The sequence below is a fragment of the Tasmannia lanceolata genome, unplaced genomic scaffold (assembly GCF_043159265.1).
Source record: "Tasmannia lanceolata isolate RefF3 unplaced genomic scaffold, GAP_Taslan_0.1 ptg000012l, whole genome shotgun sequence".
Classification (NCBI taxonomy): Eukaryota; Viridiplantae; Streptophyta; class Magnoliopsida; order Canellales; family Winteraceae; genus Tasmannia; species Tasmannia lanceolata.
This window is the reverse complement of record NW_027518689.1, coordinates 15814684-15886772: the sequence shown is the minus strand read 5'-3', so window position 1 is coordinate 15886772 and position 72089 is coordinate 15814684. Positions and strand designations below refer to the sequence as shown.

At 41.4% G+C, this 72089-nt stretch overlaps 1 protein-coding gene across 2 annotated transcripts; it reads left to right on the top strand.

Annotated features, from left to right (window-relative positions):
* Positions 1 to 20407: 20407 nt before the first annotated feature.
* LOC143887649 (uncharacterized) lies at positions 20408 to 69443 on the top strand. 2 transcript variants are annotated; one of them, XR_013254324.1, is made up of 2 exons: positions 20408 to 21830; positions 36642 to 36784. XR_013254324.1 is itself a non-coding variant. In XM_077391759.1 (2 exons), exon 2 carries the CDS (start codon positions 67890 to 67892, stop codon positions 69237 to 69239), a length of 1350 nt encoding a protein of 449 aa, XP_077247874.1. In that variant the 5' UTR covers positions 20505 to 21830; positions 67767 to 67889; the 3' UTR covers positions 69240 to 69443. The 2 variants fall into 2 exon arrangements, 1 of the variants encoding a protein (XP_077247874.1); XM_077391759.1 differs by lacking the exon at positions 36642 to 36784 and adding an exon at positions 67767 to 69443 and having other exon boundaries at positions 20505 to 21830.
* Positions 69444 to 72089: the final 2646 nt, after the last annotated feature.

Genomic DNA, 72089 nt, shown 5'->3' with positions numbered 1-72089 from the left:
ATGTATAAGGGGGGTGAGTTATCTGCAGAGGGGGCTGTCCATGAAATAGTGGGGGTGAGAATTTATCATTTTCCCTTTAAATACCAAACAAACTAGGGTTTGAAAGGGAGGGGATTTCGGCAGCCGCAAGAGAGTGGAGAAAGGAGATTTGCAGCCACCGACCATCATCCCCATCTCCGGCCATCATCTCCGGTCATCCATCTCCCTCTTCTCCTTCTTCTTCTTCTTCTTCTTCGTTTCATCTGCACCACCACCACCATCACCGGAATCCGGTGAAGCCATCGGAGCCGCCATCACCTCCACCTCCCAAAACCCCAACCCACCATCACCATCTCTTTCTCAGCCCAAACCCATTTCATTTTTCCACCCTCACCGATCAACACCATCATCTCCATCTTCGCCTTCATTTTTCCCTTATCCTCTGCAAAAATAAAAAAAAACCCAAAACCCCATCACCTCCATTAAATCCGGCAATGAGCTTTGATTCTCCGACCACCAAAATCTGAGCTCCACCATTTCAGACCTCCACCTCCACCATCAGCCACCACCCCATCTGTAACCCTCAAACCCTATCCCCTGTTTTTGCCCCCTTTCCATCTCCGACAAACCCATTGATTCCGGCAAGCTTGCTGGAATCCGATCAAACCCACATCTTCTTCTTCTTCTTCTTCTTCTTGTATATTTTCACCACCATCTCCGGCAACCTCCGATCGGACTCCATCTTCATCTTCTTCCACCCCTACCTCCACCGCCGCCATTAGATCTGCCACCACCAGCCACCATCTTCTTCCCATTCCATCTCCATCACTAATCCCCCTAAAAACCCATCTTATTTCTTCATTTTTGTTATTTTCATCTTCGTGGCTGCCCCGACCTCCATTTTTTCCGGGCGGATTTTGCTGAGATCCGGCGAGAAAAACGTTAACCACCTCCGACTACCACCGCCATCCTGGGATCCCTCTCATCTCTATCTCCCTCTGTCTTCTTAGATGTTGGATTTGCTAGGGAGTTAGGATTTGGGTTTTGAAGGGTTGGATGAGAAGAAGAGTATGGGAGTTGATTTGGGGTTTTTTTTTCTAATTTGGGGATTTTTTTTAATTAGGGGTTTGTAGTTAGGTTGAATAAGTGGTAGAGAAGAGGATTTATAAGGCAGAGTAGGTGGAGAAGAAGAAAATTCGGCCCGAGCTCAATACGAGTCCGACTCCGGCAGAGAAATCCTAATCTGGGCTTGCCGAAAAACTCAGGTAATTTGATTCTTTTCTCCTTAAATTCAAGGTTGCTGAATGATTCATGTTGATCTGAATGGTATAGATGTGCCTTCTTTTTGTCCATAGCTATTGTTGATAGCCATATAAGCGTAGCCCATTTTTTCTGCTTTCATTATTATTGTTTAGTCCTATTTCGAAAATCATGATGGTCTTGATTAATTACATTGATAAACTCAGTCAGGATGGGTTCGCTTGATAGCAAGAAGCATGGTAATTTTGTCTAGAAGAAAGGATATGCTTCCATGGCTTGTGGTTGATCCTTGCTTTGAAAATTTGTAAGATGTTAACTGTTGGGTTCACCGAGTTATGTTCATTGTTTTGTTTACATGACCATGGGTGGGAGCCATTTGGTTCGACTTGCGAACCATTGATTTGGGTACTTGTATGATCATGGTTTCTCTCTGTCATGCCCATTAGGTAACAGAGGCCTTCATTGAAAATGGAGTGTATCTTCAGTTTTCCAGTTCGCATATCTCTCTTTTGATTCATTATGTACCACAATGGTCATATGATTTTGACTAGGTTTATTCTTAGAACTTTCTATCCTCATTTTCATAAGAGAGTAGAATCTTTGTGAGTATTGTGATTGCAGTACTCTTTTCAAGGATCGGTGCAGGTACTGCTAAGTTTTGGCAGAAACATTATTTCATGCATTCACGAAAATATGGGGATGGAATAGAGTTGAACCTTGGATTTTGGATCTGATTTTGTTGAAGTTTTGATCTCGACTCGGAGCCTTGCCTCTTCCTTTCTCCTCCCTCCCCTTTGGATTTTACGTCGATATCCGGGTTTTGTTTCAGAGTCCTAGAGTTTCCTCTTGTCGTCTGGATCTTCATTGGAGTCCATAGTTGTCACTAGCATTTGACATTATCGTTGGTTTCTAAAAATTTTCGTATCCCGGGTTAATGGCGACGATGGAACGTTTCTTGAGCCAATCTCTTCCCTTCTTGGCTTAGAGTTTCGCAGGTTAAGGGATTCCGTCTTCTTAGAGTGTTTAACTGGTTAGGACCCTTCTTAAGTGACTGATTGTTTAATAGTTCTTATTATAAGGTTTTTGTCTATCTCTTTTGTTTAGAAGTCTACCCTTAGGGTTTCATCTATCGCTTGTTTAGGGTTTTCCCTCGCGGGTCAGGTATCGTCTCATTTGGAGATTGATTAGGGCTCGTTAGTTTTGTTTTCGTCTCTTCGAGATTGTTCTTTTCTTTGGGATTTTAGTCCCCCCTGTTTTGATTTCTTTCCCCTTAGGCTTTAGGGATCCCGTTTCCCTCTAAATTAGTCTACCGCGATATGGTGGGTAAGGAGGCTCTTCTATCGGATCCCCTTTAGCCGAAGGGTGTTAACACACTTTTAATCGTCAAAAATATAAAAGTACTTCAAAAACATTTGAAAACATAAAAAACCTTTAAAAAAATCTAAAGTGTTGAGTTTTATAGCGTATTAGGAGAGTTCGTTTTGAACTACGTTGGCTTGATCCTCTCTCACGAGGTACGTAGTGCAGCTTGGGATCTTTATCCCAAGTCCAGCCAAACTTTTGTAAATAGCATTTTAAACCTTTTTGAATAAACAACTTTAAAACCTTGTTTTCAAAGCTCTTCCTCTAGAGTTAGGAGTTTGTCCTATATAGAGAGTTTTAGAGTTAGGAGTTTGTCTTTTGTTGTGTGCTTGTGTTAGAGTTAGGAGTTTGTCCTAGCTAGGAGCGCCTCCGTCCGGTCAGTGGGCGATTCACATCGCCGACTGATGACTAGAATAGGATGCGTTAATCCACCCTTTGTTTTCCTTAGGAAATACAGCATAGTTACACATAGGTTGTAGGAACCTGCATTACCTTAGGGCTAACCTGCATTTCGTTAGGGCATATAGGGTGTCCTAAAATTTACAATTCACTGGAATTTAAATAATCGCACAAGAAGCTTTAATAACTAATTCGGTCTTTTAGATCGAGTATAGAGATAGATGTCTAGGTGTCTTAGGCATCATAGTTTAGAATAGGTGCGAAGAACTACGTTGCCTTGATTCTCGTGGAGGTGGGGATACGTAGGCTTCTTTGGATGAATACCAGACCATCCGAGGACTCGGGCTAAATCGTTTAGAGTCTTAGGATTTGTTATGTTGTGTGTTTTGTTATGTTCTCTTACTTTTTTTTGTACTGATCATATACCTTTAGCTGTAGCTTGTATGTGTTTGTCCATCAGAACTTAGACACCAGTTAGATATGTTACTCATAACCTAGCCATATTTAGGTGGCACATCTTTCATTTATTTTTTGTGTGCTTATTATTTCTATTCTCAAGAAATGCATGCTTAGATAGACGACTCCTGAGGATTGTTCCCATTTCACATGATTTTTGCCCAAAACTCTTCGAGGTTAATAATAAATGGCATAAGAGACCAAGTGTTCGCACTCGGGCGAATTGGGGGTGCTCTTCAGACCTTCTCCATTCGTCATTAAGCACAGACTTTTTGTATCTCTGGTTATCTAATGCAAACAGAGCATTTGTTTTGGTTCCATGGCGCATCCATGGATGGCGACTCTGAGTTATTTTTAGATATATCTTGGTTTCGAGCCCTGGCTCCGGATCAGGATGTATCTCTTTCTTTTTATATCGCCACTCATGCTATGCTGTGAGGGTGGCAACAATTTCGAGAGTTCCTTGGCAGAGCTCTCCATTCACTTTGTGGAGATCCAGGGGGTGTTAGGGACTCGTTCCCTCACCGTCCTCCTCGGATCGGGGTCCACAAGTATATAGATATATTAGTAAAAAATCTCTTGTGATGCACAGGCCGACAAAGAACTGTACTGACCACATCATAGGTTGATCCAAACCGTCCATGTGATGGAACACAACATAAATAGGTTGTGCCTGTAAAATCATTTCCATAGGCTGATCCTAGCCCTCCAATCTATAGAGGTTTCCATAATTGTTGTTCCTCTTAAGGTGCCCGGAATTCGTCAATATTTTTACAACTGTGCTGCATTCGTAATATCAAACTTTTCATAATTTTACCCTCACATAGTGAATAAGGAAAAGTAGTTTTTTTGTCATTGTCATATTGCTAGCCACCTTGCCAGAAATAGTATTTCCGTGGAGTTTTCACCATGGCTAATAAGACAAATCTCTGAACACATACAACTGCAAAGGATGGGCGAGACGTAGCCTTTGGAGAAGATGGGTAGTATATACCTATTCGACGTGTTAATTCCACAGCTTTTTTAAATAATTTAGAAAATTCTCTCCTTTTCGCTTCTGCTCTCTCTCTCTCTCTATATATATATAGATATATATATATATATATATATATATATAGAGAGAGAGAGAGAGAGAGAGCATTTTCTACACGCTTGTGTAGGTAAGTTACCTACACACTACCTTAAAATACAGTGGGGGCCCACATTGTTTGGGTGATCCAAACCATTCATTTGAATGATCATCACATAGATAGGGTGTCCACAAAAAATCAGATCCATAGGATCATCCTAACCATTCAAACTATGGAGGCAAAAAATGGACTAATTTGTGTAGGTTTATACACGTCCATTTTACCTCTACAAATCGTAGGGCTGGGATGATCCTATGGATCTGATTTTTTGTGGACACCCTATCTATGTGAGGACCATTCAAATGAATTGTTTGGATCACCCAAACAATGTGGGCCCCCACTGTATTTTAAGGTAGTGTAGGTAACTTACCTACACATGTGTGTAGGAAATGTTCTCTCATATATATATATATATATATATATATATATATATAGAGAGAGAGAGAGAGAGAGAGAGAGAGAGAATAGAGTTCCTGAGGGTGCCCTCATATAGCTTATATGAGGTGGCTCTCACAAAACATAAGGGGCCCACATTGTTAGGATGATCCGAAGCATTCATTTGAAAGGCCCCATCATAGATAGGGTGTGTACAAAAAATCAGCTCCATTGGATCATCCTAAGCCCTCCAAAATTGGGGGCAAAAATGGATTGACACGTTTTGTCCACAAATCTGCCCATTTTCCCCCACTTTTGGAGGGGTTAGGATGATCCAATGGAGCTGTTTTTTTGTACACAACCTATCTATGATGGGGCCTTTCAAATGAATGCTTCGGATCATCTTAACAATGTGGGCCCCTTATGTTTTTTGAGAGCCACCTCATATAAGCTTATATGAGGGCACCCTCAGGAACTCTATTCTCATATATATATATATATATATATATATATAGAGGAAAGTGAAGCTACACCGCCGGTGTAGCTAACTTAGCTACACCCCCGGCTTAAAATACAATGGGCCCACATTGTTTTGGTGATCCAAACCATTCATTTGAGTGGCCCTCACATAGATAGGGTGTTCACCAAAAATCAGCTCCATAGGATCATCCCAACCCTTCAAACTGTGGAGGCAAAAACGGACAAATTTGTGAAGGTTTTTACACGTTCATTTTTGCCTCCACAAATCGTAGGGTTGGGATGATCCTATGGAGCTGATTTTTGGTGGACACCCTATCTATGTGAGGGCCAATCAAATGAATTCTTTGGATCACCAAAACAATGTGGGCCCATTGTATTTTAAGCCGGCGGTGTAGCTTCACTTTCCTCATATATATATATATATATATATATATATATATATATATATATATATATATATATATATATATATATATATATATATAGGGGAAAGTGATTGTGAGCGGCTCCTCATATAAGCTTATATGAGGTGATCGCTAAAACAATGGTGGGCACACATTTTTGGGGTGATCCGAACCGGTCATTTGATAGGCCCTGACGTAGATAAGGGGTGCCCAAAAAATCAGCTCCATAGGATCATCCCAACCCTTCGTACTGTGAAGGTGAAAGAGGGGAAAACGGACGGGTAAGTGGGCAAATTTATATCCACCCATTTCCCCCTCTTTCACCTCCACAGTTAGTAGGGTTGAAATGATCCTATGGAGCTGATTTTTTGGGCACCCCCTATCTACGTCAGGGCCTATCAAATGACTGGCTCAGATCATCCCAAAAATGTGGGCCCACCATATTTTTAGTAGTCACCTCATATAAGCTTATATGAGGGGCTGCTCACAATCACTTTCCCCATATATATATATATGAGAAAATGGTTCCTACACATATGTGTAGAGAGTTCTCTACACACTAACTTAAAATACAGTGGGGGCCCACATTGTTTGGGTGATCCAAGCCATCCATTTTAAAAGCCCTCACATAGATAGGGTGTCTACAAAAAATCAGATCCATAGGATCATCCCAACCCTACGATTTGTGGAGGTAAAATGGATGTCTTTAAACCTTCACAAATTAGTCCATTTTTTGCCTCCACAGTTCGAATGGTTAGGATGATCCAATGGATCTGATTTTTTGTGGACACCCTATCTATGTGAGGGCCTTAAAAATGAATGGTTTGGATCACCCAAATAATGTGGCCCCCACTGTATTTTAAGCTAGTGTGTAGATAACTTATCTACACATATGTGTATGAACCGTTTTCTCTACACACACACACACACACACACACACACACACACACACACACACACACATATATATATATATATATATATATATATATATATATATATATATATATATGGGGAAAGTGATTGTGAGCGGCCCCTCATATAAGCTTATATGAGGTGACCGCTAAAAACATGGTGGGCCCACATTTTTTGGGTGATCCGAACCGGTCATTTGATAGGCCCTGACATAGATAGGGGGTGCCCAAAAAATCAGCTCCATAGGATCATCCCAACCCTTCAAACTGTGGAGGTGAAAGAGGGGAAAATGCGCGGGTATAAATTTGCCCACTTATCCGTCCATTTTCCCCTCTTTCACCTCCACAGTACGAAGGGTTGGGATGATCCTATGGAGCTGATATTTTGGGCACTTCGTATCTATGCCAGGGCCTATCAAATGACCGGTTCGGATCACCCCAAAAGTGTGGGCCCATCATGTTTTTAGCGGTCACCTCATATAAGCTTATATGAGGGGCCGCTCACAATCACTTTCCCCTATATATATATATATATATATATATATGAGTTAAGTGAAGCTACACATACGTGTAGCTAATGTAGCTACACCGACGGCTTAAAATATAGTGGGCCCACATTATTTGGGTGATCCAAACCATTCATTTGATAGGACCTTACATTGATAGGGTGTGCCCAAATAATCAGCTCCATTGGATGATCTCAACCCTTCAAACTGTGGAGGAAAAAATGGACAGATTTATGAAGGTTTTTACACGTCCATTTTTGCCTCCATAAATCGTAGGGTTGGGATGATCCTATGGAGCTGATTTTTTGGGCACACCCTATCTATATGAGGGCCCACCAAATGAATGGTTTGCATCACCCAAACAATGTGGGGCCCACTGTATTTTAAGCCGTCACTGTAGCTAAGTTAGCTACACGTATGTGTAGCTGCACTTTTCTCTCTCTCTTTATATATATATATATATATATATATATATATATATATATATATATATATAGGAGGAATAAGAGTGTGCGCTCGACCGCACCAAGTTTAGGTGCGGTCGAGGGCCAAAAACTCATGTGGGCCCACATTGTTAGGATGGCCCAAAGCATTCATTTGCAAGACCCCATCAAAAATAGGGTGTGTACAAAAAATAAGCTCCATAGGATCATCCTAACCCATCCAAAAGTGGAGGGCAAAATGGACAGACACCGTTTGCCACAAATCTGCCTATTTTTACCGTCCACTTTTAGAGGGGTTAGGATGATCCAATGGAGCTGATTTTTTGTACACACCCTATCTATGATAGGGCCTTTTAAATGAATGGTTTTGAACACTACAAAAAGTGTGGGACCCATGTGTTTAGGCCCTCGACCGCACCTAAGCTTAGGTGCGGTCGACCGCACACTCTTATTCCTATATATATATATATATATATATATATATATGAGAAAACGGTTTCAACACACATGTGTAGACAAGTTATCTACACACTAGCTTAAAATACAGTAAAGGGCATATTGTTTGGGTGATCCAAACCATTCATTTGATTGGCCCTCACATAGATAGGGTGTCCATAAAAATTCAGCTCCATAAGATCATCCCGACGCTACGATTTGTGGAGGTAAAATGGACGTGTATAAACCTTCACAAATCTGTCCATTTTTTGCCTCCACGGTTCGAAGGGTTAGGATGATCATATGGAGCTGATTTTTTATGGACACCCTATCTATGTGAGGGCCAATCAAATGAATGGATTGGATCACCCAAACAATGTGGGCCTCCACTGTATTTTAAGCTAGTGTGTAGATAACTTATCTACACATGTGTGTAGAAACCGTTTTTTCTCTCTCTCTCTCTCTCTCTCTCTCTCTCTCTCTCTCTATATATATATATATATATATATATATATATATATATATAGAGGAAAAGGATTGTACGCTCGACCGTACCTAGAGTTAGGTACGGTCGAGTGCCAAATCACATGGGTCCCTCATTTTTGGTGGGCATCTAAACTATTCATTTGCAAGGCCCCATCATAGATAGGGTGCATACCAATAATTAGCTCCATAGGATCATCCTAACCCATCCATTTGTGAAGGCCAAAATGGACAGACAGTGTTTGTCCACAAATCTGCCCATTTTGGCCTCCAGTTTTAGAGAGGTTAGGATGATTCAATGGTGCTGATTTTTGGTATGCACCCTATCTATGATGGGGCCTTGCAAATGAATGGTTTAGATGCCCACCAAAAATGGGGGACCCATGTGATTTGGCACTCGACCGTACCTAACTCTAGGTACGGTCGAGCGTACAATCCTTTTCCTCATATATATATATATATATATATATATATATATATGAGAAAACGGTTCCTACACATGTGTAGATAAGTTCTCTACACACTAGCTTAAAATACAGTGGGGGCCACATTATTTGGGTGATCCAAACCATTCATTTTTAAGGCCCTCACATAGATAGGGTGTCCACAAAAAATCAGATCCATAGGATCATCCTAACCATTCGAACTGTGGAGGCAAAAAATGGACTAATTTGTGAAGGTTTAAAGACATCCATTTTACCTCCACAAATCGTAGGGTTGGGATGATCCTATGGATCTGATTTTTTGTAGACACCCTATCTATGTGAGGGCCTTTAAAATGGATGGCTTGGATCACCCAAACAATGTGGGCCTCCACTGTATTTTAAGCTAGTGTGTAGAGAACTCTCTACACATGTGTAGGAACCGTTTTTTTTTTCTCTCTCTCTCTCTCTCTATATATATATATATATATGAGGAAACTGTTGGTGCGCTTAAGCTCACCAAACTTAAGCGCTTAAGTTTGGTGAGCTTAAGCGCCCAATCACATGGGGGCCCACTTTGTTAGGATGATCCAAAGCATTCATTTGAAAGGCCCTTACATAGATGGGGGGTGTATCAAAAATTAGCTCCATAGAATCATCCTAACCCATCCATTTGTGGAGGTCAAAATGGACAGACATTGTTTGTCCACAAATCTGCCAATTTTTGTCCTTCATAAATGGAGGGGTTAGGATGATCCTATGGAGCTGATTTTTGGTACACCCCTATCTACGATAAGGGCCTTGCAAATGAATGGTTTAGATCACCACAGAAAATGTGGGACCCATGTGATTGGGCGCTTAAGCGTACCATAAGCTTGGTGAGCTTAAGTGCACCAACAGTTTCCTCATATATATAGTTCCAATGCCCTCACTACCATATTTTGATCATGGTTTAGAATTTTGGTTTTGGTATCGGTTTCGGACCCCGGAAATTTTGAAATTTTGGCCGAAATTTTGAGATTTTGGTCGAAATCTAATACACCAAAGAAAAGTGTATTTTATTCAATATAAAATTTCGGCTGAAATTACAGAAATTTCGGTAATTTAATTTAAGTTGAAATTTCGGTAAAATATTAAAATAATTTTAAAAAACTGGTTTTTTGGGTGAAATTAATTTCCGCTGAAATAAAGTACCGTTTCGGATAACTGTCAATCCGGTGTCGGTCTCTACCGAAATCTGAAATTTTGGTTCGAAATTTCGGATTTCGGTTGAAATTTAAAACCATTATTTTGATAATGGCACAGAATCACATACTGGTTCCATTGCCTGACTGTGGCAATCCGAACAAAGGCATAAATCATTTTGTGTTTCTTGAATAGCGTGGGAACATCCAAGTAACAATGATGGTTTCAAATTATATATAGTGCTGATGTCCTCACTACCATATTTTATAATGGCACTACTCACCATATTTTGATGATCGCACTCCTCACTTTATTAAAATGTACGGTATGGCCCGTACCATAGGATGATCCAAACCGTCCATTAGATGGGCCACTGCCTAAATAGGTTGTGCACCAAAAAGAATTTTCATAGGTTGATCCTAACCCTCCGATCTATGGAGGGTTATAGGTTGATCCAAACCGTCCTTGTGATGGAACACAACATCAACGGTTGTGCTCGTAAAATTATTTCCATAGGTTGATCCTAGCCCTCCAATCGATAGAGGTTTCCATAATTGTTGTTCCTCTTCAGGTGCCCGGAATCTGTCAATATTTTGCAAGTTGTCCTGAATGCCTAATATCAAGTAGTTTTTTCGTCATTGTCATATGTCTATACCTCTTCTTGGTAGTTTTTTCGACAGGTACCCGTGTCGGTACTTTTCGCAAAATATCAGGAATATATTGATGATTTTACCCTCAAATAATTTCTCATAGATATAGATGTTAGATAGCAACAGATGGTTTAATGGTAAAAGAGTAATGCTGACGTGTAAATCTTAGATATAAAGAAAAAGAAATTTCTTTTTCCTCCCGCTATATTGTAGTATAGAGAAAACGGTTCCTACACATATGTGTAGATAAGTTATCTACACACTAGCTTAAAATACAGTGGGGGCCACATTATTTGGGTGATCCAAACCATTTATTTTTAAGGCCCTCACATAGATAGGGTTTCCATAAAAAATCAGATCCATAGGATCATCCTAACCATTCGAACTGTGGAGGCAAAAAATGGACTAATTTGTGAAGGTTTAAAGACATCCATTTTACCTCCACAAATCGTAGGGTTGGGATGATCCTATGAATCTGATTTTTTGTAGACACCCTATCTATGTGAGGGCCTTTAAATTGGATGGCTTGGATCACCTAAACAATGTGGGCCCCCACTGTATTTTAAGCTAGTGTGTAGAGAACTCTCTACACATATGTGTAGGAACCGTTTCTCAAATATATATATATATAGATATATATATATATATATATATATATATATATATATATATGAGGAAAGTGTTTCTACTCGGTCCCCTAGATAAGCTTATCTACTCCTCCCTTAAAAAAAATACAGAGGGCCCACGCTGTTTGGATGATCCAAAGCATTCATTTGATAGGTCTTAACATAGATAGGGTGTGCCCAAAAAATCAGCACCAAAGGGTCATCCTAGCCCTTCGTTTTGTTGGGCACACCGTGTCCAAAATGGACGCATATAAACGTGGACGTTTATATGTGTCCATTCTGGGCACCACAAGGCACTACAAAACGAAGGGCTAGGATGACCCTTTGGTGCTGATTTTTTGGGCACACCCTATCTATGTTAAGACCTATCAAATGAATGCTTTGGATCATCCAAACAGCGTGGGCCCACTGTATTTTTTTAAAGGGAGGAGTAGATAAGCTTATCTAGGGGACCGAGTAGAAACACTTTCCTCTATATATATATATATATATATTTAGAGGAAAAGGATTGTACACTCGACCGTACCTAAAGTTAGGTACGGTAGAGTGCCAAATCACATGGGTCCCCCATTTTTGGTGGGCATCTAAACCATTCATTTGCAAGGCCCCATCATAGATAGGGTGCATACCAAAAATCAGCACCATTGAATCATCCTAACCCCTCCAAAACTGGAGGCCAAAATGGGCAGATTTGTGGACAAACACTGTCTGTCCATTTTGGCCTCCACAAATGGATGGGTTAGGATGATCCTATGGAGCTGATTTTTGGTATGCACCCTATCTATGATGGGGCCTTGCAAATGAATGGTTTAGATGCCCACCAAAAATGGGGGACCCATGTGATTTGGCACTCTACCGTACCTAACTTTAGGTACGGTCGAGCGTACAATCTTATTCCTCATATATATATATATATATATATATATATATATATATATATATATAAAACCCCGGGCGATGCACGGGCCGACAAAGAACTGTACGGACCACATCATAGGTTGATCCAAACCGTCCATGTGATGGAACACAACATAAATAGGTTGTGCCCCAAAAATCGTTTCCATAGGCTGATCCTAGCCCTCTAATCGATAGAGGTTTCCATAATATGTTGTTCCTCTTAAATCGGATGGTTAATATCACCCTATAGAGTTTTTATTAAAAAAGCATAAAGGAGGGGGATAAGATTGAAATTATGTGGATGGGTGCCTTTGTTAAAAAGTATAAAGGAGAGCGTAGGATTGAAAATATGTGGGTTGAATGTGTGCATTTGTTAAAAAAAGTAAAAAAAAGTGTGTAGACACCCCATTTTGTTTTGTTTTAATCAACAAATAAATTAGTGTGTTAAATCCATGTGAGAACCCCCTCTATCATTGATTTATATGTTTTAGGTCATTAATATCTTGATCTGACTTTACGGATCATCAATCGGGACAAAATAAGCTAGGGTCACTTCATAGCCCGGACCCTGATTCCATTCCGAGACCCGATTTCCGTAAATCGTTAGATCAATGGCAGATCATGACCTGGGTCTAACCATCCAAAACCACCTAACCTCTCCTCTCATCCTAACCATTCAAACCTCACCTAACCTCACCTAACCTCTCCTCCCATCATAACCATCCAAACCTCACCTAACCTCACCTAACCTCACCTAACATCACCTAACCTCACCTAACCTTACCTAACCTCACCTAACCTCACCTAACCTCCTATCCCATTCTCCTATAAATACCCTCTCATCTTACCAAAGAAAAGAAGGAAAAAAAAGAAAAGAGGAGAGAACCCCTCTCTTAGAAAATTCAAGCCCTCTCTCTAGACCAAATCCCTCTTCTCCATAAGTTTGCATGGAATATCGTCTACAAAAAGGTATGTCTTTTGGAATTTTATTTTCTTTTCTATATTTGTAGGATTGAGTGTTGTTTTGCGTATATTTTGGTTGATGTCATGTTTAATTTTGTACTAGTTTGGCCTTGGTCATGTTCTCACTTATGCTAAATATGATTAATGTGTTAGGGTCATTAGAACCTATTTGCAATGGGATGTTGAAATCATTGGCTTGTTAGGGAATTTAGATTTCTTTTGGGAAAACAATTCATTAAAAATTTTGAACATTTACAAGAAAGAAAACTTGAATTTTACATGAATTATCAAAACCCATTTAATTTGGCTTACAAAACCTCCATCTTTCAATTGATAACAACAGCCCCCACTCCAATTTGATAACAACAGCCCCCACTCAATCTCAAGAACCCAATATCCATACCCCACCTTGCCAAGTAGATAAAAACAACCCCTTTTTCAAACATCCCATTTGAATCTAATCTCAGGCCCATTCAAGCCATTTTTCATATTCACCGTCTTTTAATCACTAAAAAAATAAGAACTATCAAAAGAAAACATGGGGGTGCCAATATCATTCCCGTCATAGTGCTAGCTGTTAGACTTTAAACAGATTTTTCGACCTCTAAACAACAGAATCGTGGGAAATGGTTAACTACAAAGTCGTAGATATTTTCGTGCCGTTTCCAACGCGTATTCGTGCTAGATCAGACAGCGAGCGGTTAAAAAGTTAAGTCCAAAATGGTTGCGGCACACCTTTAGGCATTTCCAGTTTAATGTTGCTGTCCTTTTGTTTGCAACACAAATTCGAACCTCTAAATCACAGATTTACAAACAATGGAGAACTACAAAGTTGTAGCCCTATAAAAGATCTTTCCAACGCATGTTTGTACGTTGAATTTGGCCAAGCGGTTAAAGAGTTACGACAGTTTTAGTGGGCTGCATTTGTCAGATCTTTTAATGGTCAATGGTTTGTCGAATTTGTGCAATTGTCAAAACTTGGTTGTGTTAACGTCATTTTCCAAACCAAAATCGAAAGACATTAATCTAAAGTACATCCAACCTAAAATTAACAAAACTAAAATTCACCCATTTAAAATCCACTGATAAAAATCCGTTAAAAGCCATTAACCAAAAGACCACTAAAAATTTCAAATGAAACTAAAACCTTCTAAATAAACAACTTTAAAAGCTACCAAACACACTAAATACCTTCAGATAATAAAAGCTTCAAGAAAACTCTAAAAGTTTCCACAAACCCAAAAGAATTCGAGATTCCCAAGAGCCGGTGGATTCAAAATTCCTTTAGGAACCCTTAGAGCCCAATTTAGGAACACTGGTGTCGTGTCGTGTCGTGTCCTAAGTTTTAGGGAGTCTTAGGTTTTAGGGAGTCCTAGAGTCAGGAGTCCAGCCTCATCACGGACGTTTGCTATGTATAGCAACCGTGCCATAGGTTTAGTTACACTAGTCACCCGATCTTTTCCATAGGACAAGCCTAGTAAACTAGGATGTAGGCTAACCTGCATTAGTCTAAGGGACAACTTGCATTTAGATAAGAATCATATAGCATCTTCGATGAAATCCTAAGATAATAAAATCCTCAACTTGAATTAAATAACTTCTCTTAAAACTGTTGAAACAGTCAATCCCGTCTAGGTCGGTGTCTTAGTTGAGTTAGGCATATGTAACTTAGCTTAGGTGCACCGAACTACGTCGACTCTGATCCCAGTGAGGCTTGGGTACGTAGGCAGCTTGGATGTCTGATGGCATACCACCCGCGAGTCGGCACCACAAACAAATTGTGGTGTTTTGTATATTAATATTCTTGTAAATGCTTAATCAAATCACTTAGGACTTTCCATTGAAATTAGAATTCTAGGATGCATGTCACTTAGTTCGCACATAAACATAGAGTTGAATGAGCCATTTAAAATAAATTCAAAAGAGTTAGCTTTTGGAATCGAAGACCGATTATCGGGCAGGAATGGTGCATGTGGTGGATAAATCCCCATACCTTCCATTCTCGTAACCAGGTAGCGAGTCTAGATTTCTGGTCAATTATGGGTCCTAGATCCCACATCTAGGTGGCGACTCTGTCATTTTCTTTCGTGTGGAATTCGGGTTGCCTTAGTGATCCCAAGTTCACATGAAAGATGAATTCAAATCAATCATAAAATGCACACGCCAATCGCGTGGTTACGAGAGACCAAGAGAGAGCGCGCGGCGGCTCGCGCCCACACCCCTCTCGCGGGATCGGGTACCACAGTCTGGCGACTCTGCTGGGGATCACCTAACTTCATTAAAATTCCAAAAGATAATTCATTTGAATTTAATTTAACTGGCTCATAAGAACTCTATCTCTTGTATACTTGTCAGATTAGTTTGTCTTGTTTTATTCTCTCATCACATTTTACTCGAACTTAATTTAACAAAACCTGAAGGCATCATAGATTGCGCGAACTTATTGCACACACTTACATCACTTGCATCTAAACCCTTGCATCTCACGTGCACACACGTCCTATTTTAGGAACCCGGAGTGTTATCTAGCATGGTTGACTGGGATTTCATCACCTGGTGCCTCTGTGCTAGAGAAGCATTCCACCCTTAGCCTGGTACCTTTATGGTACGTAAACGGATCTCTTGTTCACGTACTGATACGCCGGACACTGGTACAGTATATCGAGCAGGGATTCGCGCTAAGGGAACTCTTGGCCTTACCCCTAGATTAACCCACACATGCATGTAGTATACGAACACATGTGCATCACGTGTGTGAGCCTAGTTTAGGATATCCTACCCATTGGTGTCTAGATTAGGCCGTAGTCCATCTTCCAATGGCTACGATCGGTCATAGGTACACAAACAAAGTCATGAGTCGAGATCCTCTCTCCACTCCGCTAGATTAGGATTAGGGTTGATGCCTTCAGGTAACACTGTTAAAATGTGCGAAGACTAAAAACTTTTCCTTTGGGGTTAGGATATAAATCCCATAATTTTCAAAGATCTCATAGGATTAGTCATTCATGATCTATCCGTTGAAAGCAATCTTATGCTATCTCATCTAATCTTTTGATCGTGCGTCTTTCGTTCTTCTGTCATACGATTCGATCGTATCTTCATGCCATCCCCTAACTGGCAGATGCAGAATCTCACAATCTTTCGATTATGCGTTCTCATGATCTGATCATGCCTGGTCCAGATAATCCAATCTTGCTTGTACCCCTGGTCTGTTCCTCCTCTAGGGGCTACCTTTTTCAAGATTATTTTGCTAAGTCCTTCAGAGTTCACTCTCAGAATCATTGAGCTAGGGGCATTTCCCTATGCGAATCAGTCATCATTGTCCAAAATTGAAAGTATCAGCCATGATGATGTTCAGAACGAACCAGCCTTCGCCGAGCCTTCAACGCCAAACAGTTGCAGCAGTTAAAGTTTTAGTCACTTACTATTTTATGTTGAGTCAGTCATCATGGTCAGTATAATTGTTGAGTCCGGTCTTACAGTTAAAGGTCAATGCCTAGTCCAGGCAAGTTATCTTCTGTTTCTCTTTCTTATTTAGAGTTGTGAATCGTGAGCATGTTCAGGATAGGTCGTCTGATGTAATAGCTTTTCTTTAAATAAAATTTCAGTCAGTTCCAAAAAGTTCACTTGTGTCTGTTCTTAAGTGTGCTTCTGATCTTAAAATAAGACTCCCTCCTCAAATGAGGACAAAATTGACGAAACTCCACTTGAGTCACAGCAATTACTTGAACGAGAGGAGGAGCGCCAATCCCAACCTTTCAAAGATGAAATTGAAATGATAAACACTGGCACTGAAACTTTGATTCAGTGAATGCCGATTGAAAATACATTACCCTCTAAAGAGTGTGAAGAATTGATAAAATTATTTCAAGAATAAGAAGATTGTCTAGAAAAGCTACAACCGATACCAGGGGCAAGACATAGATGGAAAGCTCAAAGAAAATGAAGAAAGTGAGAAGATATATGCTATACAAGGGGCATAGAGTGGAAACAACTTTCATATTTCTAATCAATGACCTTGGTTCTCAAATTCATAACATAAAGCCAACAAATTCAAGATGAAAAGTTCAAGAGCAAACAATGAAAAGTGATCATCAGATATCGAGAGTACGAATCCATAGATGGAGGATGTCAAAGAACAAGTTTCGCTCTATGAAAGTCAAAAGCACGTATTAGAATCTTGAAAGAAGAAGATCCATTATCTCTTACCTGGAAATGCCGTCAAACTCCGCGAAAAAAAAAAAACAAAAGAGAAAAATAATAATAAATAAATAATCAGTACCAGAGGGACTCTAGTAACCTGGATCGATTCCCAATTTGAACATCAGAAGGCCTCCTTTGGCCGAATAAATCCCAAAATCAGAACCCAACGTCAAAAGAATACCGATTGCAAACCCTTCGAGCCTGAGTAAAATTTTCTTGAAAACCCATCAAACTCGGGGCATTACCCCGAACTACGCGAGACCTGATCCCTATACTGGGGTACGTAGGCAACTCGGTTGAACCGAGTTCGGTCGATTCAAAAAGGAAAAGAAATTCAATCCTTTCAAAAAAAAAAGAGAGGGACAAGTTCCAAAAGAAGAGAAGTTAATTGTTCCAGAAAGAAAAGAAAAAAGGAAAAAAAAAATCAAACAATTTATCTTCAAACTAGGGGCATTCGCCCTGAACTACACACGACCTGATTCCTACCTTGGGATATGTAGGCGACATGTTCACAGGTTCGGTCGAAATCTTTGTTGAGCCTTAAGCCATTCTTTGAAAAGCCCTATCCTACCTATAAAAGTCCTTCTGGTGTTCAGAACTAATGAGCTAGGTCCTGAGATACAATAAAAAAATGAAATGATGATGAATAAGAAAAATAACGGAGTTTGAAGATCTGCTAGACTGAAAACCTGAAAGGGCGGTCTAGGCAAAATTTAAGATCATTCCCCTGCTAAGTTGAAAACCCGAAAGGGCGGCTTAGGCAAAAGCTAAGGGGATAGCCTGCTGGATCGAAAACCTAGAAAGGTGGTTCAGGCAAAAGTTAAGGCTAGCGCGGTCCGCCAAGTTAAAAACCCTGAAGAGGTGACTTGGTCACGGTAAGAGAATCAGTATAAGAAGGCAACAGCCGGTATCAAGACTGAAGATCAACTGAAGTTCAAGCAAATTCAAGTGATATCCTCAAAACTGGGGGCATTGAAGCTAAGCAATCTTAGGGGTCGTAATTAAATTCTTGAGGCATTACTGTTTCGAGGAAGAAGTCCGGTGTTTACCAATTGAAAAACTATTCCTTGAAAGGATAGACTTACCAAACAAAACATTAACTAAGTCAGAAGCATCACTATGTTTGTCAGTATAGTCAGTCAATCTTTATTATTCTAAGTTCACTCCTTCAGGGCTGCTCAATCCTTTGAGTAGTGCCTTTCATCTAAGTTTTCTCTTTAGAAAGAGTCAATTGTCGTTCCTATGTCCAAATGATGTAACTGTCTTGGTGAAGGAGGCCAGGCCTAGGCAGCTCCCTGCAATTATACCTGAAAGAGCTCGAGAATTTAGTCAAACAACTTCATTTCAAAGAAGATCAGCTCAGAAAAATTCAGAAGTAGAAACATCAGAAAGCCCAGCTTCCGTAAAAAGATCATACCCCAGGAAGGCACCTTAAGCTTGGAAGAACCTCAGATGCAATGGTGGTTGAGCCAATTTCTCAGAAAGATGAACCATTCAAATTCATAATTCCCTTCCGGTTAGTTATCCTGGTCAAGAAATGTGTATCTAAACACCTGTCAAGAAGCAGATCCCGCTTTTCCATGAGAGTCGTTGTTCTAAATTACCAATCTCAAATGTCTTGTTCAAGGTTTCAGTTATCAAAATCCCCAGAAGACAAGACCAGCAGTCTCTTTGAGAAAAATCTTGTTGAAGTTTCATAAAAATGTTCCTAATCCATTCTTGCTAGTAATGGTTCTTCGTTCCAAAGGTTTGCCGTTTCATCATTCGTCAAAGTCCTAGTTTCCAACATCTTTGTCGGGCACGATCCATAATATCCCCGATTTCATTGAGTTCAAAAAAATAAAAAATTCATCAAATCCAATCTTACGTCAAATTCAAGTTCATGGAAAATCTCTAAATTCTTCGAGCCCGTTTGTGAACGGTACCTCTTTTCTCGAGCCCATTTGCAAATGGCCTCGTCTTCTCCTTGAGCCCGTTTGTGAACGGTGCCTCATCTCTCGAGTCCATTTGTGAATGGTTTCGTCTTCTCCTTGAGCCCGTTTGTGAACGGTGCCTCATTTCTCGAATCCATTTGTGAATGGTCTCGTCTTCTCCTTGAGCCCGTTTGCGGACGGTACCTCATTTTCCAAAAATAAAAATTCATCAAATCCAATCCCCGATTCAAACAAATCCAATCTTACGTCAAATTCAAGTTCATGAAAAATCTCATGTCCTCTTTGAGCCCTTCTGTGAAAGGTGCCTCATTTCTCGAGGCCGTTTGTGAATGGTCTCGTCTTCTCCTTGAGCCCGTTTGCGGACGGTACCTCATTTCTCAAAAAATCAAAAATTCATCAAATCCAATCCCCAATTCAAAAAATCCAATCCTACGTCAAATTCAAATTCATAAAAATCTCTAAATTTTTCATTGTTGAATTCATCAATCAAAGCTATCTTGTGTCGTCGAGCCCGTTTGTGAACGGTGCCTCATTTCTCGAGCCCATTTGTGAATGGTCTCGTCTTCTCCTTGAGCCCGTTTGCGGACGGTACCTCATTTCCCAAAAATAAAAATTCATCAAATCCAATCCCCGATTCAAACAAATCCAATCTTACGTCAAATTCAAGTTCATGAAAAATCTCATGTCCTCTTTGAGCCCTTCTGTGAAAGGTGCCTCATTTCTCGAGGCCGTTTGTGAATGGTCTCGTCTTCTCCTTGAGCCCGTTTGCGGACGGTACCTCATTTCCCAAAAATAAAAAATTCATCAAAACCAATCCCCGATTCAAACAAATCCAATCTTACGTCAAATTCAAGTTCATGAAAAATCTCATGCCCTCTAATTGCCCGTTTGTGAACGGTGCCTCATTTCTCGAATCCATTTGTGAATGGTCTCATCTTCTCCTTGAGCCCGTTTGTGAACGGTGCCTCATTTCTCGAGTCCATTTGTGAATGGTCTCGTCTTCTCCTTGAGCCTGTTTGTGAATGGTGCCTCATTTCTCGAGTCCATTTGTGAATGGTCTTGTCTTATCCTTGAGCCCGTTTGTGAATGGTGCCTCTTTTCTCGAATCCATTTGTGAATGGTATCGTCCTCCTTGAGCCCGTTTGTGAACGGTGCCTCATTTCTCGAGTCCATTTGTGAATGGTCTTGTCTTCTCCTTGAGCCCGTTTGTGAACGGTGCCTCTTTTCTCGAATCCATTTGTGAATGGTATCGTCCTCCTTGAGCCCGTTTGTGAACGGTGCCTCATTTCTCGAGTCCATTTGTGAATGGTCTTGTCTTCTCCTTGAGCCCGTTTGTGAACGGTGCCTCTTTTCTCGAGTCCATTTGTGAATGGTTTTCTATCCTCCTTGAGGCCGTTTGTGAACGGTGCCTCATTATCCAAGTCCATTTGGGAATGCTTCTTATCCTCGTTGAACCCGCTTGTGAGCGGCGTCTCATCTCCTTCTAAAAACTGTTTGAGAGCGATCTTTGTCCTTTCCCTTCAGAATCCATTCGAAAATGATATCTCATTCTCTAATTGCCCGTTTGTGAACGGCGCCGCATCGAGTTTTTATTATTATTCAAGTTCTAGGGTTTCATCTAAGGTTTTGCATTATGTTAAGGTGCGTTGTGTCTAGAGAGTCCTTTGTCGATTAAAACTACGCAAAATGGTTCTGTCATTTTTAACTTTGGTATTCAATGACTACGTCATCTCTACCAAAGAGGGGCATCTGTAGACACCCCATTTTGTTTTGTTTTAATCAACAAATAAATTAGTGTGTTAAATCCATGTGAGAACCCCCTCTATCATTGATTTATATGTTTTAGGTCATTAATATCTTGATCTGACTTTACGGATCATCAATCGGGACAAAATAAGCTAGGGTCACTTCATAGCCCGGACCCTGATTCCATTCCGAGACCCGATTTCCGTAAATCGTTAGATCAATGGCAGATCATGACCTGGGTCTAACCATCCAAAACCACCTAACCTCTCCTCTCATCCTAACCATTCAAACCTCACCTAACCTCACCTAACCTCTCCTCCCATCATAACCATCCAAACCTCACCTAACCTCACCTAACCTCACCTAACATCACCTAACCTCACCTAACCTTACCTAACCTCACCTAACCTCACCTAACCTCCTATCCCATTCTCCTATAAATACCCTCTCATCTTACCAAAGAAAAGAAGGAAAAAAAAGAAAAGAGGAGAGAACCCCTCTCTTAGAAAATTCAAGCCCTCTCTCTAGACCAAATCCCTCTTCTCCATAAGTTTGCATGGAATATCGTCTACAAAAAGGTATGTCTTTTGGAATTTTATTTTCTTTTCTATATTTGTAGGATTGAGTGTTGTTTTGCGTATATTTTGGTTGATGTCATGTTTAATTTTGTACTAGTTTGGCCTTGGTCATGTTCTCACTTATGCTAAATATGATTAATGTGTTAGGGTCATTAGAACCTATTTGCAATGGGATGTTGAAATCATTGGCTTGTTAGGGAATTTAGATTTCTTTTGGGAAAACAATTCATTAAAAATTTTGAACATTTACAAGAAAGAAAACTTGAATTTTACATGAATTATCAAAACCCATTTAATTTGGCTTACAAAACCTCCATCTTTCAATTGATAACAACAGCCCCCACTCCAATTTGATAACAACAGCCCCCACTCAATCTCAAGAACCCAATATCCATACCCCACCTTGCCAAGTAGATAAAAACAACCCCTTTTTCAAACATCCCATTTGAATCTAATCTCAGGCCCATTCAAGCCATTTTTCATATTCACCGTCTTTTAATCACTAAAAAAATAAGAACTATCAAAAGAAAACATGGGGGTGCCAATATCATTCCCGTCATAGTGCTAGCTGTTAGACTTTAAACAGATTTTTCGACCTCTAAACAACAGAATCGTGGGAAATGGTTAACTACAAAGTCGTAGATATTTTCGTGCCGTTTCCAACGCGTATTCGTGCTAGATCAGACAGCGAGCGGTTAAAAAGTTAAGTCCAAAATGGTTGCGGCACACCTTTAGGCATTTCCAGTTTAATGTTGCTGTCCTTTTGTTTGCAACACAAATTCGAACCTCTAAATCACAGATTTACAAACAATGGAGAACTACAAAGTTGTAGCCCTATAAAAGATCTTTCCAACGCATGTTTGTACGTTGAATTTGGCCAAGCGGTTAAAGAGTTACGACAGTTTTAGTGGGCTGCATTTGTCAGATCTTTTAATGGTCAATGGTTTGTCGAATTTGTGCAATTGTCAAAACTTGGTTGTGTTAACGTCATTTTCCAAACCAAAATCGAAAGACATTAATCTAAAGTACATCCAACCTAAAATTAACAAAACTAAAATTCACCCATTTAAAATCCACTGATAAAAATCCGTTAAAAGCCATTAACCAAAAGACCACTAAAAATTTCAAATGAAACTAAAACCTTCTAAATAAACAACTTTAAAAGCTACCAAACACACTAAATACCTTCAGATAATAAAAGCTTCAAGAAAACTCTAAAAGTTTCCACAAACCCAAAAGAATTCGAGATTCCCAAGAGCCGGTGGATTCAAAATTCCTTTAGGAACCCTTAGAGCCCAATTTAGGAACACTGGTGTCGTGTCGTGTCGTGTCCTAAGTTTTAGGGAGTCTTAGGTTTTAGGGAGTCCTAGAGTCAGGAGTCCAGCCTCATCACGGACGTTTGCTATGTATAGCAACCGTGCCATAGGTTTAGTTACACTAGTCACCCGATCTTTTCCATAGGACAAGCCTAGTAAACTAGGATGTAGGCTAACCTGCATTAGTCTAAGGGACAACTTGCATTTAGATAAGAATCATATAGCATCTTCGATGAAATCCTAAGATAATAAAATCCTCAACTTGAATTAAATAACTTCTCTTAAAACTGTTGAAACAGTCAATCCCGTCTAGGTCGGTGTCTTAGTTGAGTTAGGCATATGTAACTTAGCTTAGGTGCACCGAACTACGTCGACTCTGATCCCAGTGAGGCTTGGGTACGTAGGCAGCTTGGATGTCTGATGGCATACCACCCGCGAGTCGGCACCACAAACAAATTGTGGTGTTTTGTATATTAATATTCTTGTAAATGCTTAATCAAATCACTTAGGACTTTCCATTGAAATTAGAATTCTAGGATGCATGTCACTTAGTTCGCACATAAACATAGAGTTGAATGAGCCATTTAAAATAAATTCAAAAGAGTTAGCTTTTGGAATCGAAGACCGATTATCGGGCAGGAATGGTGCATGTGGTGGATAAATCCCCATACCTTCCATTCTCGTAACCAGGTAGCGAGTCTAGATTTCTGGTCAATTATGGGTCCTAGATCCCACATCTAGGTGGCGACTCTGTCATTTTCTTTCGTGTGGAATTCGGGTTGCCTTAGTGATCCCAAGTTCACATGAAAGATGAATTCAAATCAATCATAAAATGCACACGCCAATCGCGTGGTTACGAGAGACCAAGAGAGAGCGCGCGGCGGCTCGCGCCCACACCCCTCTCGCGGGATCGGGTACCACAAAGTGATGTGTAATTCTCATAGAATTTTCAAATAATTCAAAAAATCCTTTCCTTTCTCTTCTCCTATATAGTAAAAATCCTTTCCTTTTCTCTTCTCCTATAGAGAGAACATCCCACTTAAAAGGGCCAAGTGGGACCCACTCCAGAATGAAATAGAACTGGTGATTTTGTATCACCAACTCAACACCTCTAAATAAAAATTGAATAAGGCTGGTTCAAGTCATCTTAATCCCTAATAAAAATGTAGGAAATTTTAGAATTATTTTTCCTTTCCGAGCTTTTAACCATTATTTTGATAAAGGTTGGGATTAAACGGGATCAAACAACAACGAGCTGGACTAGTTTTGATATCTTCAAAATAATGAATTCATTTTCAGGAATTGGGTAGGAAAGGGTCCCCGATTCATAACATCACAATGAAAGACTTTTTTCATGTGTTTTTGAGGTATAGAGAAAACAACAATCCATAGGATTTCCCTGAGGAAAATGATGTAATCCCCCCTTTTTCTTTCGCGAGCCACCCTCTTATAGTGTAAAATAGTCATAAATGGAGCTGGTCCTGGTAAGAAAAAAGGGGCTACTATATCACCTCCCTTTCCGAGATTTGTTATCACCGTGCACAACAATTGGGGGCGAGTGTGCTTAGCAGGATAAAATATCGGAGCAAATGCCGGCCGTGGAACAAGATGGTCAAACCCAAAGAAGGGGAAACACACATAATACCTTTCCGTAACGCCTTTTAATTCAGACCAGATAATCAATTTTGACGGGCCGTTTTTTTTATTTTTTTTTGAGATCAATGGAAACGCCCTCCACCGCTCCACGCACTCATTTGGTCCACCTTGCTAGGTCGGTGAAACCATCCAGCTCAAGATACGTGTCCATATTGTTATGGAACGGCCAACCCTTTTTGGATACCCGGTCTCCTTTTGTATATTTCTTAGAAAATGAAAATGCAGGCACATCCCCGTGTCAGCCACCCAGAGGCCGTGCGTTTCTATCATACCTCTTGTAGTTACATAGTTATATAGTCCTTACTGTTGCCTAACTCAACTATTCATCCAATGACCGAAATACCCACAGAAATAGTTAAAATTAGAATTGTTAAAATTAGGAGGATGGTAGTCCCGGTTTGGATTGCAAGAAAAACATTTCTGATGTAATATTTTTTTCTGGATTTTTTTTCTTTTTATAATTTAGAGGGAAATAATATATCATCATAAATTAAGGGAAATGATAAATGTGCCTCTTTTCATCACTTGGGACACCCAGCTGTATTGTACGTGGCACTCAGGTCAATTCATTCCTTCAAATGTGAGGTACATTAGCACATTTGCGGTCATAGATACACTCTAGCTGGGTGTCCCAAGTAATGAAAATGGGATCTGTTAGGCCTAAAATCGGTTAACAGATATGACAATGACGTAAGAGCCGAGCTGGAAGGCTCGAGGAGCCGAAGTGAAGGAAGCGTGTCCTGCGGAACTGTGTTCTGCACAGAAGCAAACGAGGTCAGAATGACCAACCCGGAGTGTTACTCCGGACAGGCCCTTCGACACTCAAGTCAGTATGAGCAGGAGTGCAGAGCGAGTTTAAGAGTGGTGGGTGAGAAGTTATTACCCTATTTATGAGCTTTAGGAGCCCTTTTATAGAGGAAAAATGGGGTAGTTGGGGGAATTAATGCTCCAAGACAAGTGTCGACCAGCTATAGGTTCAAGCTCACCTACTCTGCTGTAATTACCAAACTACCCCGGCTGACGCGGGGTCTGTGGTGGGCCCCTTCGAGACACGTGTCGACAGCTAATAGGCTGGTCTGTGGTGTCTGTGGCGGGCCCTCCCCGAGACACGTGTCGGCAGCTGATAGGCTGGTCTTTTTACACCCCATCAGTTGCCCCCCAGTTCTCCAAGTTATTATGATGACTTGGGGAAATGTGGTGAGTACATCTCTGATTGGTGGTGGTCCGGAAACTATCAGTCCGGAGGCTGGAGCAGTCCGGAGGCTGGAGCAGTCCGGAAATTACCAGTCCGGAAATTGGAGTAGTCCGGAAATTATCAGTTCGAAAATTGGAGCAGTCCGGAAATTACCAGTTCGAAAATTGGAGCAGTCCGGAAATTACCAGTCCGGAGATTGGAGCAGTCCGGAAATTATCGGTCCGGAAATTGGAGCAGTCTGAAAATTACCAGTCCGGAGATCGGAGCAGTCCGGAAATCATCAGTCCGGAGATTGGAGCAGTCCGGAAATTATCAGTCTGGAAATTGTTAGTCCGGCTTGGGCCGGACTGTTTTTTGTGGTTTAGCGAGACGCGTCATATCCAGTACGGCTTGGGCCGGACTGCTTTTTGTCGTTAAGCGAGACACGTCATATCTAGTCCGGCTTGGGCCGGACTGCTTTTTGTCGTTTAGCGAGACGCGACATATCCAGTCCGGCTCCGGACTGCTTTTTGTCGTCTTGCTACGCATCATATCCAGTCCGGCTTGGGCCGGACTGCTTTTTGTCGCGTAGCAAGACGCGTCATATCCAGTTCGGCTTGGGCCAGATTGCTTTTTGTCGTGTAGCGAGACGCGTCATATCCAGTCCGGCTTGGGCCGAACTGCTTTTTGTCGCGTAGCGAGACGCGTCATATCAGTCCGGCTTGGGCCAGACTGCTTTTTGTCGCCGGACTCAAATCTGTTTTGAGAGTTATCCTCCACAGTGAAAGACACGTGGCATCGTCATCAGTGAAAGACACGCGGCATCGTCAAACGCCCTCGAAATGCGTGCCCTTCATTTAATGCACACCGCCTTAGATAAACCTATAAGAAGGGGGTTTTCACCCTTCACTTTTTTTTTTTACTTTTTACTTCTCCTCCTCCTTCTTTTCTTTGTCTTTAGCTCTGCTAGTTCGGCTAAGGCCAGTTCGGCTCGTATAGTTTGTGGTTGTGAACGGCGGTGGATTCGGGAGCCTTCAGTTCGGTACCGTGGGATTTCAGTTCTGACCAGTAATTTTCTTGAGCGCGTCTCATTTGTTTCTTTTCCTGCTTTCATGTCAAGTAGTAGCTCTAGTTCCGAGTCCAGTTCGGGGGAGTCGTCTTCTAGTAGTCCAGAGTCTAGATCGTCGATTAGGACCCAGGATAGGCCGACCTGGTCACCCGCCCCGAAAATGGCAAGTCCAGATGTCAGTGTAGATATCATAGGTAGCGATGAGGAAGTGGTGGATGACGAAGTGATATTGGACTTGAACACCATTCCGCTTCCGACGGATAGTTGTGTCCCAGCGGAGGGGAGTGTTGGTAGTGACGCCGGCGAGGCGTCCACAACGTTTCTCCCTGGCCGGGTCGTTGAGGTCGTGGCGAGGGCCCGGATGGATGCCAATCCTAAATACAACATACAGGCTCTCAACGAGGAGAATTACCTGGGTGAGTCCACGATGGCGGTGATTAGGGATAAATACTGCATTCCATCCAGGTTTGGGCTGAGGGAGGCGCCAGAGGGAGATAGGGCTTGTAATGAAAGCTCTGATGTTTGCATATACGATGAGTCGCTGAGGACCGGACTCAGGTTTCCTATGCACCCGTTCTTCGCCTCGGTGCTTCGACACTACGGGCTAGCCCCAGCTCAGGTTGCCCCGAACTCATGGAGGTTACTGACTGGGTTTGTGTACCTCGTCCAGGGCTAGGTTCAGAGGAACTTGTCAGTGCCGTTATTCCGCGCGTGTGCGCAACTGAAGAGGCACAAGGGCGGGGGTTGGATTTACATTAGCCAACGCCCCGAGGTGAAAATGATCACTGGCATTCCTTCCTCGATACACTTGTGGAGAAACAAGTTCTTTTATGTCGAGGACAGGGAGTCCAGCAAGCCCTGGCCGGTTCCTTTGGAATGGGGTGCCCCGGATACAGTCGCGATGAGTTGCAAGCCGTTTCTTGAGGGTGATGATGCGAGGACGTTTGCTTTACTTCGGGAGCTGCTGGACCGTGAGGGACCTACCGATTGTTCGGACTTCCAAGGGGAAGAGGTTCTGGTTGGGTTGCGCCTTAGTACTGCGACCCGGGCACGTACGTTGCTAGTGTTGTGCAAAACTTATTTTTCCTCCTGTCCTTTATTCTGATTGGTTTTGTTTGTCTATCATCTTTCAGAGATGCAGCAACAGTCCTTGGTGGATAAAATGAGGAAGGGGGCCTTTGGGAAAGTCCAGCAGGGCCAAAAAAGAAAAGCCCCCGAGACAGCGAGCCCGGCCCCAACCCAGGACATGCCGCTGCCTCCCAAAGCAAAAAGTACAGTGAAAGTGGTGGGCGCCTATGGCCGGGGCTCGGTGTCCTCGAAGTCGGCAGGGACATCAGCTGGGACCCTGCCTCCCCCGGCGAGGTCCGGAGACAACGTCTTTCGGCTCAATTGGGCCGTTCAAAAGAATGACACCGGCCTTGGTGAGAGCCGGGTAGCTAAGGAGCTTCTCAGCAAAGTCCTCCTTAGCAATGACAAACTCCAGGTCCTTAACGAACCACCGGCTATGGCCGATGAGGCCATCTTTTCGTCCGCTTACCAGGTGAGATATACTCGAGTTTTGTTTATTCTTCAGCTCTTGCCTCGCTTTCCTGTGTTAACGCTGTTCGGTCTGCAGATTTTGCTGTACTATAACGACCTCCGGGAAAAGAGCCGGAAATTTTCTGATGCTATAACAAAGTCCGAGGAGGCGAACGGGAGATTGACACTGGAGGTGAAAGAGCTGAAGAAGTCCGCTGAGAAGACAGCCGCGGAAAACAAGCGGCTCAAGGAGGATTTTGCCGCTCAGTTGGCCGCTCAGTAGGAGAAGGCAGCAAAGGCCCTCAATGCTGAGAGAGAGAGAGCCCGAGAGAGGCAGGATGCAGCCGTTCAGGCAAAGGAAGACAAACTCCTTACTTTGTCTAGTGAGGCCTACAAGATCGGGTTCTTTGACTGCCTTGGGCAGGTTAAGGAATCCAATCCGGCGGTGGTTTTGACCGGAATGGTTCTTCCTGATCCACCGACAATTGGGGGTGACGAGCTGGCCACCACGGAAGCACCCGTGGTCCCGGAGAATGATTGAGCGCCGGAGGGTAGCAAGGAGGCGCTTTGATCTCCCCTTCTTCCTTCTATTTTGAGCGATTTCTTTTTGTAATGGCCCCTTGGAGGCCCAACTTTTTGTAACAGCCTTTTGAGGCATTAATCTTGTAATGGTCCTTCGAGGCCTTAACTCACGAATGGAAAGTAAACATTTATTGTCTACCTCCTCTTCGCATGTCTGTCTCTGTTTTATACCGTTTGGCCGTATACTGTGTTGATATTGCTCCAGACAGGCGCCCTGGCTTTAGGTTGATCCTAGCGGACCGGGCTTCTAAGGAGCTTTGGTTTCACAATCCGGACTGGCTCCGGACCAGGAGTGGGCTCCCGGTCTTTACGGAGACGAGCCGCGGCGAACCAGGCGTCAAGTACCCTAGTTTTAGTGAACTCGGTTTCCAAGGAGCTTTGGTTTTTGCATCCGGGCTGGTTCCGGACCAGGAGTGGGCTCTCGGTCTTTGCGGAGACGAGCCGTGGCGAACCAAGCGTCAAGTACTCTAGTTTTAGTGAACTGGGTTTCCAAGGAGCTTTGGTTTTTGCATCCGGGCTGGTTCCGGACCAGGAGTGGGCTCCCGGTCTTTGCGGAGACGAGCCGTGGCGAACCCAGCGTCAAGTACCCTAGTTTTATTGAACTGGGTTTCCAAGGAGCTTTGGTTTTTGCATCCGGGCTGGTTCCGAACCAGGAGTGGGCTCCCGGTCTTTGCGGAGACGAGCCGTGGCGAACCAAGCATCAAGTACCCTAGTTTTAGTGAACTGAGTTTCCAAGGAGCTTTGGTTTTTGCATCTGGGCTGGTTCCGGACCAGGAGTGGGCTCCCGGTTTTTGTGGAGACGAACCGTGGCGAACCAAGAGTCAAGTACCCTAGTTTTAGTGAACTGGGTTTCCAATTTGATGAATACGAAGGGATTTGCAAAAGAGCTTCTTTCATTCACATTCAGTATATATTTACAAAGTCATTTTTGCGCCGCGTAGCTCGCTACTGGTGGTATTTGCGAAGGTTCTTTGAGTTCCAGGCATGGGGTAGTAGCTGTTCCCCGAGCGTTTCCAGTTTATAACTCCCCGGACGAACCACCTCTTTTACTCGGTAGGGCCCCTCCCAGGTTGGGGAGAGTTTTCCGACCTTCTTGGGTTGGGAGATAGCAGCTTTCCTTAAGACCAGATCCCCGACTCGGAATTCTCTGGGGCGTATTCTGGAGTCATGATAGCGGGACACTTTCTGCTTGTAGGCGGCGACTCTTATTCGGGATTCTTCTCTAGCTTCCTCCAATAAGTCGAGATTTGCGCGGAGCCCGTCACCATTGAGCTGTTCATTGAAGTTGGTGACTCTGGGGGACGGGGTGCCTACATCAACCGGTATTACTGCCTCTGTTCCAAAGGACAAATTGAATGGTGATTCACCCGTTGGTGCGCGCGGGGTGGTGCGATACGCCCATAGGACGTGATAAAGCTCATCTGCCCATTGGCCCGCTTTCTCGTCCAGCCTTTTCTTTATCCCTTGCAGCAAGATTCGGTTCGTCACTTCCGTCTGTCCATTGGTCTGTGGGTACGCCACTGAGGTGAACCTCTGCTCAATTTTCAAGTCGGAGCAAAACTTCCGAAAGTTCCGGCAGTCGAACTGTTTACCGTTATCTGTTATCAAGACACGAGGGATCCCGAATTTGAAGACCACTGACTTCCAAAAGAAGTTCTGCACGTTCTGCTCGGTGATCTGGGCTAGAGGTTCAGCCTCCACCCACTTGCTAAAATAATCAATGGCCACTACTACGAAGGTGCGCCTTCTGGAGGCCGGTGGGAAGGGGCCCAAGATGTCCATCCCCCAAATCGCGAAGGGTAATGGGCTGATGATTGGAGCCATAGATACAGCGGGCTGATGAATGGTGGGGGAAAATTTCTGGCATCTCTCACACTTCTTGACCAGGGTCAGTGCGTCTTGTCTCAATGTCGGCCAGTACAGACCTCTCAGCAAAACTTTGATCGCCAGGGCCTTGGCCCCCAGATGTTCCCCACAAATACCTTCATGAGTCTCTTGCAGGGCGTACGCGGCATCGCTGGGCAGGAGACACTTCAAGTATGGGAGGGTGTAGGACCTTTTATACAAGTTCTCACCGTCGAGTGAAAACTGGGCTGCTCTTTGCGTCACTTTGCGGGCTTCTTTCTTGGCCTCGGGCAGTTTCCCACTATGCAGGTAGTCGATGATCTCGTCCATCCAGCAGGACTCGTGCTCCATCTGCATGACTTCAGCGGCCTTTCTTTCGATACTGGATTTCTGTAGAAACTCCATACATATGTTTCCGAGAGTCGTATACCCGGATGCAGCTAGCTTAGACAGCACATCTGCTTTCGTGTTTCCAGTTCTGGGGATTCTGACGACCTCAAAACTTTTGAACTTGGTGGATAACTGCCGGACGTGGGAGAGGTATTTGATCATACGCTTGTCGCGGGCTTCGTATATTCCTTGAATCTGGTTTGCAACCAACTGGAAATCACAGTAGGCTTTCAATCTTTGGGCGCCAGTTTGGACTGCAAGATTCATTCCGGCGAGGAGGGCTTCATATTCAGCCTCATTGTTAGATGCGCGGAATCCGAACCTCAAGGCGTAGTCTAGAGTGAAGCTGTCCGGCCCGGTTAGAATCAGACCGGCTCTGCAACCAACTTTGTTCGAAGATCCGTCCACGTGCACTTCCCAGAGCGGTTCGGCGGTTGAAGGACCCTGCTCCGCTGGTGGTACGGGGATGATTTCTGTTCCAGCCCCATCTTCTGTTAGCTCCTCAACTGCAATTGCCTTTTCCACCGCCGGGGCTTGGGCGCCTTCAGGCTCGGTGATCTGCTGGGGGATGGTGCATTCAGCCACAAAATCTGCTAGTACATGAGCCTTGATTACGGGCCTCGGCATGTATCGGATGTCGAACTCACTCAGTTCCACGGCCCATTTTACGAGTCGTCCTGAGGTGTCTGGCTTATGGAGAACTTGCCTGAGAGGCTGGTCAGTCAGGACCTTTATCGTGTGAGCTTGAAAATACGGTCTCAACTTCATGGCTGCCATAACCAGGGCGTAGGCCAACTTCTCGACCCGCTGGTACCTGACTTCCTCATCGTGCAGGATTTTGCTAACATAGTAGACTGGTTTTTGCCGGCTATGCTCTTCGCGAACTAAGACTGCTGCCAGAGCCAGGGGGCTTACGGACAGATACAAGAGTAGCTCTTCACCAGGCTTCGGCTTCGTCAGTAGCGGTGGAGAGGATAAGTATTGTTTTAACTCCTCGAAGGCTGCCTGGCATTCCTCTGTCCAGGGCGCGGTCTTGAGACCTTTGACTGCGTTGAAGAAGGGGAGGCACCTCTCTACAGATTTTGAGATGAAGCGCCCCAGCGCTGCTACCATCCCCGTCAGTCGCTGCACTTCTCTGATGGTTTTTGGCGGAGTGAGCTCCACTACGGCCTTGATTTTTTCTGGATTGGCCTCTATCCCTCTTTGGCTAACCATAAACCCTAGGAACTTTCCCGAGCTGACGCCGAAGGTGCACTTGGTGGGATTGAGCTTCATCTTATGGTCTCTCAGGACTTAAAATGTTTCTTTCAAGTCGGATACGTGATCTCGCGTGCTTCGGCTTTTGACCAGCATGTCATCGACATAGACTTCCATGTTGCGGCCGATCTGATTCCGGAAGAGCTTGTTTACAAGCCTCTGATATGTGGCTCCAGCGTTTTTCAGGCCGAAGGGCATGACACAGTAGCAGTAGGTCCCCTGGTCTGTTACAAAGGAAGTCTTCGGTATATCTAACTCATACATTCTGATCTGGTTATATCCGGAGAAGGCGTCCATGAAGCTCAACAACTCGTGACCTGCAGTTGCGTCGATGAGCTGATCGATCTTTGGGAGCGGGTAGCTGTCTTTGGGACAGGCTTTATTCAGATCAGTGAAGTCAACACAGGTTCTCCATTTCCCACTTGCCTTTTTCACCAGGACTACGTTTGCCAACCAGTCCGGGTATTGGATTTCTCAAATGAAGTTAGCCCTCAGGAGCCTCTCCACTTCTTCTTTGATCGCCTGCCGCCTCTCGGGGGCGAAGTGTCTTCTTTTCTGCTTCACCGGTCTGCAGGTTGGGTTAACATCGAGTCTGTGCGTACTGACCTCTGGGTCTATACCGGGCATGTCCGCAGGGGCCCATGCAAAGACATTTGTGTTCTCCTGAAGGAATTGGGTGAGGCTGTGTCGAGTGTCGTCGCCCAAAGAGGAGCCGATCTGAACTACTTTTTCATCATCATTTTTGCACAAGGGGATGGAGATGAGGTCCTCGGCTGGCCGAGTTCCCTGGGCTTCATCCCTAAGGTCGAGTAACTCAATTGGCAACGACTCCACCGCATTTTTGCCCTTTAGAGCCATCGCATAACACTCCCTAGATTGCGACTGGTCCCCTCTGACTTCCCCAATGCCGTTTGGCGTAATAAACTCATCTTCTGGTGATAAGCTGACGCGACGGCGCGGATCAGATTCTGGCCAGGCCGTCCTAAAATTGCATTATAGACTGAAGTGGCCCTTACTACTAGGAAGTTGACCATGGCGAAAGCTTGGCAGGGTGGCTCTCCGACGAGGCAGGAAGTTCGATTTGTCCCTCTACCTTGACGACCTCTCCAGAGAAGCCGAAAAGATCTGAATTCGCCGGCCTTAAGCGGTCGTCACCTATCATCATTCTTTCGAAGGCGTGATAGTACAAAATGTTGGCTGAGCTCCCATTGTCTACCAGGATTTTCTTCAGCTCCTAGTTTGCGACGAGCATGGTGAGAACCAGGGCCTCGTCATGTGGTAATATCAGGTTGTCAAGGTCCGCATCCGAGAAGGAGATCTCATTCTCCGTCTTCGCCTTCTTGTTGCATGTGTGCACGGCATTGACTCGGCGTGCGTATGCTTTTCGAGCAGCGGACGAGGTGCCCCCAGCTGCCGGGCCACCCATAATTGTGCCAATGACTCCCCTTGGTTGGGAGCGGTGTGCCTCTAGTTGTGGACTGGGCGGCGGAGGAGATTGACCCTGGGCGGGGGGCGGTTGTGACCGCCGAGGGCTCCGGCCCTGGGGACCTTTCTCCTTGTGCTCACTTCGGCGGGCGTCGCTTCGGACGTATTTTTTCAAATAGCCCCTACTAATCAACTGTTCTATTTCCTCCTTCAGCTGCCAGCATTCATCCGTGTCGTGGCCGTGATTCCTGTGGAAACGACAGTACTTCGACTTGTCTCTCCTGTTTCCTTTGGAGATCATCGGGGTTGGCCACTTTACGAACTCTTCTCCGCTGATAGCGGCCAGGATATTTCTTCGGGAAGTGTTGAGAGGGGTGAAGTTCTCCTCCCTCCTCTGGGGGGATTTTTCTCTTCTGACGGCCTTGTCATCCCTACGCTGTTTAGCAGGGTTCTTATTTTCAGAGGTTCTCCTCCGATTCGAGTCCAGGGCAGCCAGGGTCTCCTCTACTGATATATACTCCTCCGCCCCGGCCATTAGATCCGCTAGGGAGTGAGGATTTCGACGGGCCACTGCTCGGCGGAAATCATTAGATCTAGCACCTGCGAGAAGTGCGTTTGTAGCGGCTGAGGGGTCTAGATTTGGCACTTGGAGTGCCTCCCTGTTGAAGCGGCTGACGAAGGCTTTGAGAGGTTCATTATCCTCCTGCCGCAAGGCCATCAGGGATGCTGTGGTTTTCCTTGGCCTGCGACTGCTCATGAAGTGGCGGACTAGATCTTCCCCGAAGTCGTCGAAGTTGCTGATGGAGTTCGGCCTGATCCTTGAGTACCAGTCCCTTGCCGCACCGGTCAAGGTCGTTGGGAATGCTCGGCAGAGGAAGCCGTCCGACGCACCGTGGAGGAGCATCATCGTCCTGAACATCTCTAGGTGGTCCACTGGGTCGGTGGTCCCATCATACTGCGGGACAGTTGGCATTTTAAATCCTCTGGGTGCTGGGGCACCCATGACGTCATCGGTGAATGGCGTTCTGCTTGAGAACGCCCTAGAAACGGGCTGGCTTTGGTCCTTAGCCAGTTCTTCTATCCTGTGATCCATCTCCTCTATTCTCTGCAGCATCGGGTCAGCTCTACGGTCTGGTGACCTGTTTCTTTCCACCGATCTGCTGGTCGCGGAGCCGGAGTGGCTTTCCGGACTCCAATGATGGGATCGGGATTTGGCTTGTGGTGCGCGCTCTTTGTGAGCTTGGCGCCTTTGGGCAGAGCGAAACCGGGACCTCCGACGGCGGTGAGGCTCCGTCAGTGCATGCCTGGCTGCGGGGTGACGGACTTGTCTGGTGGAGTGATGAGTCCGGTCCTCACCGTGGCGCAGTGACTCTCCCCTGTGGATATCTGGCCTTTCTTGGATAGGTCATGGAGGTTCCGGAGGAGGTTGGGGAGGTGCCTGGAGTAGCTGCTAGTACTGACCAACGAGAGTTGTCATTTGCTGAAAGAGAGCTTGGACTTGCTCCGGAGTGGGCATGGGGTTGAGGTGTTCCGAACGAGTTTGGCTCTGTTCGGCCGTAGCAGAAGCTGCCACCACCAGCGAGGCGATTAGCTCACTCCGGGTCCCACGGGACAGCATGGCTCGGGTAGTCCGCGCGGTTGGCACCCGCGCACTCCTGCGCCCTGTCATTTTTGTAAAGTGATTGGAACAGCCTTTAGTTCGGGGTCCCATGGATGGCGCCAATCTGTTAGGCCTAAAATCGGTTAACAAATATGACAGTGACGTAAGAGCCGAGCTGGAGGGCCCGAGGAGCCGAAGTGAAGGAAGTGTGTCCGGCGGAACTGTGTTCTGCACAGAAGCAAACGAGGTCAGAATGACCAACCCGGAGTGTTACTCCGGACAGGCCCTTCGACACTCAAGTCAGTATGAGCAGGAGTGCAGAGCGAGTTTAAGAGTGGTGGGTGAGAAGTTATTACCCTGTTTATGAGCTTTAGGAGCCCTTTTATAGAGGAAAAATGGGGTAGTTGGGGGAGTTAATGCTCCAAGACAGGTGCCGACCAGCTATAGGTTCAAGCTCACCTACTCTGCTGTAATTACCAAACTACCCCGGTTGACGCGGGGTCTGCGGTGGGCCCCTTCGAGACACGTGTCGACAGCTAATAGGCTGGTCTGTGGTGTCTGTGGCGGGCCCTCCCCGAGACACGTGTCGGCAACTGATAGGCTGGTCTTTTTACACCCCATCAGGAGCATTTATCATTACCCTAAATTTAAGATCCCTCTAAATTAGAATTGAACAAGGTTGGTTCAAGTTATTTTTTTCATGAGTAAAAATAAGCTGGCAATTTTACAAAGGTTTTTGCTCTCTGAACTTTTCTGTTAGCCTAAGGGTTCCCATGGGTTCAACTCTTCACCTTTACCTTCTTATTTTGATGCTAGCAAATCCAAATTGATTAGTCTTTATATACTAATGTGTTGTTTTGTAGTGTTGTGCTTGTAAGCCCAAGGGTCTACTCTCCTATCTTATTTTGATGATTCTAAACATAATTGATTGTGTTATTGAATACTAATCAATTTGCCATTGAAGTGCTGTGTTTTAAAGATAGGATTGATCATTGAAGAAACCAACACACTACATGGTCATGCTTGAAGACGTACCAACACAAGAGTCAAAGGAGCTAAGTGAAGCTCACATCATCTCTCAAGCAAGCATACACAAGATGGAAGATCAATTGAAGACCAAGACTAAAGAGAGATTGAAGGTTACATAGGTATTATTGTACATCCTTTCTCTTTAGATTTATTAGTTCAAGGCAAGGTTTTCAAAAGAGTTTTCAACAACACTTAAGAACTGAAATGGTTTAGTGAATGGTTATGTGGTGGACCAACATGTTGGGACCCTCATAAACATTCCAAAAATATCATAAAAATTGAGTTCCAAAAGCCCAAAATCAAACAAGCAATAAAAATAAAAAATCTGCTGAATTTTAGGCTTCTCGAAACTCCGAGAAATGGTCCAGTAGCTTCTGGCCATTTTCTCGGAACTCCGAGAAATGGTCCAGTAGAATATTTTCTTCTTCTGGCCGTTCTCTCGGAACTCCGAGAACCTCGCAGAAGCTAAGAATATAGCCGTTGGGATTTAAATTAAAAGTTGGTTTTTGATAACAACACACCCAAACGGTCATATTTTGACAAGAGGCTATATATACAACATCAAGAGGATTATTTCCTCTCTCTTGAACATTTGAAAAACTCCATTAAGCATTCAAGCAAACTTGCAACCCTTTGAAGCTTAAGATTTTGTTTTTCCCCAAACTTGCCTTGCAATTTGCAAATCTATTGAGTTAGGATTTAGAGCTTTCACTTGCAATCACTATTGAAGAGCAATCAATGGACTTCAAAGAGCATCAAGCTTTCAAGAAGAAGCTAAGCTATTTATCTTCAATTTCTTGTAAAGGTGGCTATGGCATCCTACCTTAATACCCTAGGGAGCATCGCTTAGAACTCGGCGAAGAAGGAGAGTCAGTGTAAAGGTGTAAGGGCATCCTTATTTAATATCCTTTGGAAGTGTAATCCCCTAGTAGCCGGGCATCGTGGAGGTCTCCAATAGTGGAAATCCTTAAGGACGATCTTAAGAAGAGTGGAGTAGGGCTTTGCCCGAACCACTATATATCGGTGTGTTCTTTCTTATTCTTGCACTTTCATTCTTAATTTTGGTTTGGTATTTCTATTTGTGTTGATCTCATTTGAACTAACCAAAATCTAATCAAGAGAAGAAAATTCAAATTAGGTTTCATAATTAATTTTCAAAAGGGCTAATTTAGTGTTAATATCAATTAACCCCCCTCTTGTTAATTTCAATTGGTATCAGAGCCTCGTCTCTAATTTATTTTAAAACCCTAACCGGTCTAGAGTAAAGATTCTAAAAATGGCAAACTACCCTCAACACCATGAAGGTTACTCAAATACTAGGCCACCCTACTTTGATGGAACAAACTATGAATTTTGGAAAACCAAAATGAAAATCTTTTTAACCCAAGATTACCGAATGTGGAAAGCCATTAATAATGAATATATATTACCCACAAGAAATCTAAATGATTGGACCGAAGCCGAACTACAAGCCTTAAACTACAACGCCAAAGCCATGAATTCCCTAATTTGTGCTTTGTCTCCCGGAGAATTCAATAGAGTGTCAAATTTGAATTCGGCTAAGAAAATTTGAGACACCTTAGAAGTCACCCATGAGGGAACCAACCAAGTCAAAGAATCTAAAATAAATCACTTATTTAGGCAATATGAACTCTTTAAAATGACACCCGATGAAACTATTGCCGACATGTACACTAGATTCACGAACCTTGTAAATGGATTAAGGGGACTTGGAAAGCAATTTTCAAATAGAGATTTAGTGACCAAAATCCTTAGATCCCTACCTTTGTCATGGGAATCCAAAACCTCCGCAATCACCGAAGCCAAGGACATTAATACATTGAACCTAGATGAACTAATAGGGTCCTTGATAACCCATGAGATGATTTTCAAAACAAAAGCACCCGAAATTGAAACTAAAATTGAAAAAGGAAAAGGAGTTGCTTTTGCTTGTAATGTAGGTGAAAATGAAGATGCAAAGGAAGACATGGAAGATGAAGTTGCCCTCCTAACAAGAAGGATCAAGTTCTTGCAAAGGAACATGGGAGGCATGAGAAATAGAAGGACCAATCCTCCATTCAAGAAGAAAGAAGAGCTCAGTGACGGATCGTCTCAACCCTGATGCTATGGATGCAAAAAGCTTGGACGCATTAGCCCGGATTGTCCACTCAACAATGAGCCTACCTCAAATAATCGCTTTAAGAGAAGAGAAGGTAAGAAAGGAATGACCGCCACATGGGATGAGGAAATTGAAAATGAAGGCGAACAAAATGATGGAGAAGATTGCTTGTTAGCAAAAAATGTTTACTGCATGGCCTCAACAAACGACAATAAAGAGGTAAATACTTTAAATAATATCATTATTTTAAAAGAAGTTCTTGATTCATTACAAAGTGCACATGATGAACTTGAAATAGAACTTGATAAAAATGCATCACTTGAAAATTCTCTCTCTAACATGACAAAAGAATTTGGTTGGTTAAAGAAAGACCATGAATTTTTAGATGATGAAAATGAAAAATACAAAGTTGAAATTTATGATTTAAATGCATCTATCAAAATTTTAAATGAAAATCGACAAGAACTATCCATTGAAAACAACAAGCTAAAGCATGAAAATAGTAAACTATCTTTTGAATGAACTAAAGAAACTTTTTAAAAAATTTGAACATAGTTCATTGAAATTGGATAGGCTTGTTAACATTCAAAGAATGTCACATGATAAAAGTGAACTTGGACATAAATAGAATACTACAATATCCAACTATAAGAACAAACTTGTAAAGGCCTCTTCTAGTAGCACCAAAACTTGTTTTTGTTGTAGTTTAGAAGGCCATTATAAAGTTGCTTGCATGCATGCTAAACAAGATAAAATCAAATTGAACTCTAAAGTGAAGATAAATGAACATAACAAGATTATGAAGATTTGGGTACCTAAAGGATCTCATTTGCCTATTCATATGTTGGTATGCCTTAAAAGCCATAACAAGAAGAACACATGGTACCTTGATAGTGGATGCTCTAGACACATGACCAGAGACCTCACTCAATTTGCATCCCTATCACTCAAGGATGGTGGAGATGTTACCTTTAGAGATGACAAGAAAGGAAAAGTCAAAGGAGAAGGCACCATAGGTAACTCTACCTCTCCCATACATGATGTGCTTTATGTTGATGGCTTATCCCATAATCTTATTAGCATTAGTCAATTATGTGATAATGGTTTTGAAGTAGTCTTCAACCCCGACAAATGCATTGTTAAAAATAAGATAGATGGAAAAGTAAAATTCATAGGTTCTAGAGACAATAACATTTACACTATTGGACTAGATGATCTTAGACTCCAAAATGTGACTTGTTTTAATGCCATTAGTGAAGATTCTTGGTTGTGGCATAAGAGGTTGGGTCATGCCGGAATAGATCTCATTTCGACCCTCTCCTCAAAAGAAATTGTTAGAGGATTGCCTAAGTTCAAATACACGAAAGATCACATTTGTAGAACTTGTCAATTAGGAAAATAATTAAAAAGCTCATTTGCCCCTAAAAATATGATTTCAACCACCTACCCCTTGCAACTACTTCATATGGATATTTTTGGACCAATGAAGACTAGTAGCCTAGGTGGAAAGAGGTACGTATTTGTAGTTGTGGATGACTACTCACGATTTACATGGGTCATATTTTTAGACATAAAGATGAAACCTGAAAATTTCTTAAAATTGTGTAATCAAATACAAAATGAAAAAGGTATTGCCATATCTTACATTAGGAGTGACCATGGAACGGAATTTGAAAATATACATTTTGACACTTACTGTAATGAACATGGCATCAAACACAATTTTTCGGCACCTAGGACACCTCAACAAAATGGGGTTGTAGAAAGAAAGAATCGAACCCTCCAAGAAATGGCTAGAACTATGTTGCATGAAAATGATCTCCCTAGATACTTTTGGGCGGAGGCGGTTAGTACCGCTTGCTATATCATAAATAGGGTATATATAAGGCCAATTTCTAAGAAAACACCTTATGAGCTTTGGAAAAAACTTGAAACCAAATATAAGCTATTTTAGAGTGTTTGGTTGTAAATGCTACATCTTGAACATTAAAGATAATTTATACAAATTTGATAAGAAGTCGGATGATGGCATATTCTTAGGGCATTCTTCACATAGCAAGGCATATAGAGTATTTAATAGAAGAACTCTAGTTGTAGAAGAATCCATGCATGTGACATTTGATGAGAGAGAGCCAACACCTCAAGAAATGCCACATGATGAGGATGAACCTATTGAACATCTCTTACCTAAGACAAATGTTCCTTCTCATACATCTACAAGTAATACATTACCTAGTGAGGAAGTTGAGAATGTAGATGATGACTCATTACCTAGGGATAGGAGAATATTGGTAGATCATCCTGAATCCCAAATCTTGGGTGATGCCACATCGCCGCTAAGAACTAGATCATACTATCGTAGTGTGAGTAATAACTTGGCGTTCCTATCCGAATTAGAGACTAGGTCCATCAAGGAAGCCGAAAAGGATGAATATTGGTTGATGGCTATGCAAGAAGAGTTGAGTCAATTCGAAAAGAACAAGGTGTGGAGGCTAGTGCCTAGACCTAGTGATCATCTAGTCATTGGCACGAGATGGGTGTATAGAAACAAATTGGATGAAAATAGAATTATCACTAGAAATAAAGCTAGGCTTGTAGCCCAAGGGTACAATCAGGAGGAGGGAATAGACTATGATGAGACATTTGCTCCTGTTGCCCGTATGGAAGCCATTAGGATACTCTTGGCATATGCTTCTCATAAAGGATTTAAACTATATCAAATGGATGTCAAAAGTGCCTTCCTAAATGGCTATATCCAAGAGGAAGTGTATGTTGAGCAACCTCTAGGTTTTGAGGACTACAAATATCCAAATCATGTCTTCAGGCTTGATAAAGCTTTATATGGATTAAAGCAAGCTCCTAGAGCTTGGTATGAGAGGCTTTGCACTTTCCTAGTGGAAAAAGGATTTGAGATGGGAAAGGTGGATAAAACATTATTTATCAAAAGAGAAAATCAAGATATCCTTCTTGTCCAGATTTATGTGGATGACACCATCTGTGGCTCAACTAATCAAAAAATGTGTGATAAATTTGCAACTCTAATGAAAAATGAATTTGAAATGAGCATGATGGGTGAGTTAACCTACTTCTTAGGACTCCAAATTAAACAATACCAAAATGGGATATTTTTAAATCAAGAAAAATATACGAAGGAGTTATTAAAGAAGTATGGCATGGATAGCAGTAAGACATCAAGAATTCTCATGAGTACAACTGCTAAGCTAGAAAATGATGAATTTGGCAAATCTGTGGACCAAAAGATGTATAGGGGTATGATAGGTAGCTTACTCTATTTGACAGCCAACAGACCAGACATTATGTTTACTGTCTGTCTCTGTGTTCGATTTCAATCGGATCCAAAAGAGTCTCACTTATCGGCAGTCAAGAAGATCTTCAAGTACTTAAGAGGAACCCAAAGTCTGGGACTATGGTATGAAAGATCTACTGCCTTCACTCTCATTGGATATTCAGATGCAGACTTTGCTGGATGTAGAGTGGATAGGAAAAGCATTAGTGGGACTTGTCAATTCTTGGGTAAATCACTTGTTTCATGGTTTAGCAAGAAACAAAATTCAGTAGCTCTCTCCACAACAGAAGCAGAATATGTGGCAGCTGGAGCTTGCTGTGCACAAGTCCTATGGATCAAAAGCACATTGATGGACTATGCAATTAAAATGAAAAATATTCTCATCCAATATGAAATTACTAGTGCTATAAGCTTAACAAAGAACCCCAAACAACACTCTAGAACAAAACATATTGAGATTATGCACCACTTCATTAGAGATCACTCACAAAAAGGGGATATTTGCTTAAAATATATCAATACTGAGGATCAATTGGCAGATATCTTTACAAAACCCCTTAGTGATGATAGAATATGTTATATCCGAAGTGCCTTAAATATTTGGAGTGCGGATCAAGTCAAAGAAATTGCCAAATAAATACTTTGTGCCTTTCACAAGCTTATCTATATAGTATTTATATATATCATCTTGGTTTGGTAGTATCTGCATGAATGAGATGTCAAATATTAATCTTAAAAATCACTCAATTGGTACTCTTAGCCTTCTTAGTTTTCTAAGTTGGAGAGGTACCTTCACTTTAATTAAAAATACCTAACAATTTGACTTATGTCAACATCTCGATCATGAATAGGTATATGTGTATCACTTGATTAAAATATTTTTATACCATAAGCATTGATTTAGGGGGAGTACCTAACTCAATCTTAATTTACTCCTAAATTGCTGTACATTTTAGTTCACCCTTTCTGTCTATGACAAAAGGGGGAGAAGTTTGAAATTGATTATTTATTCAATTGACTATATGCACCATATGCTTTTAATCGAAATTGATTATCTATTCAATTGACTATATGCACCATATGCTTTTAATTATTATAATTTATCTATGTGCATATATTGAGGGGGAGTTCCAGCATTCACTTGCCTACTATGTCACTCCACACACACCTCATAATCAATTTTGTTTGTCATCATAAAAAATGGGGAGATTGTAAGCCCAAGGGTCTACTCTCCTATCTTGTTTTGATGATTCTAAACATAATTGATTGTGTTATTGAATACTAATCAATTTGCCATTGAAGTGTTGTGTTTTAAAGATATGATTAATCATTGAAGAAACCAACACACTACATGGTAATGCTTGAAGACGTACCAGCACAAGAGTCAAAGGAGCTAAGTGAAGCTCACGCATCTCTCAATGAAGCATACACAAGATGGAAGATCAATTGAAGACCAAGACTAAAGAGAGGTTGAAGGTTACATAGGTATTATTGTACATCCTTTCTCTCTAGATTTATTAGTTCACGGCAAGGTTTTCAAAAGAGTTTTTAAAAACACTTAAGAACTGAAATGGTTTAGTGAATGGTTATGTGGTAGACCAACATCTTGGGACCCTCATAAACATTCCAAATTTATCATAAAAATTGAGTTCCAAAAGCCCAAAATCAAACAAGCAATAAAAATAAAAAATCTGCTGAATTTTAGGCTTCTCGGAACTCCGAGAAATGGTCTAGTAGCTTCTGGCCATTTTCTCGGAACTCCGAGAAATGGTCCAGTAGAATATTTTCTTCTTCTGGCCGTTCTCTCGGAACTCCGAGAATGGTTCTCGGAACTCCGAGAACCTCGCAGAAGCTAAGAATATAGCCGTTGGGATTTAAATTAAAACTTGGTTTTTGATAACAACACCCCCAAACGGTCATATTTTGACAAGAGGCTATATATACAACATCAAGAGGATTATTTCCTCTCTCTTGAACAGTTGAAAAACTCCCTTAAGCATTCAAGCAAACTTGCAACCCTTTGAAGCTTAAGATTTTGTTTTTCCCCAAACTTGCCTTGCAACTTGCAAATATATTGAGTTAGGATTTAGAGCTTTCACTTGCAATCACTATTGAAGGGCAATCAAGGGACTTCAAAGAGCATCAAGCTTTCAAGAAGAAGCTAAGCTATTTATCTTCAATTTCTTGTAAAGGTGGCTAGGGCATCCTACCTTAATACCCTAGGGAGCATCGCTTAGAACTCGGCGAAGAAGGAGAGTCAGTGTAAAGGTGTAAGGGCATCCTTATTTAATATCCCTTGGAAGTGTAATCGCCTAGTAGCCGGGCATCGTGGAGGTCTCCAATAGTGGAAATCCTTAAGGACGATCTTAAGAAGAGTGGAGTAGGGCTTTGCCCGAACCACTATATATCGGTGTGTTCTTTCTTATTCTTGCACTTTCATTCTTAATTTTGGTTTGGTATTTCTATTTGTGTTGATCTCATTTGAACTAACCAAAATCTAATCAAGAGAAGAAAATTCAAATTAGGTTTCATAATTAATTTTCAAAAGGGCTAATTTAGTGTTAAAATCAATTCACCCCCCCTCTTGTTAATTTCAGTGCTTTAGACAGAAACTTTACATGTCATATCGCCACTACACAACAGAACACAACATATGGCTTATGGATCAACATGCACAATGAACAAAAGCGCTTATGCATACATTGGAGACATCAACCTTTGAAGATGTTCAAATCAAGAGCTCAAGTCAAGGATCTCACAAGCATGCCTAGCAAAGTGCCAGTATAAGCTTCGAGTTGAACTAGCATTAGTGACCTTCTCATGCAACATAGAAGATGTTCAAAGAATGGAGAAAGTCACAAGATCCAAAGCAAGTTGAAGAGTTCACTCGCAAGTCGAAGATGTCCAAGAAAGTACTGAGGAGTGTGGGACCCAATCCCGCGAGAGGGGTGGGGCGCGAGCCGCCACGCACTTTCTTGGTCTCTCGTACCCACGCGATTGGCGTGTGCATTTTATGATTGATTTTAATTCATCTTTTATGTGAACTTGGGATCACTAAGACAATCCGAATTCCACACAAAAGAGACTGACAGAGTCGCCACCTAGATGTGGGATCTAGGACCCATAATTAACTAGAAATCTAGACTCGCTACCTGGTTACAAGAATGGAAGGTATGGGGAGTTATTCACCACATGCACCATTCCTGCCCGATAATCGGTCTTCAATTCCAAAAGTTAACTCTTTTGAATTCATTTTAAATGGCTCATTCAACTCTATGTTAGTGTGCTAACTATGTGACATGCATCCTATCATCTAATTTCAATGTAGATCCTAAGTGTGTATCTTGATTTCTTAATTTGTTTGAGTTCAATCTAAGTGAAGGTTCTCCTAAAATTCTAATTTCATGAAAAATCCTAAGTGATTTATTTAAGAATTTACAAGAAGATTAATATACAAAATCCCACAATTTGTTGTGGAGCCGACTCGCGGTTGGTAGGCCATCAGACATCCAAGCTGCCTACGTACCCAAGCCTCACTGGGATCAGATTCGACGTAGTTCGGTGCACCTAAGCTAAGCTACTTATGCCTAACTCAACTAAGACACCGATCTAGACTGGATTGACTGTTTCAACAGTTTTAAGAGAAGTTATTTAATTCAAGTTGAAGATTTTATTATCCTAGGATTTCATCTAAGATGCTATATGATTCTATCTAAGAACAAGTTGTCCCTTAGACTAATGCAGGTTAACCTACATCCTAGGTAACTAGGCTTGTCCTAGGGAAAATTTGGGTGACTAGTGTAACTAGACCTATGGCACAGTTGCTATCCATAGCAAACGTACGTGATGAGGCTGGACTCCTAACTCTAGGACTCCCTAAAACCTAAGACTCCCTAAAACCTAGGACACGACCTGACACCAGTGTTCCTAAATTGGGCTCTAATGGTTCTTATGACAGAAACCATAATCCAACGGTTCCGAAATACACGAGACAAATCGATTTAAGTTCTTGGAGTTAATGAATTTCAGATTTCAAAGATTTTCGGCTTCTGGACATTTAAGGAATATCAAAGGCTCTATGGTTCACCAATTTCGGCCTCGAATAGCATCCACGGAAGGGAATCGTGCGCTCTTTCTTTGTGCAATTTAATACTTAGGTTATAACATCTTATTGCCTGGCATATCTCAGGATTTTCGTGGACAGTAACCTCGGAGCCAACAACATGTTATAGCTTAAATATTCAAATTGTCAAAGATCGAGGGCAATAGGGATATGATTATGGATGCACTGGCCATTTTTCCAAGAAAATCTAAAAATCCTAAAATTTCTGTTTTGATGGATTAATGAATTAATATGTGAGAGAATTTTAAGGTTCTTTAGAATCTTTGTGATGATTTTTAATTAATTTCGGATTTTCAATGAATTTCATCAGTTTTATACCATAAGAGTGATTTTACAAGTGAAATTATTGTAAACGAATTCGAAATGAGTTGAAATTTCTATAGCAGCAAGATGGGAATGTATGTAGCTTACTGGATGAGTTTTGCAGATTTTTACATTAAGCTCATATTTAATTTTGATTTAACAATAATAAGACCAGATTGAAAAATAACACAGAAACTACTAGAAATAGAAATCTAAATTCAATGAAATTTCTACAGTAGTAAGATATAAGTAAACATAGCATGCTGTGAGATGTTCATCTATTTTAGGAATTATTTACTATCAATTTCGGATTTTGCAATTTTCAGACCAGATTATGAATTAACACTACATCCCATATGAACAAATATCCAAATCAATTGAAGATTTTATAGCAACACGAAATATGGAATATGAGACTACTGTAAAAATTATGAGAATTTTATCTGTGATCTGATGTCAGTAAAAATTCCCCCAAAATCTGATAATTTGCAAAGAAAGCATAAAATAATATACCAAACAAATTCTACAAATTCTCAAAAATTCATGGTAGAATATATCAGTATCATATTATTTTCCCACGAAATTTCATTAATTTTAGAATCCGTTTAGTATATAATTTATTTTTCTTCGTCAAAAAGATATTTTTGAAGAGTTTTCTATTTTTAAAACACGATTTTCGAGAAAATTACGACTCCGGAAAACATCCTTTAAACTTGTTCTGATGTGATGAACAGAAGAAAAATTTAAAATTCTAAAAAATAGATCATCCTGAGATGGCTATTTTTTCGAATTTCGTAATTTCTCAGCTATTATTTTAAATAAAATTCTACTCTTCACTCAAATTCTAAAAAACCTTCGATCCAATGTCCGATCCGATCTGATAGTTATTTTACTCTATTTAGATAGATCATTGTATTAAATTTTAGGACAAAACGGAATTGAAACACTCATGCAGATCATGATTTTAAGCACACACATTTAATATTGAGTTAAAATCATTTAAATGCTAAAACCATGCAAAATACATAAAAAAATACCAGATGATTCGGGAAAAATCCGAGAATAGGGTACCGACCTGTGATAGAGTTCCTCGTCGAATCCGAGAGCTGCAGAGTCCGAAAAATCCCGCCGATGTGCGATCCGCTCCGTTTTCTTTCCCTTTTTCTTTCTTTTTTTGTTTTCTTTTTATCTCTCTCACGGCTGGGAGAGGTAGTGATTGGGAGGAGAATGTGAGAATGGCAGAGAATGAGTGAGATAACAGAGAGAGTTGAGAGGGATAAACAAAGAGAGGGAATGAGATAAACAGACAATGAGAGTGTGGGACAAACAGAGGTTGAGAGAGGGAGAGATAGAGATTGAGAGAGGGAGATAAGCAGAATGATGGATAGAGAGTGAGAGAAATTTGGTGAACGACGAACACAGAGATGTGGAGATAGAAACAGAGAGCATGGAGATAGAAACAGAGAGCGAAGTTGAGAGTGCTATGTACAACATTCTGTTTTTTTTTTTTTTTTTTTTTCTCTTTGTTTTTTAATGGGCTGTTGAGGGCGAGAGAGGTGGCGAGGAATGAGAAGATTGAGGGGTGTGGGAGAGATAGAGATTAAGGGAGAGAGAAGCATGGATTGAGAGATTAAAAAATAAAAATAAATCAAAACATGTCTCGGTTTTTGAAGAAAACCGAGACTCTGTTCTTTTTGTTTGTTTGTTTTTTTTTAAAAAAAAAAAGAAGCAGAGAGATTGGGGAGATGGAAAACAAATGGAGCAACAGAATGAAAGATGGTGAGGAGGAATACCAGAGGGCGTGGGCGAGAGAGATGAGAGGCCGAGATAACAAGGTCAGACACGATGCTCTGTTTTTCAGAGAGGGAGGCACGATACTCTGCCTTTTTTTTTTTTTTTTTTGAAATGGCGAGCTTGCTGTTCCGACCGAGGAGATGAGAAGAGAGCAAGAGATGAGAGAGCTCTCCTCTCTTTTTCAAGGTGGTGGAGAGATTATGAGAGACCACCTTCCAGAGAACTGCTGTTCTCTCCCCAATGAGTCTCTTCTATACAGTTTTTCTCTTCTTTTTGCTTGTAACCAGGAGACCAGAGAGAGAGAGAGCTGGGAGAGATTGAGAGTTAGAGATTTACGGCACTCTCTTTTTTGAGCGAAAGAAAGTGAGATGGAGAAGGATCAGAGAGGGGAAGATAGACAGAGAGGATTCAAGATTGTCTCGTGAGAGAGCCGTCCTCCTTTTTTTTTCTTTTTTTCTTTCCTTTCTTTTTTTCACCCACTAGGGCTTGCTGTATATGTTTCTCCTTCTCCCCTTTTTTCCTTTTTTACCTATTCCTAGGTTAGAATGTTACCCCCTAAAAAAATGCCGAGATTCTATTCTTAGAAAGGCTAAATTCTCACGTAGCAATTCCCCTAGAATATCACCAGTATTTATAGAATTCGAATAACATAAAATAAAAGGGATTTTGAATTGGTCTACCTGGGACCCACGAGAGGCAATTAAATTAAGCTAGCTTGATCCCTTTTCCATGTGTCCGAATATCCTTCTTATAGAAATAAGGCTGCCAAATTTTTGATTCTGAAATTAGGATGATGTGTCCTCCTAAATCAATTCAATGGGCTGATTCGAGCCATCCAATTGATTAACCACGCCCTCTAGATCTTCTTCATTAAATGATCCAAACCGTCCATTTCAATGGGCTACCGAATAAATGATTCATTCTTTTAATTCATCGTCGCAAGCTGATCTTGGCCGTCCAATTGATAGGCTGCAATGTGGATTGGTTACACCACCTCTTAAATCATTCCATATTGTTTAATTGGTGGCCCACAAATCTTTTCCGTTAGATTTCAATACGGACCCCGAAGAATAAGATTGAATTACCTTGGGTGGGCCCCACGCATATTTAGTGGGCTACTTCATTTTAAATCCCTCAACCAAACGCCAGGCCTATTCCTTGGCGGAATTTTCCATGAGATCCATTAATCGAAAATTTAGGCGGGTCCACTGCTTCAACTTAGTGAACTCCACTCCATGTTGGGCACACTTATTCCTATAAAATTTGATTGTTAACACCCATGATAAACTCCACAGATAACTTGGATATTTCTTATATGGGCCAACTTTCTCGATCCAAATTTAATCAAAATGCACAATGCGGCCCCACCAAATGGGTCCAAACTCTCTCTGGTTTGGGATTCTTCCGAACAACCCTTCTCAATCACTTAGCGGGAACATGCAAAACACGACGAAAACGGCCAAAATATTTAGAAATGCAACAGACGGACGCGGAAAGGAAAGACATTGGAAAACCGATAGACAAACACTAATTTCTTTATCGATTAAGGCAGAGCAAAATGGGGGTGTTTACAAGGAGCCACGACATCAAGAAGACTCAAGGTTTTATGTTTTTAGATTGTATTGGAGTCCTCTTGTTTAAATGTACTTACACTTTCAAAAGGTCTTCATAAACAAATTTAACATCTTTGGAAACCATCTACACTCCCCAAAATGTATTTGAAAACCTTGGACAAAAGCCCTAGATCATATATATTTTAAATAAGATTTTAAAGCAGGGCCGGTCGACAGGGGTACCCCGGGCGACCGCGGTAAGGTTGCTGGAAATCCAGCACCTACCGAAACTTAGCGGGCCGGTCGACTGGGGCATCTCGGGCGACCGCGAATATGTTTTTAAAAAATCCAGAAACAATCCAACATGGTTGGGCCGGTCGACCGCCATAGGTCCGGTCGACTGCGGATAGGGATCTAAACATAAATAAAAAGTCCAGATTGCTCATGGCGGGCGACCGCGATAGGCTCGGTTGACCGCGGCGATAAGAAAATTCAAATTAAAAAGTGAGTGCTTGAAAGGGAAGGCGACTGCGACACCCAGGTCGACTGCGCCAGTCGGGAAAAATAGCTGTTGGGGCTCAAACAACTAGTTCTTTCTTGACCAGTTTATTATGATTTTGCCCCGAAACAGTCATATCTTTACTTAGGCTATTTATACCTTATCCATGACCAACTAAATAACTTTTTGGAAGTTTATTTTCATATCTCTTTAAGCTTACACCTTCAAATCTAAGGTTTTTAGTTTTATCCTCCTCTTTCATGCTTTAATTTGTGCATTTGCATTTATCAAGAGGATCTCCATAGGGCTTTTACTTTGCTATTCTTTTGGAGAAATTGAGAGCTTTCATCCTTGTAATCCGCTTATCAAGAGGCTTTGAGAGTTTTTCTTTATTTTGTTCTTCATTGTATTGAAGGTCTCCGATTTTGTCCGTTAAGAAAGGCGAATCAACATTGTGAAGAGGGGCTTTCACTTCGGCCTTTAAAAGGAGAGGCTTGTTTGTAAGAGGGTCTACGATTCGGCCGGTAACAAAGGAGAATCCGGAGCGAAGAGGGTTTAGTTTGTAAAGCTTGGAGATTCGGCGTGTAGAATCTCAACATTAGTGGAGTACCCAATGAGCCAAACTTGGAAAAGTGGAGTAGGTCTTGTTGATAGACCGAACCACTATAAATCTTGGTGTATTCATTGTGGTGTGCATCTTCTTCTCCCCTTCTCTTTGCATTTGGTGTTAATAACATCTAAACTCATTTTTGTTATCTTGATTAATTGAACAAGGGTTAGATATAAATTGCTTAATTTGTAAATTGATTTCAACATCACATTTAATTAACATTAAACTCATTTTTGTTATCTTGTATTTCATTTTCCACAAAATTCCAGCAATCCAAACATGACCTAAGATATATTTCATCATCTAACGAGCCAGGCTACTTTAATGTGGGCCACACTGTACATCGGTTTCTCCAGAGGCACCAACAGAGATTTTATACGCTGTGTGCGCAGGAAGTACAGTAATTCACCGTGGGTCCACTTCATACGACGATCCAAACCATTCATTTGTTGTGCCCCAACTTTCAGAGGCTATACCATCTCTCTAGGATTATCATAAACCTCCTATCTCTAGGTACAACCTATAAAGTGTAGTCCCTCTACAGTTCGGACAGTTTACGTCACCCATGGAAATGATCTTAAGTGTACAACATATTTACTTTGTGGCCCACCAAATGAATGGTTTGGATCATTATATGAAGTGAGCTTCATTGTGCTTTTTGAAAAAAAAAAAAGATGGACTTCACAAACACAACATACAAAATTTCTCCATTGGTGATAAGGGGGCAATTGGGGTCAATTTTTGGGAATTCGGGCGGATCATTTTCCTTAAAAGCGGGTCAGGTGTGACTTGATTCCAATTCATATTTTTGGCTAAATCTCAACGGAATCGACCTAAGCTGCACCGCAAATATGTGACATCTAGGCATGATTACTATCAACTTTGAAGGCTTGATTACCATCCAATTTGAAAGATCTAAATCACTCAATGGATGGGCCTGTTTTCCATATATTAACGGTTCATTAGCAGGGGTATTCTTTGATTCGAAATACTTTGAGGCTTAGGCCCTTATCTCTACATTATGAGTTCAAGCTAGCTCGTTTTTCTTTTTTTGAAATTTTTTTGGATTGTATCTGTGACCACTTTGATTGTACTATATCTGGATGTTGATAGTGAAAAGAGACCAACTAGAAGAGAAAAGTTGGCCCTACAATATAATCACCATTCAATGGATAGATTTGTGTCAATTTAGAGCCAAACCATTAAGAGACGAGAGAACACGAAGACACAAATGTGTCACAAACACATGTTGGAGAATGGAATCCCGCCCGCACAACCCAAAAATCACAAGAGAAGAGCAGTAAGACATGTCAATTTCACACTATCAGTGACGGATAGTTCACCACCCTTCTAGTAGAAAAGGATGAAGAAGACATGACATTGTTGGATATCACTTTAGAATCTTGCAATGAGGATACTTCATCCAAGGGGTGTTGCGTGCAAGCACATAGTACAAAAACTATAAGTATATCCACCAATTGTTTATTAGTAGGTGTTCGATCGTTCAAAATTCAATAAAGCAACAATTTATTATGGGAAATGATATCTGCGCCAAGGTGTTTCGATAAACAAGCGCTCCACTTGTTTGTCGTGTAGTATTTAAAGGGATTTCAGAGGATAGTTCTCAAAAAGCTCTTTAAACCCTTTAAATACTACACGACAAATAAGTGGAGCACATGTTTATCGAAGCACTTGGAGCGGATATCATTTCTCTTTATTATTAGTATGTATTCATTATTTCGTTTAGGCTTTGTCTGGCTGGATTTTTTTTCATGATATATTACTTGGTGTTAACGCTGACTTCTTGCTCAATGATCGAACGGCTGGTAGAGATTTACCATCCGAAAATCATGTGCACTTACACGGAGGTATAAAAGATCTTTGTAAATCAAGCTCTAAGACATTTTCTACTATTTAAATAGGAAACCAATGTTTAAATTTAACAATTACGATAGGAAAGATTACAAGAAGTAAACTAATCAGAGAAGATAACTTTCTGCAATAAAAAATGGGATAGGAGGTTGGCCGGAGAAGATGGAGCTCTTTCACCAAAAGGAAGTTCTTCGTTGATTTACTTTCTCTTCCCCTCATATGAGCGGGAGAGTCCTCTTTTTAAGAGGGGATCATACATATTTTGTCAGTGTAAGGTCTATGTGTCACTTTCCCATTGGTTAGGGAATTAACAGAATCATATTCGGTGTATGTGCCAGTCGAAGCCTGATGTCTTTACCACATGATCGTGAGATTCGATCTCTAACGACTTTGGCTGACCTGGCTAAAAGGAATCATGAGATCTGTTATCAGGGAAAGTGAAACGTGATCTATTGTTGTCCGTTAGATCATTCCTTGCCACGTGTCCATATCGTGAAGGTCAAGACTGATTTTACCCCTACCACCAGGGTAGGGTGGGTGGGAGGAGGAGAGATTTGAGAGGGCACAATTAAGATGGGGTGAGAAGTGGCTAAATATAAGGAAAGTCGATCTTATTTTGAGGATAGAAGGGGGGATTTGCAGATGAATTCCCATGGCCAGCCACTTTCTTCATCTTGTAGCCCAAAACCCACCTTTGACCTACCCCTTTTCAATTTGCCTCACCAACAGTAGCCATCTCCATTATTAGATTCAGTCACCATACTTCATTATCTTTATTACCTTTGCTTCAGTCACACATGTAAAATCAGCAACTCAACTTCAATATTAACAACCATAGAATAAGGTTTAGATAAGTTTTCTTTCCATGGCTGTAGCTTGGTAGTCTATGAATTTTTGTCTAAAACATTGTGTTTGGTACAGGGGATGATTGAGTAATTGAACTCCTACGCATTAAGTCGTTTTGGTCATTCCTAATTTTAGTTTTGTAAGCCCAAGGGTTCCTATGGGTCTAATCATTCACCTTATGTCACGCCCCCGACCCGGGAACTCTCGGGGCACGAGACAGGCGCCGCACACTCACTAGGCGAACCCGGCAAATGTGCAAGGCCTCCAAATATAAACATAATATCCACAAATAACTAGAAGACAACGAAATGAAAGAAACTTTCTTTCATTTATACAAGCCTCAAAGGGTCTCTCATTTATACAAGCCTCACAGGGTCTCTTTACATATACATAACAACAAAACCAAAATACATTGCCCTACTCACTCTTGTATAGCCACGTTCTCTTGAACTCAACCTCGGTACTCTTGCCTCGGAACAGACGGGTCGAAGACAGGAAATACCTCGGAGTCTGAAGTGTGCAAGATCACGCACATTAGCACAGGGCTAGTAAGTAATATAGTAATCTAGCAGTATATCACTAACTGCTACTGAGCAGGATATTATATAGCATTTTCCAGTATATATCAAAGTAGACTGAATATAACTTGTTTATCTTGACAGAAATATATCTTAGTCATGCTCATTCTCAAGTACAACTTCAAGTGTAATTTCAAATTCAAACTCAAATGCTGATTCAAATTAAAAATGAATATGATGTCCAGATACACCACTGGTGGGACCATACTATAATGTCCAGATACACCATTGGCGGGACCATATCTCCAGATACACCACTGGAGGGACCATGTCCAGATACACCACTGGAGGGACCATTTTATAATGTGCAGATGCAGAGTTTCAAATTTGATGTATGTCAAATAACTATACCAGAACGGATCTAAACACATTGCATCAGCTTCTAACTTATCAAGTAAGAAGAATAGTCAGACAAACCAGTCAAACAAACCAAAAGCATTCAAACAAGGACATATAATAGTCAGACAAACCAGTCAAACAAACCAAAAGCATTCAAACAAGGACATATATATATATATATAATATTAATTCTTCTTATTCACATCACAGGCCTTTTGCTTTGTTGGTTTGCATAACAAGTAATGCATACTGACAGGTACCACATCACTTACAGGAAATCACTTTATCCTTGCCCTTTCGCTTTCGCTTTCTCTCTTCTTTCTCTTTTTCTTCTTCAAATCCTACAGCATTAGGATTTTTTAAATCAATACCTTTCTCTGGTCATAAACATCCAGCACAAGTCATATGTGGTGGTAGAACTACGATTCAAACCCAAAACATACTTTTAAACAAAAGTTCATATTACCCCTATTTTGTACCCTCAAAAACTCCAATCAAATGGATGAATTTTTAAAACTTGTAAACTTAGAACTTGTAGAATATAGACCAAAGAACATCTGTTTAGTATATAACTACGGCCAAATTACACAGCAAATGGCCGTAAAAGTTAAAACATCAAACTGCACAAAATCTGTCTTTTTCCTTCAAAACCGAACTCTTATAATAAGTATAACTCTTGAAGCATTTAGAACTGGTCTTATCATAAAACATAAAAGATTTTTTTTACAATATTTCCAAAAACTTTCATGTTAACACCTCCGGCCAATTCTTGCCGGAAAAGTAACATTTCCTACCTGATATTTGAAATAGGGTTTCAATTAAAACTGAAATCTTAAAATCCATATATCTATTTGTACACTCAAAACTAGAATAAGTTATAAACATAAACCATCTTCTAAATAAGTTTTCCAAAAACGTTTATGTTAATCACTCCGGCTAAATCTTTCTGGAAGTAACCCAAAAAGATGAAAATCACCATTTCATGTCTTTCTAAACTGCAGTTTAGTAAAACTGCTATAACTTTCTCCATTCAAAACCACATCAAGAACAATTTATATGAAATCATACTAGAAGAAAAAGTTCTACAACTTTGTAGTTAATCACAATTCCTAAACTGAGTGTATAATTCACAAGAATAAAAATAATCTCGGTAGATGAGAATAAACTTACAATTTGATGAAATTTCTTCTCTATTTCCACTTTATTGAAATCAAACTTTGCTTGCAAACTCTTCCAGACCACAAATCACATTATATGTATCTCTCCATTATTTTGCACGAATTTTTCTTCAATGTTTCAACATTAAAATGAATTAATCTTGATTTGTATGCTTGCATGAGAGTGCATGAGAGAGATATGACACTTGGATTTCCAAGTGTCACTCTTCTCTCTTCCCAAGCCATGCTAACATTTAATACCCAAAGTGTCCTTGAACATTACACTTAGCCTTTTATTAATTACTCTTGTGTCCCCTTGTGAAGTTATGAAAATACCCCCTTACCCTTTTTACTAATTACACTTGTATCCTCTGGTATAGTTACCAAAATACCCCCATATCTTTCAATAATTAATAAACACTAATCTCACCTCATCACTCTCTAAATCACTTAGGATTAATTTCTAAACCCAAAACTTGGTCCTTTCATTCTTCCCACCTTACAAAAAATTTCGTCCTCGAAATTATTATTTTAAAAGAAATATACAACAACATTAGAGTTAAATATCAAAACAAGTGTCACATATATACATAAAAGTTATATAATTATTCAAACAAAAACGGATAGCGTTCTCGCATATCCTCCTCACGCTCCCAAGTAGCCTCATCAGTCGAGTGATGCTGCCACTTGACTTTAACATAGGGAATCGAACGGCTACGGAGAATCTGCTCTTTTCGATCAACAATACACTCTGGCACCTCCTCTTAAGATAGGTCAGCTGCCAACTCTAGTGGCTCCAATTCAATCACACTACTCGGGTCAAAGAGACACTTCTTAAGCATTGAGACATGGAAAACATCGTGGACCGCTGATAATGCTGGTGGCAATGCCAACCTGTAAGCTACCTCGCCCACTTTGTCCAGTATATCAAAGGGACCTACATATCGGGGACTTAGTTTTCCACGAACACCAAATCTCATCTTACCCCTCATCGGAGACACTTTCAAATAAACGGCATCACCCACCTGAAACTGCAAGTCACGTCTTCTAACATCAGCATAATTCTTCTGTCTACTCTGTGCCACTCGAAGACGTTCCCTAATTAATTTCACCTTCTCAGAGGTGATCTGCACCAACTCAGGACCAAGGAGTTGTCGCTCATCAACATCATCCCAACAAATGGGAGATCTACATCTTCTGCCATATAAGGCCTCATAAGGTGCCATCTGTATACTGGCCTGATAACTATTGTTATAAGCAAATTCTATCAGTGCCAAATGATCATCCCAAGATCCTTTCAGGTCTAAAACACAAGATCTCAACATGTCCTCAAGAGTTTGAATCGTCCTCTCCGACTGCCCATCGGTTTGGGGGTGAAAAGCTGTACTAAAAGACAAAGTGGTGCCCATGGCACGATGCAAACTACCCCAAAATTGGCTTACAAACTGAGGATCTCTATCTGATACTATGGTCACTGGCACACCATGCAATCTGATAATTTGCTCTATATAAAGCGTAGCCAACCTCTCAAGTGTCATGCCTGTCCTGATTGCTAGAAAATGAGCAGACTTTGTGAGTCGATCAAGGATTACCCAAATCTTGTCATGCCCTTTGAAAGTTAGTGGAAGTCCTAACACGAAATCCATAGTAATATGCTCCCACTTCCACTCAGGAATAGGGAGGGGACATAACAGTCCAGCTGGCCTCTGATGTTCTGCCTTCACCTGTTGACAAATAAGGCATCGAGCCACAAACTAAGCTACATCTCTTTTCATATTACTCCACCAGAAGGTGGTCTTCAAATCTCTGTACATCTTCGTACCTCTAGGATGAACTGTATACCCAGTACAATGTGCTTCCTCAAGTATCTGTCTCCTCATCTCTAAATCATTGGGTACACAAACACGGGATCTGAAACGTAATAGACCGTCTATGTGCATTGCAAAGTCAGTCTCCACACCAGTCTCTAGCTGCCTCTGAATATCCTGCAACTCAGGATCTGCTAACTGAGCCTCTCTGATCTGATCAAGTAAAGTAGGTCGGACCTGTAAATGAGCTATCTGGTTATTGACTCTACTGCAACAAACTTCCAGGTGCAACCTCTGCATATCCTCTAGAAGTCGCCTCTCAGAAGTAAGCAAACAAGCTAACCCTACTGATGACTTTCTACTAAGTGCATCAGCTACTACATTAGCTTTGCCAGGATGATAGCTAATAGTCAAATCATAATCTTTTATCAACTCAAGCCATCTTCTCTGCCTCATATTCAGCACTTTCTGCGTAAAAATGTACTTCAAACTCTTATGGTCCGTGAAGATCTCACACAATACACCATATAGGTAGTGTCTCCAAATCTTTAACGCAAATACAACTGCCGCAAGTTCTAAATCATGGGTAGGATAAATTGCCTCATGTGGCTTTAGCTGTCTTGAAGCATACGCTATCACCCTGCCACTTTGCATTAATACACAGCCAAGTCCTTTCCTTGAAGCATCGGTATAAATGGAAAAGGTCTGACCAGACATAGGCAGTGCTAACACTGGGGCTGATGTTAATCTACGCTTTAGTTCGGAAAAACTAAGCTCACAATCATCTGTCCAAATAAACTTGATCCCTTTATGGGTCAGTCTGGTAAGTGGTACTTCAATTCGGGAGAAGCCTTCTTCAAAACACCTATAATAACCTGCCAGGCCTAAGAAACTACGGATCTCAGATACATTACTTGGCTGCTTCCAATCTAATACTGCATTTATCTTCTGGGGGTCCACTGCTAACCCCTCTCCTGAAATTACGTAACCTAAAAAGGTCACCTGATCAAGCCAAAACTCACACTTCTTCAGCTTTGCATATAGCCTATGCTGACGAAGGGTCTCAAGAATAACTGCTAAATGCTTCTCATGCAGGGCTCGATCAATAGAATACACCAGGATGTCGTCTATAAAGACAATGACAAACTGATCCAAAAAGGGTCTAAATACCCGGTTCATCAAATCCATAAAAGCTGCAGGGGCGTTTGTTAAACCGAACAGCATCACTAGAAATTTATAGTGCCCATACCGAGTCCTAAAAGCTGTCTTTGCCACATCATTAGGTTTGATTTTCAACTGGTGATACCCAGAACGAAGATCAATCTTAGAGAAGACTGAGGCTCCTTGCAACTGATCAAACAAATCATCAATCCGTGGTAACGGATACTTATTCTTTACTGTCATCTTATTCAATTCCCGGTAGTCTATACATAGTCTCATGCTACCGTCCTTCTTCTTAACAAATAATACAGGTGCACCCCAAGGTGACACACTGGGTCTGATAAATCCTTTGTCCATAAGCTCCTGCAATTGATCTTTCAACTCTTTCATTTCTGCTGGGGCCAATCTATATGGTGCTCTAGAAATTGGAACGACATCAGGAGCAAGATCCACAGCAAACTCTACCTCCCTATCCGAGGGTAGACCCGGAAGATCTTCAGGGAAGACATCTGGGAAATCCCGCACTACCGAAATATCTTCTAACTTCTGCTCAGAAATACTGGTGTCTACGACTGCTGCTAGATATGCAGAACACCCACTTTTAACCAATTTTTGAATCTGTAATGCTGACACCAGTCTTACAGGAGATCTCTTATCAGATCCACAAAAACAAAACTCAGATTCTCCTGGAATTCGAAAACAGACTCTCTTCGCCCGACAATCGACGGAAGCGAAACATTCAGACAACCAATCCATACCAAATATAACATCAAAATCTCGGAAGCTTAAAATAATCAAGTCTGCAGAAAATTCTCGGTCTAAAATACGAATAGAACACTGAGGACAGATCCTATCTGTCAACAAAACTCGACCGATAGGTGTACTGATAGCTAAGTCAACCTCAAGAGGAACTGACGGAAGCCCATGCTCAAGCACAAAAGTAGTAGAAACAAACGAATGGGTAGCCCCCGGATCAAATAAAGCACAAGCAGGAAAGAAATTAATAGATATCGTACCTGACACCACCGTGCCTGATGCTTCAGCATCCTGATGAGTCAAAGCAAATACGCGACCTGGCGCTCTGGGTCTGCCACCACTCTGGTGACCAATCGGAGTAGGCGGATAGAATGAACTCTGAGAAGACTGGGCTCTCTGCCCCCTACAGACTGTGCTGATCCTCTTGGGACCCAAGAAGCAGATGGAAAAGGAGGTCTTTGATGCGATCTCGGAACAAAGGAAGAAGCAGAGGCAGACTCTGGCATAGGACACTGAGCCATCTGGTGGCCCTGCTGGCCACAATGAAAACAAGATCCGGGTCTCGGAACAAAAGAGGAGGCAGATGTAGAGTCTGCCATGGGGCACTGAGAAATCATGTGGCCCTGCTGGCCACAGCGAAAACAAGCTCTGGAAGCTCTCCGACAAACTCGGGTCGAATGACCCAACCCACAAACTCGACAAACAGACCGAGGGGGTCGACTCTGCACCTCTTGGGTAAAAGTTGGAACACTCGGCGGACGAGGCAGAAATGCAGAACTCTGATAGCTACCGGACGGTCGAGGCCTCACACCACTGCTCGATCCCTGAACAAACTGGCTCCCTCTTTTCTTCTGACTCTCTCTGAACTCATCTCAGGTCTCTCTCCAGACAATCTCAGCGAATCTGGCCCGATCAACCAACTCAGAAAAACTAGCTCCAAAAGATGAAGCTAAACCTCGGCGAATATGAGGTCGAAGACCCTGCTCAAAGCGACAGGTCTTCACCTCAGCACTAATAGAAATCCATGGAACATATCTCAATAGTCTATCAAACTCGGCAATATACTGCTCGACAGTCATCGTGCCCTGGCGGAGCGAGAGAAACTCTTGCTCAAGCTGGCACACTCTGCTGGCTGAAAAGAACCGATCTCGGAAAGCGGAACGAAACTCAGGCCAAGTAACTGAGGGTCTCTCCTCACCTCTGTCAGCAAGCACACCTCTCCACCAATGGAGAGCACTATCCTTAAGTATGAAGGTCGCATAGCGAACCTTCTCTCTCTCATCAAAACAACCCATTGCCTGGAAGGCCATCTCAGCACTCTCCATCCAGGACTCAGATTCCTGGACAGTACCTGGCCCACGAAACACCTGTGGAGCGAGTCTCATGTAATCCAAAATGCCGTGACCAAGTACAGAGGTCCGGCTCAACGACTGGGTGGGCTGCTCTTGCTGGGTCCTAACCATCCCAACAACCTCTCGAAGTAAAACACGCTCCTCTCTGATCAAATCACGAATACTCTCTGAATCACTCGCTCTTCCCTCTTGGGGAACAGAATCTTGAAGAACCTCTGGATGGCTCTCAGACGGACTGAGATTGGCCTCCACCCTCTCAGCTGGGGCCACCACAGGGACGTGTCCCTACGATCTCGTACGGGGTCTCATCCTGTTTCAAAGAACAAGTCACTAAAATAACTACTCTCTTATATGGAGCTCTTTTCATAAAATAACTAGCCAAGATAACAAACTCATATCTCATCCTGCGCTAGAGACAGATACAAGTTTATTAGTTTGACTTCTTTTTGCACAATTAACTATTGTTTTAACCAGGCGTCCCCGGCATACTCAAGTCAATTGTGCTATCATAAGTTGCTCCTTATCTAACTACTCTCACCTAATATTTATGAATCGTTATGCTCTGATACCATTCTTACCTGTCACGCCCCCGACCCGGGAACTCTCGGGGCACGAGACAGGCGCCGCACACTCACTAGGCGAACCCGGCAAATGTGCAAGGCCTCCAAATATAAACATAATATCCACAAATAACTAGAAGACAATGAAATGAAAGAAACTTTCTTTCATTTATACAAGCCTCACAGGGTCTCTTTACATATACATAACAACAAAACCAAAATACATTGCCCTACTCACTCTTGTATAGCCACGTTCTCTTGAACTCAACCTCGGTACTCTGGCCTCGGAACAGACCGGTCGAAGACAGGAAATACCTCGGAGTCTGAAGTGTGCAAGATCACGCACATTAGCACAGGGCTAGTAAGTAATATAGTAATCTAGCAGTATATCACTAACTGCTACTGAGCAGGATATTATATAGCATTTTTCAGTATAGATCAAAGTAGACTGAATATAACTTGTTTATCTTGACAGAAATATATCTTAGTCATGCTCATTCTCAAGTACAACTTCAAGTGTAATTTCAAATTCAAACTCAAATGCTGATTCAGATTAAAAATGAATATGATGTCCAGATACACCACTGGTGGGACCATACTATAATGTCCAGATACACCATTGGCGGGACCATATCTCCAGATACACCACTGGAGGGACCATGTCCAGATACACCACTGGAGGGACCATTTTATAATGTGCAGATGCAGAGTTTCAAATTTGATGTATGTCAAATAACTATACCAGAACGGATCTAAACACATTGCATTAGCTTCTAACTTATCAAGTAAGAAGAATAGTCAGACAAACCAGTCAAACAAACCAAAAGCATTCAAACAAGGACATATAATAGTCAAACAAACCAAAAGCATTCAAACAAGGACATATATATATATATATATATATATAATATTAATTCTTCTTATTCACATCACAGGCCTTTTGCTTTGTTGGTTAGCATAACAAGTAATGCATACTGACATGTACCACATCACTTACAGGAAATCACTTTATCCTTGCCCTTTCGCTTTCGCTTTCGCTTTCTCTCCTCTTTCTCTTTTTCTTCTTCAAATCCTACAACATTAGGATTTTGTAAATCAATACCTTTCTCTGGTCTTAAACATCCAGCACAAGTCATATGTGGTGATAGAACTACGATTCAAACCCAAAACATACTTTTAAACAAAAGTTCATATTACTCCTATTTTGCACCCTCAAAAACTCCAATCAAATGGATGAATTTTTAAAACTTGTAAACTTATAACTTGTAGAATATAGACCAAATAACATCTGTTTAGTATATAACTGTAAGCCCAATGGTTTTTACCTTGTGTAGACACCCCATTTTGCTCCGCTTTAATCAACAACAAAGTTAGTGTTTTGCTATCAGTTTTCTACCGTTTTCTATTTCCGTGTCCGTTTCTCGCGTTTTCTCAATTTTTTTATCATTTCTGTCGCATTTCGCATTTTTCCGCTAAGGGTTGAGAATGGTTATTCACGAGAATCCGAGCAGGAGAGAATTTGGATCTACTGGGTGACTGTGCATTGAACATTTCGATTATATTTTTGATCAAGCAAGTGTGAACTGCGTTGTTTTCATAACGCACATAGTGTATTTCAGCCAACGGACATGGCAGCCCGGTTTGGATCATTTGATGGAAAAGGTTTAAGGGGGGCACGGCCAATTTGCTTTGGGATCCATTAATGGGAAGTTCTCGATTATTATAAGGAGATGAGTTAGGGGGCGCAACCAATTCACATCTAACTCGGCATTTGCTGGATCGGATTAGCCCATGGAGATCATTATGGAGCACAACTAATTTACATTATGTTGCATCAAGTGGATGGATTGGATCATTTCATGGAGGGGATTTGAATGTAAGTATTGCAATTCAAGAATAATTCACCCGAAGTGGGACCCGCAATATTTTGAAGAAACCAATTTTTTTTTAGAAATGTAATTCGGCAGAAGGATATGTGTTTTTGGGAATTCGAAGTAGGGCCCAATACAAATAAAAGAGGAAGAGGAGATTCGGTTTATTCAAAAGGTTGGAAATCAATTTTATAACGTGCCTCTTTGTTGACCAAGAATATTACACGTTTGCAAGGATGCCAAATATATTTTATTTTTCAAAGAAGGAGGGTAAGAGATTGGAAATCAATTTTATAATGTGCCTCTTTGTTGACCAAGAATATTACACGTTTGCAAGGATGCCAAAATATATTTTTATTTTTCAAAGAAGGAGGGTAAGAGATTGGAAATCAATTTTATAATGTGCCTCTTTGTTGACCAAGAATATTATACGTTTTCTCAAAACTTGTCTACCATTTGGGGGGGGGGGTAGGTGGGTATCATTTTTTATTGTCAATTGGATTCAATAAAAGGGCAATCGTGGGTTGCTAAACAGGGGGAGGAGGCGTATAACAGGGGACGAAGTTGAAGAAGAGAGATCTCTCTCTGATCGGTGGGGAACAAGATTCTCTATCTCTCTCTCCCTCAGTTACTCTTCTTCATTTTCCTTCTCATGATCTTGACACCCCATCGTCCCATGCATCCATGCTATACCTATACCCACCTCCTCAACGGCAACCTCCGCTCCTCAACAGCAGGCTCTCTCCCTCTCAGCCGGGGAGATCGCTCGGCCTCTCCATCTCACAAAATTAGCAACCTTCTCTGGGTTCCATCACACGAAATTCAGCTCTTCCCTCTCGGATAACTCTCTTCCAGCCGCCTCCTCTTACCATCTCTCAATACATTTTTGTGGTAGGATCTCTTAAGCTCGGTCGTGTTCTTCATTTAAAAAGGTGCGCTATGATTTTCTTTCGCCCCTTTAATTCTAGGATTGCCTTGACCAGACTTATATATATTCTTTGTGTTCTTTTAACTTTGATTTATATCTTATGAATTTTATTTTGCATGCTTTGATTAGATTTAATTATAAAACCTAATTAGGTAATCCTTTAGGTTGGAATTTGAATCTTAGGCTCATGGGATTTTCGGTTCCTCATGGGCAAAAATCAATAATTCGAAACCCAATTTTGCAACCACAACACAGTCCAAAACTCAATTTAAAAACCCATTTTCATAGCCCAAGAACCTAATTTTGCAACCAAGAACCCAATTTTGCAAAACCCACTCAATCTTAGAACCAACTTGTGCAGCGCTAACAAATATAGCCTACATCCACTTCACAAATTGATATTCGCAGCCCCATTCCAAATTAATAATAACAGCCTTCATTCCAAATTGATATTCGCAGCCCCATTCCAAATTAATAATAACAGCCCTCATTCCAAATTGATATTCACAACCCCATTCCAAATTAATAATAACAGCCCTCATTCCAAATTGATATTCGCAACCCCTTTCCAAATTAATAATAACAGCCTCATCCCAAATTAATAATAACAACCATCATTCCAAATTGATATTCGTAGCCCCATTCCAAATTAATAATAGTAGCCCTCATTTCTAATTGATATTCACAGCCCACACCCTTTTGATAACCCATTAATCACAACAACGACAACAGGAGTTGTTACAAATAATAGGGAAAAACGTGGTAGTGCCAATATCATTCCCGCCATAGTGCTGGCTGCCCGTCTTGTGACCCTATTTCGAACCTCGAAACCACAGATTCATAGAAAATGGTAAACTACAAAGTTGAAGCCCTTTAAAATATCTTTCCAACGCATATTCGTATGTTAGATTTGGCCAAGTGGTTAAAGAGTTATGACAGTTTTAGTGGGCTGGATTTGCTAAATCTTTAAATGGTTAAGGTTTTGTCGAATTTGTGCAATTGTCAAACATTTTTGTGTTAATATCATTCTCTAAACCAAAATTAAAAGACATTAATTTAAAATATACCTAACCTTAAAGTCACAAATCTAAACTTTACCCATGTAAAAAACCATTGCTCTAAATCCGTTAAAAGCCATTAAGCAAAAGACCACTAAAAATCTCAAGTGAAACTAAAACCTTGTAAATAAACAACTTTAAAAGTTACCAAACACATTAAATACCTTCAGATAATAAAAGCTTCAAGAAAACTCTAAAAGTTTCCACAAACCCAAAAGAATTCGAGATTCCTAAGAGCCGGTGGATTCAAAATTCCTTTAGGAACCCTGAGAGTCCAATTTAGGAACACTGGTGTCGTGTCGTGTCCTAAGTTTTAGGGAGTCCTAGAGTTATGAGTCCAGCCTCATCACGGACGCTTGCTATGTATAGCAACCGTGCCATAGGTCTAGTTACACTAGTCACCCGATCTTTCCCTAGGACAAGCCTAGTAAACTAGGATGTAGGCAAACCTGCATTAGTCTAAGGGACCATTTGCATTTAGATGAGAATCATATAGCATCTTAGATGAAATCCTAAGATAATAAAATCCTCAACTTGAATTAAATAACTTCTCCTAAAACTGTTGAAACAGTCAATCCCGTCTAGGTCGGTGTCCTAGTTGAGTTAGGCATAAGTAGCTTAGCTTAGGTGCACCGAACTACGTCGACTCTGATCCCAGTAAGGCTTGGGTACGTAGGCAGCTTGGATGTCTGACGGCATACCACCCGCGAGTCGGCACCACAACAAATTGTGGTGTTTCGTATATTAATTTTCTTGTAAATGCTTAATCAAATCACTTAGGACTTTCCATGAAATTAGAATTCTAGGAGAACTGTCAGTTAGATTGAATCCAGACAAATTAATGAATCAAGACACACATTTAGGATCCACAATGAAATTAGATCATAGGATGCATGTCACTTAGTTCGCACATTAACAGAGAGTTGAATGAGCCATTTAAAATAAATTTAAAAGAGTTAGCTTTTGGAATCGAAGACCGATTATCGGGCAGGAATGGTGCATGTGGCGGATAACTCCCCATACCTTCCATTCTTGTAACCAGGTAGCGAGTCTAGATTTCTGGTCAATTACGGGTCCTAGATCCCACATCTAGGTGGCGACTCTGTCAGTCTCTTTCGTGTGGAATTCGGATTGCCTTAGTGATCCCAAGTCCACAGGAAAGATGAATTCAAATCAATATTAAAAAACACACGCCAATCTCGTGGATACGAGAGACCAAGAGAGAGAGCGCGGCGGCTCGCGCCCCACCCTCCCTCGCGGGATCGGGTACCACAGTTTGGCGACTCTGCTGGGGACCACCTAACTTCATCACAATTCCAAAGGATAACTCATTTGAATCTAATTTAACTGGCTCATAAAAACTCTATACTTGTTAGATTAGTTTGTCTTGTTTTATTTTCTCATCACATTTTACTCAAACTTAATCTAACAAAACCTGAAGGCATCATAGATTGCGCAAACATATTGCACACACCTACATCACTTGCATCTAAACCCTTGCATCTCACGTGCACACACGTCCTATTTTAGGAACCCGGAGTGTTATCTAGCATGGTTGACTGGGATTTCATCACCTGGTGCCTCTGTGCTAGAGAAGCATTCCACCCTTAGCCTAGTACCTTTATGGTACGTAAACGGATCTCTTGTTCACGTACTGATACGCCGGACACTGGTACAGTATATCGAACAGGGATTCGCGCTAAGGGAACTCTTGGCCTTACCCCTAGATTAACCCACACATGCATGTAGTATACGAACATATGTGCATCACGTGTGTAAGCCTAGTTTAGGATATCTTACCCATTTGTGTCTAGATTAGGCCGTGGTCCATCTTCCAATGGCTACGATCGGTCCTTAGATACACGAACAAAGTCATGAGTCGAGATCCTCTCTCCACTCCGCTAGATTAGGATTAGGGTTGATGCCTTCAGGTAACACTGATAAAATGTGTGAAGATTAAAAAACTTACCCTTTGGGGTTAGGATATAAATCCCATCATTCCAAAGATCTCATAGGATTAGTCATTCATGATCTATCCGTTGAAAGCAATCTTATGCTATCTCATTTAATCTCTTGATCGTGTGTCTTTCATTCTTCTGTCATACGATTCGATCGTATCTTCATGCCATCCCCTAACTAGCAGGAGCGGAATCTCACAATCTTTCGATTATGCAATCTCATGATCTGATCATGCCTGATCTTGATGATCTGATTGTACTTGTACCCTTAGTCTTTTCTTACTCCAGGGGCAACCTTTTTCAAGAATATTTTGCTAAGTCCTTCAGAGTTCACTCTCATAATCATTGAACTAGGGGCATTCCCCTATGCGAATCAGTCATCATTGTCATGTCTTGGTCCTCTAGGATTCATTCTATTGTCCCAACTACTTGCTTAAATGTGTAATCTTTGTTTCAGTCATTGAGAATGAACACTCCTTGAATGACAAGCTCATATACCTCGTGTTCATTGTTCCCATCACAGGAAGTTGGCACCATAGCTAAGTCTACCACTCTTTAGGTTCAGATCTCTTCACGGTTGGAGAGGAAATCTCTCTCTCCACCACTCTCTGTGAGAACTCCGGCGTCCCTTTCTTTCTCCTCACCCATGGCAGAAAACCAAGAGAATCCTCCGCTCACTACTGTTGCTGAAACTCTTGCCTTAGTTCTCCAGCAATTACAAGAGATCAAAGATGAAAATCAGACCCTCAAAGCCCAGCTTGCTGAGAAACTCGGGCCATCGTCTTCCAAAGATAAAAGGCCTATGCACCATACACCTACTTCAGCAGCACCCGCCCAGCCAGTGTTCATCCCTATCCCAGATAAAACTGAAGAAGAGTTAGAAAGAGAACAGTACAGCGATGGTCACGGTAAGCCTTCTCAGTCTGCGGTTGATAAGAAGGTTATGGAGAAATTAGAAAGTCTTACCAGGAAAGTTCAGGACATCCAGCTTCAGGACCGAGGTGGTTTCAACCCAAGTGATCTTACGTTGTTTCCTGAAATTCGTCTCCCCGCAAACTTTCAGATGCCAGATTTTGACAAATATGACGGTGTGGGTTGTCCGATCACACACTTGCAAATGTTCACTATCATGTGCCAGCCTCAAGGTCTATCTGTTGAGCAAATGGCTCAATTGTTCCCAGTTTCTCTGACAAAGGTCGCTAGAAGGTGGTTCATGGTCCTAGACAAGACTCGTTATAGGACATGGAAAGATATTGGAGAGCAGTTCATCAAGCAATTCAAATATGATGATGGAACCGAGATCACTAGGAAGGATCTTGAGAGAACCAAGCAGGACTCAAAAGAGTCATTCTTAACTTTCGTCAAGAGATGGAGAAGGTTAGCGGCTCAAATGATGCAGCGTCCCTCAGAAGAGGAGCAAGTCCAGATGATTATGAAGAATATATCCTCTCAGCTCCAATACCACATGTCTCTTCAGTATTATCCAGATTTTAAACACTTCATCAATGCTGGTATGCAAATTGAGGAAGCAATGGCACAAGGAGTTTACAATAGAGGAAACTCCAATTCAAAAGAAGTTAAGACACAGACTCTAGCTAAGATCTCTGAGGTTGATAATGTATCAATGGATAACCCGTCACAGAACTCTATGGTATTCAAATATACTCAATCAGGGATTGCAGCTGAGCAAAAGCCTAATAGGGAATTCACCCCTCTCCTGTTTCCACCATCTGTCATATTGCAGCAAGGATTGGAATCCGGCGATATCTACTTGCCTCGCATTAAGGAACCTCCTAATCCGCTCCCCAGGACATGGAGAGCGGAAGAGCATTGCGATTTTCATCGAGGATCGGGGCATAGTACTGATCAGTGCATAACTCTGAGGCATGTGATCCAGAAGTTGATCGATGAGCGCAAGCTACCATTTCAGCAAGCGCCAAATATTGCTGATAGTCCTATACAAAACCAGGTTGTACCGCCGCTGGATGATGTTTAGGCACTTGGGGTTTGAGAAGCTCAGGTTCAGTTGCAGTGACAGAGAAGAACCAGAAGTTAAAAGGCACTTGTTATGATGATGATTCAGTTTTCGCCGAGCCTCTAAAGCCAGACAATTGCAGCAGTCTTAGTCCTTTTGTTATTTTAATTAAGTCCAGTCATGATGTCAAGCCCAGTTATTAAGTGCAGTCTTCTAAAAGTTTGAATAAATTTCTAGTCCAGTTGAGTCGTTTCTTACTTTTATTTTTGAGTCAAGAGTGTGAATTCTGAGTCTGTTCAGGATAAGTCTTATCAGATGTGGTCTTTTTTTTTTAATTCAATGAAACTTGCTTTCTCTATACATTCCAACGTGTGCTTCTAACTTCAATAACCAATGAGAATAATACTCCCTCCTCAAATGAGGACAAAATTGACGAAACTCCACTTGAGTCACAGCAATTACTTGAACAAGAGGAGGAGCGCCAATCCCAGCTTTTCAAAGATGAAATTGAAGTGGTAAACACTGGCACTGAAACTTTGATTCAGTGAATGCCGATTGAAAATACATTACCCTCTGAAGAGTGTGAAGAATTGATAAAATTACTTCAAGAATAAGAAAATTGTCTAGAAAAGCTACAACCGATACCAGGGGCAAGACATAGATGGAAAGCTCAAAGAAAATGAAGAAAGTGAGAAGATATATGCTATACAAGGGGCATAGAGTGGAAACAACTTTCATATTTCCAATCAATGACCTTGGTTCTCAAATTCATAACATAAAGCCAACAAATTCAAGATAAGAAGTTCAGAGCAAGCATTGAAAAGTGCTCATCAGATATCAAGAGTTACAAATCCATAGATGGAGGATGTCAAAGAACAAGTTTCGCTCTATGAAAGTCGCAAGCACACATTAGAATCTTGGAAGAAGAAGATCCATTATCTCTTACCGGGAAAAGCCGTCAAACTCCGTGAAAAAAAGAAAAGAAAAAAAGAAATAAATAATCAGTACTAGACAGACTCTAGTAACCCAGATCGATTCCCAATCTGAACATCGGAAGGCCTCCTTTGGCCGAATAAATTCCAAAATCAGAACCCAATGTCAAAAGAATACCGGTTTGCAAACCCTTCGAGCCTGAATAAAATTTTCTTGAAAACCCATCAAACCAAGGGCATTTGCCCGAACTACGCGAGACCTGATCCTTATACTGGGGTACGTAGGCAACTCAGTTGAACCGAGTTCGGTCGATTCAAGAAGGAAAAGAAAAACCAATCGTTCCAGAAAAAAAAAAGAAGGACAAGTTCCAAAAGAAGAGAAGTTAATTATTCCAGAAAGAAAAGAAAAAAGAAAAATCAATTAACCTTCAAACAATTTATCTTCAAACTAGGGGCATTTGCCCTGAACTACGCACGACCTGATTCCTACCCTGGGATACGTAGGCAACCTGTTCACAGGTTCGGTCGAAATCTTTGTTGAACCTTAAGCCATTCTTTGAAAAACCCTATCCTACCTATAAAGTCCTTCCGGTGTTCAGAATTAACGATATAGGTCCCGAAACACAAAAAGTGAAAAAAAAAAAAAACGGAGCGGAGTTATGAAGATCTGCTAGACTGAAAACCTGAAAGGGCAATCTAGGCAAAATTTAAGATCATTCCCCTGCTAAGTTGAAAACCCGAAAGGGCGGCTTAGGCAAAAGCTAAGGGGATAGCCTGCTGGATCGAAAACCTAGAAAGGTTGTTCAGGCAAAAGTTAAGGCTAACACGGTCCGCCAAGTTAAAAACCCTGAAGAGGTGACTTGGTCACGGTAAGAGAATCATCATAAGAAAGTTACAGCTGGTATCAAGATTGAAGAAGAGAAAGAAGTTCGAGCAAGCTTAAATGTCATCCAAGAAACTTGGGGGCATTGAAACCAATCAATCCTAGGAGTGGTAATCAAATTCTAAGAGCATTATTGTTTAAAAAAAAATTCAGTGCTTATCAATTGAGAAACTACTCTTTGAAGGGCTAGACTTACCAAACAAAACGATAACTAAGTCAGGAGCATCACTGTGTATCAATCCAGTCAGTCCATTCCTGTTCGTTTTAGCTCATTCTTTCAGAAACTTCCCGTTCATCTAATAGTGTCTTTTACCATCTTCCCTTTTTTAATAGAGTCGATCATTGTCCAGTTAGTCAAATGTTGCAGCTGTCTCGGTAAAAGATGCCTGGCATAGCTAACCCCCTGCAATTGTTCCAGAGCTAAGTTAATCTGCAGGCAAGGATTTCAGGAGTTAAAAGAAATTCAGTCTAAGCAAAGTCAGTTCCAGAAGAATCCAGAAGCAGAAAAATCCGAAAAACCAGTTCCCATAAGAAGATCATACCCTAGAAAAGCACCTTGAGCTTGGAAGAGCCTTAGATGCAATGGTGGTTGAGCCAGTTTCTCATAAAGATGAACCATTAAAAATCAGAATCTCCTTCCAGTCAGTTGAATATTTGTCTGAATGCTTGTCAAAAGAAGAATCCTCTGTACCAGTGTCCGAATATTCCAAGGTCCCAATTTATATCCCCAGTAAAGAAGATCTTAATTTAAGAAATTTCAAGCCCTGTGAGACTTTCTTGTTCATCCCCAGTAAACAATTCAAAATGTGAATAAACTTGTGTAAAAAACCAGTTTACTAGTTCATCAATTACCAATTCCTGATTTTCCAGTTCCAGTATCCAGTATTCCAGTTCTAGTTCCAGTATCCAGTATTCCAGTTCCAATTTCAATATCCAGTATTCCAATATTCCAGTTCCAGTATCCAGTATCCAGTATCCCAATATTCCAGTATCCAGTATTCCAGTATTCCAATATTCCAGTTTCAATATCAAATATTCCAATATTCCAGTTCCAGT

Bases quoted from the DNA above. Each gene is read 5' to 3' on its own strand.
- LOC143887649 (XM_077391759.1), top strand. From the start codon at position 67,890: ATGGCAGAAAACCAAGAGAATCCTCCGCTCACTACTGTTGCTGAAACT.